Source organism: Rhinolophus sinicus, chromosome X (assembly GCF_036562045.2).
Source record: "Rhinolophus sinicus isolate RSC01 chromosome X, ASM3656204v1, whole genome shotgun sequence".
Taxonomy (NCBI): domain Eukaryota; kingdom Metazoa; phylum Chordata; class Mammalia; order Chiroptera; family Rhinolophidae; genus Rhinolophus; species Rhinolophus sinicus.
Genome location: NC_133768.1, coordinates 112,980,540 through 113,052,628, shown reverse-complemented (window position 1 = coordinate 113,052,628; position 72,089 = coordinate 112,980,540). Strand labels below are relative to the sequence as shown.

General features: G+C 39.5%; 1 protein-coding gene across 5 annotated transcripts; it reads left to right on the top strand.

The window, feature by feature from the left end:
- The first annotated feature begins 12,613 nt into the window (after positions 1-12,613).
- Positions 12,614-61,692, top strand: EDA2R (ectodysplasin A2 receptor). 5 transcript variants are annotated; one of them, XM_019718930.2, is made up of 8 exons: positions 12,614-12,714; positions 32,737-32,806; positions 33,678-33,774; positions 53,816-53,994; positions 54,864-54,949; positions 56,581-56,742; positions 59,515-59,907; positions 61,554-61,688. In XM_019718930.2, the coding sequence occupies exons 3-7, from the start codon at positions 33,688-33,690 to the stop codon at positions 59,895-59,897; spliced, it is 897 nt and encodes a 298-aa protein (XP_019574489.2). In that variant the 5' UTR covers positions 12,614-12,714; positions 32,737-32,806; positions 33,678-33,687; the 3' UTR covers positions 59,898-59,907; positions 61,554-61,688. The 5 variants fall into 5 exon arrangements, with proteins under 5 accessions (XP_019574489.2, XP_074179825.1, XP_074179826.1 ...); XM_074323724.1 differs by having other exon boundaries at positions 59,521-61,692; XM_074323723.1 differs by having other exon boundaries at positions 12,670-12,723; positions 59,515-61,692.
- Positions 61,693-72,089: the final 10,397 nt, after the last annotated feature.

Here is a 72,089-nt window from a genome sequence, read left to right as displayed (position 1 = left end):
TGGTGCTGCTAAGTACACTTAAAAACCCTGAGCATTGTATATAAAACTATATGAGAAGACTGGCTAGGGTCTTCAAGACCTGGGCAATGGTACAGCGATGAGTTCCCTAGGGTTTTTTTTTCTCTCACATATCCCAAACTAGACACTGGAGAAGCTGGCAACCCAGAAATGCCAAAGAGCACAGAAAAAAAGCCCTGAGGTCGGATTCCAGTATTAGATGGCAAGTGGTAATAGCCTTTAAGTTTGCTTCTGGCCTTAATGTTCTGACTTGACAGTTCTATCATTTGCCATTCTACTACCCCTTTCTCTTTTTTATCTAACTAACTTCCTCCATAATGAGGGTCACATCAGTCAACTTCTAATTATTTGGGAGTTCTCATTTCTTTGACTCCTGCTTCTGCTTGACCTCAGTTACTCAGTCAGTGAGCATAGCTTCTCAATCATTGTATGCTGAGTCTCTGGGAAATCTAATAGGCCGATTAAAATTTAATGCATGCAAAACCACACATTTGATTCCCTACTCTCATAAAACTTGCTGCTCCCCCAGTCTTCTTATCTGAATAAATGGCATCACTATTCATCTCCTTGTTCAAGCCTAAAACCTAGGTGTCACCCTTGTTTTGTATTGTTGCCTCATTCCACATCGCCAATCCAGTAGCAAATTTTCTAAACCTTACCTTGAAAGCAAATACAGAATCCAGCCATTTCTTAACACTTTCATCCAAGTCCAAACCAACATTATCTGTTGCCTGGGCTAGTGTGATAGCCACCTGACTTGTCTCCTCATATCTACTCTTCCCCCCTAAAGTCTATTTTCCACAGAAAAATTAGAGTCATCCTTTTAAAATGGAATTCAGATCATTTTTCTCCTCAGATAAATACCCTCTAGTGGCTTCTCATCACACTTAGAATAAAATCCAAACTCCTCAGCAACGCCTACAGTGTCCTACATGATATCATCTGCCACGTGCCAATCTGAACTCTGTTTTGAAGACTGGTGTTCTTGTGACTCTTTGGACATCCCGCCTCTACAGTTTTGCTTTTGCTTTTCACTCCTCATGGAACACTCTTTCCCCAAGCCTTTTTATGTTTTGATTCTCCACATCATCCATGGCACTGGCTCAAAGAGGCCTTCCCTGGCAAGCTTTCTGAACTAGCCACCCCCATCATACACTCCCTTTCTATATTTATTTTTTTTCCTAGTGCTTATCAATACTTACATTTATGTCTTGTATTTGTCATTTGTTTATTTTTATCTCTATTCACAATAATAATAGGTACCCTTTGTTCACTCTTCCCTCTGTCAGAAATATATGACAGATTTAAAGATGAGATAGGCTCCACTATCTTCTCTCTTATCAAGGGAAAAATATAGGGACCAGAAAAAAATCTATGTGAAGCCAATGTCACGTATGGAACATGTCTGAAGTAGAGCTCTTAGAGCTCTTGTCATGTAAGCTAAGCTCAAAAGGCACAATGACAGGATTCTTATTTCACAGAAAACTGCAGGGACAAAGTCATGTTAACAAGGAATACATGCTTTCCTTATGTGGGACGAGAGTTGGTCCTGGGGAAATTAATGCTCTGCTTGGTAAGGTGTGCATACGTCTTAGGTAACTAACGATGAAATTATCCATGGCTTTTGCTGGTTGTCAGAATGAATTGCAATCAAAACACCCACCACTCATGCAGGACCAGAACTCACTCCTTTCCCCTTAGGTTAGAAAAAAAATAGTTTTCATTATCAACAAGCCAAAGTCTGAACAACTAGAATTTTCAAAACAGTACAAGGGGAGGAGCTGTGGAAGGGGTGAGGCATCAGAACTAAGGATATTGAAAAAGGGCTGTAAGAGCAGTAGGAGGAGAGAGATTGGAGAGAAAGTGAGGTCAGAAGAGGAGGAGCATCTGCTTGGGGCATGTACTTGAAAACCTAAGTGGTAAGGCTTCTTCTCATTGAGTGGTGCAGGGAAACTAGAAAGTTGTTCAATAAAAAGTACACTGTAGTCCTTCTGCACTCTGTGGAATTCAGTGCATTTACTGTTTTCATTGTCAAGTGTATGTTTGGTTAATGGAAAATGGGCAAGGCAGGAAGTATTGGAGGAGAGGGTTGTTCTGGAGGAGATGGCATTCAGGCCACACTCCGGAGTATTAGAATGTATCAGCACTGATGATCTGTAGCTGTGGAGAGGCCTGTGGACCAACAGCTATAGGGAAATAACTGACTAAGTGATAATTAAGCACCGAAACCCACCACCCTGACCAAACAGCTCAACTGTAAGGTACCAGGGAACATCCCTATGAGATCTAAAATAAAGGAATTCACTTCATCCACTTAGAAAGATATGAGGTTGAAAGATGATCGATTGATATTCATAGTTATTGAGTACTTACACACACATTTGATTATCAAAAAGCTCAAAAACTTAGTATTTCTAACATTTCAGATGAAGAAACTTGATCAAAGTCATACAGTAGGTGGACACATCAGGGTTTGAACTCAGTACTCTCCTCACTAAAGCCCATTCCCTTTCTACTGTATTCTAGTATTGATCGATAAGAGCCAAGATGCTCTACATGAGATGGCATAGGATGGATGTTCAGTCAGAAACAAACCCAGTTTTATGCACTTTCTAGCGTCATGGCCTTAGTCCTGTTACTTCTCAAGTCCTAGTTGTATCATCCATGAGGAAAGAATATGTCATTGCTTTAAATTAAATTCATGAGAAGGGCTTAACATAGCACAGGGCACATACTAAGTTCTTCATAAATGGCAGCTAGTCATACAAAATGAACCTGGCAAAAAAAATAGTACATATTAGACAATGATTTTTTTTTAATTTTCTTTTATTAAATTTATTGGGGTGACAATTGTTAATAAAATTACATAGATTTCAGGTGTACAATTCTGTATTACATCATCTATAAATCCCATTGTGTGTTCATCACCCAGAGTCAGTTCTCCTTCCATCACCATATATTCGATCCCCCTTACCCTCATCTCCCACCCCCCACCCCCCGCCCCACTTACCCTCTGGCAACCACTAAACTATTGCTGAGAGAAACAAGTCAGACAGAAAAAGCAGAGAACCATGTGAGTTCACTGATGTGTGGTATATAAACCAAAAACAACAAAAGAACAAGACAAACAAATGAGAAACAGAAACTCATAGACACAGACAATAGACAATGATTTAATGGTAGTTAATGTTATTAAGGGGGTTGTTGTCAGAACAGAGGCTATGTTTAAATCTCGATGTTGCTACTGCTTAATTGCATATCCTTAGGTAAGTCACTTAACCTCCCAGAGCTTCAATTTAATTATTTTTTTAAAAACCTGTGGCAAGGTGTACCTCAAGATTCCCTTGAGGCTCAGATAATTCAGGTAAAGTACTTACATACTCCTAGGAATTCATTTGATGCTCAAAAGTGTAGCTATTGCTGTTATTGCCAGAAGAATGCAGTAAAAGACTTCACAGTTTATGCCATATGCAATGGGAAGCTGTCATGCAGGTCCCTGAGGATAATGGTGGTAAAGGAAGCAGGTGAGTGTTTATTCTTAGTTCTTAAGTATAGAAGCTCCCCAGCAGGGGCAACTAGTGTTTTAGTGTTCAAGAGTGGTTTCTAGATGGGTCTCGGGGGACTTCTTAGCTTAGTGAGGCTGGCTTTTCATCGGTGGGGTTATTGCTGGAGAATCTTAAAATCTATTGAAATAAACCCAGAGACACAGTAATTCTAGAAGGAGTTAAAGTAGATGGAAGGTTCCCCCCGCACACACTAAAATGGGAGGAATTCAAATATGTTTGTGGGTAAAGGGGCTGCACACAAAAAGGATGGTGAATAATAAAGGTACCAATGAGAGAGGAGTTAAAAATAAAGCCTGGTCCATAGGAGCCAGGGGAGGGGCAAGAGGCTCATCCTATCCCCCTCTCCTCCAAGAGGAAAGGCCAGGATGGATGGAGAGAGAGAACCTTACAAGCGTAAGGGAAAGAGATGGAAGGACTTCATACCTAACAGCAACTGTTTTTGTGATGATAAGGAAAGGTGGCCATTTTTCTGAACTGATAAAATGCCAAAGTAGGGACTTCAGGGAGAAGGTAGAAGTTTAGAATAGCTGTGCAGGGAAGATGAGAAGAACCATTGATTGGGAAGGAGAGAAAAGATTTCCCTTAGACAGTGCTTTAGAACTCCTTGACCTCTCTGTATCTTGGTTTCTCATCTGAAAGATAAGGATGATAACCACAGTACCTATTTCATAAGGCTGTTATAAAAATTAAAGACCAGACCCTAAGACTGCCTTCACCTCCCTCATAGGTGCTGACTGGTTTCTAGGGATACCTCTGGAGAGGCCTGTTCCCTGAAGCTTAGGAGAAACTCTGCCTGTAGCTTCTATACGTAAACTGCCTGCATTTACTGCTTTCTTAAATCATCCATTAGAAATGCCCCCTAGCAGGCTGTGAAAGCCCCAGCCTGCTTGGTTAACCTTGAACTCTTGCATGAGGAGCCAAGTTGCACCTCATTGATTGGACATACAGCCGAGATCTACAAAGCTATCGTGGGAAGAGGTCTTGAGAGATGGCTAGAGCGGAATCTTAGGTCTAAACTCTCCCCTGGAGGAATCACTGTGAATCCAGATAGGCTGGAGGCCGACACTAAGGAGAATGACCCTGGTTGCCTGACTACAGACTGGTAACATTATATTAGTGAAGATAAATGGAAAAGAGTGTTATCTGGAGCCCGGAAGACTGACCTGGTCCTTCACTGTGATTATTAGGAAATCATTCCTGTTGAGCACAAATCTGTCTGCCTGTACCTTCCACCCATTGGTCTTCACTATGCCCCCTTAAGCTTACAAATCTCGTCTGTTTCTTGTACCCTGTGAAAGTATTTCAGATATTGGCAGGAAGTGACCAAATCCTCCTGAATCTTCTAAAAAACCAAACACAGTGGTAGGGGGGTGGCAGTGCAGTTGGTGTTTGGATGTCTTGCCAGTGTTCAGGAGAATAAGAATTTTAGAACCTGCCTTCTGGATACTAGATAAATCTCTTAATATGACTATGAATACTTCATATGATTATGTATCCCTTAATGTTGCCACTCACCACAATAACAAATTTCTCTCTCTCTCTCCTCTCTCTCTCTCTCTCTCTCTCTCTCTCTCTCTCTCTCTCTCTCTCTCTCTCTCCCTCTCTCTCTCTGTCTCTCTCTGTCTCCTTTCTTGTACCATGCATATCATGCTTCAAATTCCTTTTGCAATTCAAGTGAGGTAAACAATCCTAATATTCTGCACAAGTGCTGACCTTATGGGCCTTATCCTGTAAGTAGCGTCTTAAAATTACCTAATCCCCCTTTTTTTTGTATCCCCATTGATAGTTTTCTATCCCCACAAGGCGGTCTGTAGGTAAAAGTAGCATGGTGCAGTGAAAAGAGCTTTGGAGTTGGACTTAGAAAATGCAGGTTCAAATCTCTTAACACATTTGCTTAGTAATTCTGTGTTCATTTGAATGTCACTTAATGTTTCCTTTACCCATTTTTGTTTCATTTTTTTTAAATGAAGCTAGGAATCCCCAGATCATGGAAGTTCTCTAGAAGAATTAGTGAGATAACTTAAAATTGCCTATCACAGTTCCTGCGTATAGTACACCTCCAAGAGATGGCATTTCTGTCCTTTTCAATTAGTAAATTGGCATAATGGCAGTAATACCACCTTCTGTGATTATAATAATTAAATAAGATACAGGTGTACAGAACTCTAAAGGGGTTTACTACCCATTAGTTTAAAGTGATATAATTAAAAATGCATGTTTAGAAGAGTCAGCGTTGCACACCCTTCTGGTCAGTGCATGCTGAGTTTCCAAGCCTAGGTCGAGTGTAGAGGGGTTTGGCTACTTGCCTCAGTCAAAACTACATTCTCTCAGAGGAGGTTTGAGTCAAATAAAAACAAACAAAATCAGAAGTAATAAGAAAGTAGACTAATAAGGTTAGACAAAGGGTAGGAAAATTAGTTTGGAAAAAGGCTAATAACTGTAGCCATCATCACTATTATCCTAACATATCTCAGTTAGTGAGTTCCTGTGTCTGGACCTGGGTTAGGAAGTCTGTAAATATTCCTCTTTAATATTTCCAGCAACCTTGTTTCTTTCCACGTTTTATAGATAAGAAGACTGAATCTCAGAGAGGTTAAAGTACTTGCCCAAGATCACACAGCATGAAAATGAGTAAGTGACAGATCTAGGATTCCAGTTCAGAATTCAGAGCCACTCTATCACTGTGCCATATTCTTACTCACTGGAGCAAGCAGAGAGATATAGCATGCTTAGAGTTAGATTCGGGCTATAGTTCTGCATTAAGCTTGTATTTGCTGTGTGTCCTTAAGCAATTAAGTTAACTTCTCTGATCCTTAGTTGCCACATGTGTGCCATAAGGGAAACAATACCCACTCCAAAAGGTTTTTCAGTGGCATAAATGAGATCGTGTGCATAAAGTATTGTGAGAGCGCCAGCTTCACTTACATCGTGGAGTGAGATAAAGGAGAATATCTAATGACACAGTGTGAGAAAGAGGGGTTTAGAGAAATAGAGGGAAACCAGGAGACAGTGGTGTTTTTCAACACAAGAAAGAACATTTCCCAATGAAAAGAGTGGCCAGCACTGGAAAAAACTAAATGAATAAGAAAATGAGTGAAAATATTCCCTAAAATTTGGCAGTAAAGAGGTCACTTGTGACCTCAGGGAGAGAACATAGGGCTAAATTCCAGATTACAATAGATTGGAAAGCTAGTGGAAAGTGAAGACATGGAAATATTGAATGGAGACTACTCTGGCCAGAAATTTGGCTGAGAAAGGAAGAGAGATGAGGTTGTTTGAGGAGGAGGTGGTGTGGAAGAAACTTTGATTTTATTTTGCAGTGGGAGGAATTTGAGTATGTTTGGGGGTAAAGAGGGTGGACACAAGAGGAGAGGTGAATATTAAAGATACCAGTGAGTGAGGGTTTAAAAAATGAAGTATGGTCCCTAGAGGGCAGGGGAGGGTGAAAAGGCTCATGCTCTCCCCCTCTTCTCCCAGAGGAAAAGTCAGGATGGGTGGAGAGAGAGAGAGAACCTTCTAAGCATAAGGGAAGGAGTTAGAGGGACTCCATGTCTAACAACATCTGTTTTCTTGATGAAGAGGACAGGAGTCCACTTTCTGGACTGAGGATTAGGTGCCAGACTAGGGACTTTAGGGAAAAGGTAGAAGTTTAGAATAGTTGTGCAGGGAGGACAGGAAGAGCCTCTGGTTGGGAAGGAAAGAAAGGATTCTCCTTTTGAGTGTGGCAGGGAATAATTCAGGAATCAGCTATTCTTGAGAGTCTTGAGTCAATTGTCACTTACTGGTTGTGGTGCCATAGACAAGTTACCTTTTATTCTGTGCTTCGATTTCTTCATCTATAAAATATGAATGATATCATGATATTGACCTCATAGAGTTGTTGTAAAGATTAAAGGAGATATTGCATATAGAACATTTAGCACAGGTTCTGACATAGAGAGTTGAGCAAGTTCTGACCAAGTGTTTGCTTTTATTATTATTTTGAGTGTAGGTATCAATGTTCTTTTTGGCCATCTTTGTATGGTGACCCACCTGGAGTCAGGGAGCTCCTTAAAGAAACATGAATCCAAAAACAAGCATTCTTCTCCTTGGACCCATCCATTCAGTTATTTATTCATTCATTTATTCAACAAAGATATATTCAGCACTTAGTATGCTTTAGTACTGTTGTGTGTGTAATCAGTGAAATAACAGATAAGATCCCTGCCACAAAGGTTCACATCCCAATGAGAGAAGTTAGAATTAAGAAATAGGATTAATGGGGTGGACTCTGAAAAACCCCAACATTTGAGGGGAAAATGGAGACGAACCTGAGAGAAGTTGTAGAGGAAGGAGTGGGTTCCATAAAAGTCAAGAGAACAGAGTCAGTACGGAAAGGAACCAAACAATTTTGAATGTTTCAGAGAATTCAAATAAGAAGACATGGAGAATCCATGGGTTTTACAGCAAGTAATATATAGGTGACCATGAGGAGAGAAGAATGTAGTGAGTTTAGAAATGAAGAGATGGAAGTGAGAGGATATAGAAGCAATGCCTGTGGAAAGCCCTTTCCAGAATCTTGGCTCCAAATGGAAAGACAGAGTTGAGGGGAAACAGCCTGAGGAAGAGAGCCTGGGAAGATATAAGATAGAGCAAAGCAGAGCAAACAGGAGGAATGGACACAGATAGATTAATCTGGGACAGAAGAAAGAAAGCTCTGAGATAAGACACAAGAATAAGCTTGAAGACGGAGGGATCAGAAGTTGTTTAGAGGGTTCTTTTACAGTCTCACTGAAATTGGAGGTGAAATCATCTACTAGGAGTTCAGAGAAACCCTTTACCTGGGAGTAGTTGGTTAAAGCTCGTGGAGTGACTCCTGCCCATATTAAGAGAAGGCGATGGAGAGAGCTCCCAAGAAATGAGCTAACCCAACCTCACTTCTGCTGCCTTGGCACGTGGGGCCAGAGTGGCTCCCCCCATAGAGGTCAGTGCTGAAAGCCTTAACTGTACTGACCTCCATATTATAACTCAGGTCTTTGGGGCTGGTGCTGAGGAAAAGTCCAAAAGGCTCTGGCAATCCCATTACCCTATATTACATAGGGTGTTTAGGAAAGTCCTCTCTGATAAGGTGAAATTTGAGCAGAGACATGGAGAAAATGAGGGAAGGAGCCATGCAGATATCTGGGGGAAGCATTGCCCAGGCTGAAGGGACAGCAAGTGCAAAGACTGAGTTTACAGCACATGCTTTAAGTGTTCAAAGAAACAGCAAGGAGGCCATTGTGATTGGTTGTGGTGGTCAAGGGGCAGTGGTAGGAGATGAGATTAGAGATATAGGTACAGAGTGGTACAGGAGGGATGCAATGGGGCAGAGTGTAGACTATTGCAGATTATTGTTAAGGGCTTTAGCTTTTAATCTAAATAAGAAGCCAGCCATTGGAATGGTTTGGACAGTCTTGGGCTGATTTACATTTTCAAAGGATCACTCTGGCTGCTGTGCTAAGAGTAGACTGAAATGGACTAAGGACAAAAGCAAGGATACCCGTTGGAGGCTCTGGCAATAATTCAGGTGAAAAATGATGGTGGCTTGCAAAGGAGTAGTTGCAGTGAAGGTGCTGAGAGTTGTGGGGCTCATAGTATATTTTGAAGGGAGAGCTAATCAGTTTTGCTGATGGATTAGTTGTGAGGTATGAGAAAAAGAAGGGACAAGGATGATTCCAATGTTCTTGGCTTCATAGAGTTTGTGCAAGGATGAGATGAATTAATCCATGCAAAACTCTTGGCGCAGTGCCTAGCAAGTGCCCAGTGTGTTAGCTACCAGTATAGTATCACTGGACAAGTAATGGTGGAGGGTAGTAGTTTCATAGTTGCTGCTTACGGTCATTTCCCAAATAATAAGGCAACAGCTTGTGGAACCTGAAGTTTCCCTGGAACCGTGATCTCAGGGAGTCTCATGGGGTACAAGGAGCCTCTTCATCTATAAGATGCGGATATGATTCCTATGTCATAAGACTGTTGTAAGCTATGAAGGGGTACATTTGAATGATTTATAAATGCTCAGTAAATATTGTGCCTTCCTACCTTCTCTTCAAAGAATTCTGATGATGTTGATCCATGGTCAATGCACCAGCAAATTCCCTTCCAATTTAGTTTACTCAGATAAGTGTCGCCAGTGGCCTAGCATAACTCCCTGTTGCTGCAGTTTGCTGAGCAGGATCAAAAGAGGTAGAACAATGTATTTGAAAGCATGGAGGTTGGGTGAGCCCTTGAGGCTGGGGATGTTGAAAGGCCCCTAATCCTGGCCTCGAACGATGTTCCCATCTCAGCTGGACAGGAATTGTGTTTTAAACATAAAAGACAGTTGTGTCAGGTGGGAGTGTTCCCAGGCTAAAGGGTCCTTCTTTCCCACAGCTTACATTTCTTCATCTGCAAGACATTTCAACATGGGGGCTTCCTTGGCACCTCAAGTTCAACATATTCAAAGTCTTCCTGACCGCTCTTATTTTGTCCTTTGACCCTTGTCCTCTCATTAATTTGTTTATTTCTTCTGCTCTATACCAGAGACTTCTTCCCAGCCCTGCCACTTGCTAGCTGTTTGATATTGGGCAAATCAATCTGTGCCTCAATTTTCTCATCTCTAAATTGTGAATAACACTAGGGTGGTTACAAGGATTAAATAAGTTAGTACATGTAAAACATTGAGAAAAGTGTCCGGCAGACAAGTGATTTATAAGTGCTAGTTATTAAGTATTAGCTCGTGATGCTCACTGATTAGTAGAAGGGAAAGAACAAACATTATACAAGTAAGCAAATTAATTCATTAAATTATTACAGATTGTAATTCAGTGCCAGTAAGGAAATCAACAGGATGCAGGGGAAAGGGGGAGTACTGGACCAGTGAGGTTTATATGAGAAAGTGACTCTGCCACAAAGATTCAAATCCTCCCTTGATAGCACATATCATAACTTCACAATCTTAACCCCACAATCTCTCCTGCTTCCATTCACTGTTTCCATCACCATAGATCATCCCCTTATTACTTCTTGCCTTAATCATAACAATAATCTACTAATTACATAGTATCTGCCACCAGCCTTTACTCCAGCAATCCATTTCCTACCCTGCAGCCACACCCATCTCCTTGAATTCTAGGACCTGGAGTATCCTTTGAACACCTACTATACTCTACTTGCTTTATAAACATTAGCTCATTTCGCAGTTACAATATCATGAAGAAAGTATTCCTATATATGCTTAGAATGCATATATAATAATAGACGTTATTCTAGACCATTGCCATTGTAAGTATAGTCGGTGGTTCAGCAGCATCAGTATGAACTCGGGATTTATTAGAAAGCCAGAGTCTTGGCCCCACACCAGAGCTACTGAATCAGAATTTGTGCTTTAATGAGATCCCTGGGTGATTTGTGTGCACACAGACGTGTCAGAAGCACTGCTCTAGAGTTTCAAGGTCATCTAGTCCAACACTCTCTTCAGGGACAGGGCAGGCTGTAGAGGTTCATAGGATAGCTATTTTTATTTACGTCTCAACAGATGACATCAGAGGGCCCTAAAGTGCTTGTATTTGTTTGTTTAAATTAAATAAACACTGATAATGTTAAAATATCGCAGACACTGTTCTAAGCTCCTTATACACATTAAAACTGTTTTGTATATTAACTCATGTAATCCTCAAAACAACTTTATGAGGAAGGGATTATTATTGTTCCCATTTTACAAATGAGGTTAGTGAACCATAGAGCATTGAAGTAACTTGCCCAAGGTCATGCAGCTAGTAGGAGCAGCCCCAGGATTCCAGCCCAGGTGTTTCTCCTCCTTCTGGGTCTGAGGCCACATTCTGGTCATAGATTTAACCAGGGAGCATATGTGGGGTTCACTCAGGACCTATTCAGAGTTACCTCAGGGCCTGTTCAGCATTTTTTTTCTGTGAAAGGATTTGGAGCCCCTGTACTGAGACCCCAGCCGAAACTCCTAGCATACAGCTTTTGCCCATACCAGGTTGGGCCCCCCAGAGTCTGATCATGTCACATTGTGTGGTCCCCTTCCCCATGCCTTAGCTCAAACTTTCCTTTCCCTCTACCCATAATGCTATTTGCTTCTCCATGGTTTTTGTCCCCCACACCCCACGCCCAAATGCTCTATTGAAGAGCATTTGACTTGCCTGGCTTCTCTCTCTCTCTCTCTCCTTCCTCCCTCTCTCCCTTCTCTTCCTCCCTCCCTTCCTCCCTCTCTCCCTTCTCCCTGCCACTCACTGCCCTTCTAGCCTTTACCCCATAGTGTGACCCTTCATTCAATTCTGTGTGCTGTTCTCTGATTATCTAGGCTGTCTTATCTCCCCACTTCCTCTGCAGATTCTTCAAGGTCAGGGCCTACTAACATTCCAGGGCTTCTTCACTGCTGCCCCTGAGATCATACACTCATAAACTCCCAGACTGTCATTGCTGGAAGAGCCCTTAGAGACCATCTAGTCTGATCCCTTCTTTGTACAGAGACTCTGGGGCCCAGACACGGTGATTTCACAATCCAGTTCTCCTTGATTTTTAGCAGTCTTTCCTCTGCTTTATATCTCCTCTCTTCCTCCTGTCCAAATCCTGCCTACCCTTCTGAGTGTAATAGTATAAAAAGAAGGCAGGGCCAGAGCTGGGAAGTGGCTTTTCCGTGAGTCTGAAAATGGTTACTTTGCCAACACTAATTTTCCCTATCAGACTCCAAGCCTGCTAACTTTGAGGAGCTGAGCGGCATCCTACTGTGAAATAGTCACAGGAAATGGAATCTGCAAGGTGCCTCCACCCACATGACCTCAGACTAAGCAGGACCTGACTCTCTGCCCATCCCCCCTCTCACTCCGGCTTCAACTCTGAAGCTTTTCAGTTCCTGACATAGGAATGGCTTGGTCACTGATTGCTCCTCCCCTTTTCTGCTGTCCCCACAGTGTCCATCTCAGGGGCAGCACTTCTTTGCATAGCCATGCCTAGACACTCGAGCAGTCCAATAGCTGCCTCAGGAGCCTCATGGAGGCGGAGAAGTAGGCGTAACATGAAAGGAAAAGAGGACGGGTTTGGGCTGTTGTTGCTACACGTGGATGTGCAATGAGTCTGAGAGGAGCTTTGATTACAAAGGATTTCATCTACTGTAAGTGTGGTATGCAGGCTGGGGGCTGAAGGGTGGGGGCTTGGTGTGATGTCTGGCCTGCGCTGAGGTACATTTGTCCAGGAATTCTGTTGCTGGAGCAAGATCTATCGATCCATCCACTTACAGGGTGAGTATGGGAACACCCCTTGGCATAGGAAGGCAGCTCAGACCAGTGGAAAACAGGGGTGGAAGTTCGGGATCATTTGGATGACACTGTTAAGGCGCTACAAAGTCAGAATGTCTGGGAAGGCATCCCGTGGCCATCTGTCAGTACACCTATCTGTATCCAGAGGTTCCTGTTTACAGTAACTGGGACCTGCGCTAATGCCCCGATGGCCTTGGCAGCCAGTTCCTCCCTGTGTAGGCTTTTTACTGGACTCTCATGACTTCTGGGAACATGCCTGGACACATTCAGCCACTCTGAGCATCTGAGCCTGGGAGATAAGGAAGAGAGGGAGTCTGAGAGCTTAGGGGAGGGAGGGAAGGAGGGGTTAGATCAGACATGTGAAGCATCCAGAGGGAAGTTTAGCTGCCAGCCCACCCACATGGCCTTTGGGCAAGTCAGGACTTGTGTAAAGAGCATACCGGCTCTATTTGGGGGCTTTCAGTCTGCCCTCTCACCCACCCGACTGGGTTTCACTTGATCCCTCACTCCTGAAGCTAAGCCCAGGGCAGTGATATTTTGATCCTGCCTTACCCCAAACACTGGCCAAAGCTGGGGCAGCTGTGAGAACTGGGGGACAAGAAGAGACCTGTCAGAAACTAGGCTGGGAAAGCAGAGACTACAAGGTCTGGTTTGGACAGGTGTTAGCATGTTTATGCAGGGTGGCTAAGATAGGAAGTAAGGGGCATCTTCTCCTACATAACTCTCTATTCCTTCCTTCACCCCAACATATCTTCAATTCAACATAACAGACTCACTGAGCACCTACTCTGTGCCACCACTGTGTGAGACAGAGAGATGCTTAAGACATAGGTTGTGCCCACTGAGACCTGGTACTCTCATCATGGGTATAAGAACAAACAAATATAACACAAGATAGGTCTTAAAGGTTCAGTCAAAATGCTTTGAGGTTATCAAGTAAGGATCATATCAGGTTGAGCCAGGGAAAATCAGAAAGGGCTTTGTGATTGATTGTTTTTTAACATTGTAACACCTTTCTGGGCTCCAGAGCCAGACTTCATGTGTTCAAATCCTATTCCCACCATTTATAAACTGCGTGACACTGGACAAGTAGAATTACTTCTGATTTACTCTAGGCTAAAATGGAGATAATAATAGAGCTTACTTCATCATGTTTTTGTGAGGATTAAATTAGATAATCCATGTAAAATACTTGCACACACTTAGCACAGTGGCTGGACCAAAATAAGCACTCAATAAATGTTAAGTATTATTATTATTTAAGATGGACCATGAAACACAGATAGGATTTCAACAGGTGGAGATAGGAGAGAAGGCAGTCCAAGCAGAGAAAACAACAAGAACAACTGTTTGGAGGCAGGGGAGCTCAGGGCATGTGAAAAAAACCGCAGCTGAACTGGATTTTAGAGTACAATTAGGGGAAAACGTGGAAGTTAAAGTTGCCATGGTTAGATTCGTGGCAAACTGGAAGATTTTTGGATCCTAGATTTTCTGTTTGATTCGGCAGACAGTGGAAAGCCATTGAAAGTTTCTGAGCTAAAGAAAAAAGTCAAATCTGTGTTTCAGGAAGAATAATCTGGTAAACGTGAATCAGCTGGATTAAAATAGGGAAAGATGAGAGGTGGATAAACCAGATGCAGGGAGGGGATATGACCCTGGAACTGAGGTGGTGACTGTGGGACTAGAAAGAAGGCAATGAATTTAACAAGGCGTTACAAAAGTTGAATCTATAGAATTTAGTAGATAAATTATATGAGATTGAAAAAGAGGAATGAGAGAATCAGAATCTCTTGGAACTGGCTTAGTCTTTGAAAGGTGTGCATTCCTCTCCCACTTCCATCCACGTCTGTGGATAGTGCGATACAAAGGATATCCATTTTCTGAATTAGACACAGCTGTGTATAAATCCTGAGTCTGCTGCTTACCTGCTGTTTGTGATTCTAAGCATATTATTTGTCATTCCCAATCAAGATTGCATTTCCATAGGGCATTTAGAAATATGTGTAGGGAGTGTGAATTTTTATTTTTTGCAAAATCTGAGGTACTACTATATTTAGTGCCAACCAGTTTGATACGACAAATAATTTTTCCTCCCACCCACTTATAATACTAGTAGTAAGCCCAATGAGAAATACTGCACATCTCTGAGCCTCAGTTTTCTATGTTGAAAAACAGGGAGAGTAGTACCCAGGTCATAATGTTGTTGGGAGGATTAAAAGAAATAATTCCTGTAAAGTATCTAGCACAATTATCTGTCACATAGTAAGCTGTCATGAATTATGTTTTTTCACCCTAACTGACTTCACCTTAAAACATTCTTGATAGTCTCTGCCTTGAACACTTCCAGAAGAAGTGTGCTTGCTAATCTCTGAGAGAGTCCCTTCCCTTTATGGAAAGTCTTGACTCTTCAAAAGTTCTTCGTTTTGTTAAACTGAACTCAGTCTCCCTGTGGCTTCCACCCAGAGATCCTAGTCATTTCCCCTGGGGCTATTCAGAGCAATCTTCTCATGCTCTTTCATGATAGTTCTTTAGCGATCTGAAGACTGGAAACCAGATCTTCCTGCATCTTCCATTCCCAGGTCAAATAGCCCAGCTCTTCCACCATTTCTCATATGGCATGACGTCAAGTCAAATAAGACTGAGGTTTTGAGCTTTATAAATTGGGGCAATGGTTGTGACTTCAAAGTGATGGGAAACACTGCAAAAGGAACAGGATGGGTGAATGTCACAAGTTGCTCTGTAATTTATTATTTCTTAAGTTCCTATTTATGCCAGGTATTTTTAAATCCATCATCCCACTGACTCCTTACCCCAACTAGGAAGGTGTAGGTGTTCTTCTCTGAATTGTACAAGTGACCAAACAGGCTCAGAGTAAATGAAAGTTGCTGGATGGAGATCGCTTAGTTATTAAGTAAGCCAAAACTGGGAACCAGATTTTTCTTACTTCACAGCTCTTTGGTTTAAGGTACAGGTTGAGCAATTAGATTAACTTTGGCTAGAGAAGGGGATAAGAGGAGAATGGATCCTCTAATTACTTTACATTAATTATTCCTTCTTTGAAGGAACTCATTTAGAGAAACTCTTGAAGGGGGACAAAAGTCCCTAGTCCCAGAGGAGATTAAATGATACCTCTCCACCTAGGAACACAAGCCAGGCCAAAAGCCCACCTTTAGGTATCTTCTTGATCTGCTCCACTTGAATTCCTTCTGCAGAGATTCGGGCATCTTTTGGGTCCATTCCTTAGAGCTAAAGCTTATATTGAAGCAGAAGCTATTTTTCTCTGCTTTCTTTCTGGAAAATAGCTCATCCATCAATTCTTTTCTTGGGTGCGTAACAAGAAGGATGTGAGTCCATTTCACTATCAGTCTGTAAAATGGAAGGAATATTATTCTGTGCTCATGGGAGATATGAAGATGGATATAGTTTGTCTTGGATTAGAATTAAATGTGTATATTTCCTGTGTTTCTGACAAGTCCAAATATAGAATTTCCTTGTAACGTATATGGTGGAATCAAAGAGTAAAACGTTTTCATTCTCAGGGTGTTCTTAGTCATCGTGTGGATAAGCCAAAACGAGTGGGCAGCACCACTTTCCTTCCACGGGTCACCTCGCCCTGAACCAGCCCACTCTTTGGAATTGTTCCTGTTGAGGGTAAAATAAGCCAAGATTAGGCTCTGGGAGTGCAGCAAAAAGAGAGAGAAGCTACAGCCTTGGTAATATACACATTGAGTAATCAGCCCTGAACTTGGGCCTACCCCTTTCTTTCTTTAATTATGGGAAACAGACAGGCCAGTGGACCCTGGATTCTAGTCCTGGATCTGCCACTGATAACTGTGTTATCTTTGGAAAATTTATATCCCTTCTCTGGGCCTCAGTTTTCCCATTAGGATCATCCGGGATATAGGGTTAGGTTATCTTGAAGAACCCTTTTGGGATTCTATGATAATATGTTTCCAATTATCTGATAGTTTGAAGTTTTAACCTGTTTCTGAAGAGGAGAAAAAATAAACAATAATGAAATGAGATGTCTTGTGAATTCTGAGGTGGATGTTATTGAAAGAGTCCAAGTAGAGCTGGACGGTATTTCTTTTTGGACAACAGGAAGTTGGGACTAGTGAGTTTTAAACTCCTTTCTAAGTCCAAGATTGTAGGATTCTGTGAATTTTCTTACAGAATATGCACCTACATCTGAGATCATAGCATTCTTATTATATCAGTTTCACCTTTCCCCCACTACCCTGCCAGGTCTTGTACGTTTTTGTTTTGTTTGTTTTTTTATCCCCCTTGGGCATCCTAAAAAAATGCAAGGAATATTTTAGTATCAGTACTCACCTCTACAGGCAGGCTTCATTCTATAGACTGATTCTCCCATTAGTGATCCTGAGCTATGCTTGCAAATCCCCATCCATTTGTATGTCTATTTCTTTAGGATATTTCATTCCCTGGCCTATGAGGAAAAGATAGTGTACTTCATAGAATTTAAATTGCTATGGGAGGAAAGGCACTATTCTTATTGACATCTTCAGAGAAATACAGCTATTCCATATTGCTTGGTAAATTGGACAGGATGGAGAGAATGTGGAGCAAAACCAAAAGAAAACATTAATAGAAGTCAGAAATCAGTGCATATGACTGTTTTATCCAGTCCCCAGCCCTGTAAAAAGGAAGGAGGGAAGGGAAGGGAAGGGAAGGGAAGGGAAGGGAAGGGAAGGGAAGGGAAGGGAAGGGAAGGGAAAGAGGAGAGGAGAGGAGAGGAGAGGAGAGGAGAGGAGAGGAGAGGAGAGGAGAGGAGAGGAGAGGAGAGGAGAGGAAAGAACAAAGAAGGAAAGAAAGACCATGAATTCAATTCCTAGCTGGGACAACTCAGCCAAAAGCATAACCTCCTTGAGAAGTCAATGAATATCCACTCTCAGTGCTGCTGGTGGGGTAACTACTTTTTGATGATACCATAATTTCCTGGTATCTTGTGGTTGTTGGTACATGAATAAATTACTCACTTTAGCTAGGACCACAGTGGAGCAAACCATGGCTTTCAGGTATTGGCTGTGTTTGTCTGGCCCATGGCTTGTCTCCAGTGTCCTTTGTTTCCCAGTTGTGAGTGGGATGGTAACAAGAGTCATAGCAACACTTCACATGTGTAGCACAATCCAGAGTTTCCAGAGGACTCTCACATGCATGATCTCATTTTTCCCTTGAACATCATCCAGGGGAGTTTCTGTGCCTTTGCTCCCACTTGGGAAGACTGTTTAACCAATAATTAAAAGGATATTTTCCCATCATAATCAGCCCAAAGTTTGCTGTTTTAATTCCATCCCATTTGCTTTATTAATTATATCTCTATATTCTTGGCTACACAGTCTTTTCTCTCCTCCTTTTCACAATTCTTTCTCAGCCGTTGCCAGACACTAACCAAATATTTAGATACTTTTTAGCTCTTTGTCCGCCTCAATTTATAGTCTTTTAAGTTATGTTTTTCTTTTTAGGTTTGTACTTTTTTGTTGTGAATATGTGTGCTCACACGTTTTGAAGGAGAAAGAATTTAACTCATATGGTTAGCATTTGCTTTTGGCTGAATGGAAATGGCCCAGTTCAATTGGCTGTTAATTGTATCTGTACAGTGAAAATTGCTGTTTTTTTTAATGATCTAATTGGTTTTATTGAAAGATTCACAAATTGAGCAGCATCCCATCTGTTACATAGGTTCTCAGTCTCAATGTGGCTTCCTTTGTATGTCCTTAGTTGTAGGACTTCAGTTTAGACTTCAGGTGATTCTCAATGATGATTGTTCTGTACTTTAGTTGTAATTTTGATGTGGTCCTGAGAGGAGGCGAGCACAGGGTTTATTTACTCTGCCATCTTGACAGGAAACCGACAATTGCTTTTTAACAAGTATTTTTTTTCCTTTTCCTACCCCAGCATCTTTATTCTTGCTAAGGCAGTATCTGTGGCTCTGTATACTCAAATAAAGGACAACGTAAATAGGTGAAGCTTCTTTAATTTTGCACTGCTTCATTCAGTCTCCTCTGTTGATATACTAATCCTGACATTACTGGAGCAGATGTTGCTATCACTAACAGTTGAAATTCTTCAGCCACTTTGGACATGGAAAGAGAAACCTGTTAAAAACTGTAATAACCACCTGTGGTTTCTGAATTATTTCTATTATTATTATTATATGCTTCAACATTAAAAGACAATTCACTTTTATCACATGCCTACAAAATAAAATAAAAATAATGCATTCCCACTCCACATCCCTGTACCAAAAACCCCTACTTCTTAAAACTTTGTCCTGCACTACACTATCCAGGTTCTAGTCTTTCTTTCTGACGTCCCCCTTCTTGGTTGCTGCTGGCTGTCCTTCCTCTTCTAGCTTCAGATATGGATGTACCTCAATGTTCTGTTCTTGGCATTTTTCTTTGCTCATCTAAACCTCTGCCATGATTTATCTTGGCCAGTGGTTCTTAACCTCCCAGAGGTTTTGATGTAATGGTCTAGGGCAGAGGTGTCCAAACTTTTTTCAACATGTTTCACCGAGGGCCATATGCAGTAAAATACACAAACAGCCGGGCCACTCACTCAAGGTGAAGTACGTATTGCCTCACCTGGTTTATTTAAGTAAACTAAATGTATTTTTGGAATTTGCTGCGGGCCAATTAACAATGGATTGCGGGCCGCAGTTGGCCCGCGGGCCGCAGTTTGGACACCCCTGTTCTAGGGTATAGGTATTCTTTCAAAGTTCCCCATATGATTCTGATGTGCATCCATGACCTTGTTTTCTATGCTTTGACTTATGTCTAGTCCCAACCTATGTTCTACGTATTTTAATTGCCTGCTGGGCACCACCACTGACATGTTCCTCTGTCCCTTCCAACTCTACATACTTAAAATAATTTGAAAAACTGCATATATTGTCTTTTGTTTCTAACAAGCAACTTCTCTTTCACACTCTTCATGACCCCAATGTTCTCTTGGTTTTCCAGGCAGGATCCCTCAGAATCTTCTGTGACTCATGTCTTTCCCCTGGCTCTCACATGCATGGAATTTTAAAGTCCTATTGACTTTCTTTGTAAGGTCTGTATCTCCCACCATCATTTCCTTTCTATTTCTGTTGCTACCACCTTTGTCCTGGCCTTTATCTCCTAAAGCTTGGGCAGTAACTCTGTCTAGGCATTTTTGAAAGCAAAGTCAGATTACAATTCAGAAAATACCTGTTAGCCAACATAAAATATTACTGAAGAAAAACCAAATTTCACTGACAGGCTAGGAGGACCGTCATTCCCTATTTTAGAGTCTACTACTGCCTTGGAAAGCACATTACACTCATGGATCTTAAAGTACCTGTGAATTCTGGTTTTCTTTCTTAATACTTGAGTAAATTTAGGGAAATCTTTTCTCTTCGAGCCTGTTTTTAAGAATTTGTTAATTGGTGATAATAATCCCGGGCTTACTCCTAGGGTTATTGTAAGGATCCATTGAACTAACTGACGTGAAACCTTTTAAAAACTATGAAACCTTTCACTCAGTCAGAAGATTGTTACCATCATTTTGTAGCTTTTTACCATTCACTCATCCAACAAATATTTATTTATTACCTATTATGTGCCAGGCACTGTTTTAAGCACAGGGGATGAAGTAGTGAACAATGTTTTCTAGTCGGGAAGGAACAGGCAATAAAGTAAATAAGACAGTTAGTATATCAGATGGTCATAAGTGCTATTGAGAAGGATGAAATAGGAAAGTGGATAGTGAACGTGAAAGTTGCAGTTTTAAAAGAGTAGTTAGAGAAGGTTCACTAAGACAATGGTTTAAGAAGAAAGAAGTGAAGGAAATGAGGGTGGTAACCATGTGAATATCTGGGGAAAAGGCATGCCTCAATGAGGGGACAGCAGGTGTGAAGGCCTAAGGTGGCAGCATTCTTAGTAAGTTTGAGGAATAGCAAGAAAACCAGCATATCTGGGGTTAAGAGAATAAGAGGAAGAGTAGTAGATCATGGGATCTAAGAGGCAATGCATTAAGGGGAGGTAGGCAGATCATCTAGACCAGGGGTGTCCAAAATGCGTCCTGTGGGCCAACTGCAGCCAGCAATCCATTTTTAATTGGCCCACAGAAAATTCCAAAAACATACTTAGTTTACTTAAATAAACCAGGTGAGGCAATGCGTACTTCACCTCGAGTGAGTGGCCTGGCTGTTTGTATATTTTACCGCATATGGCCCTTGGTGAAAAACGTTGAAAAAAGTTTGGACACCTCTGAGATAGGGCCTCATTGACCATTATTAGATCTTCAGTTTTATTGAGTAAAGTGGAGAGCTATCGATGGATTTTGAGGTTGGAAAAGACATGATCTAATGCTTTATTTTTTTTTACTTTTTACTTTTTTAAATTTATTGGGGTGACAATTGTTAGTAAAATTACATAGATTTCAGGTGTATAATTCTATATTACATCATTTATAAATCCCATTGTGTGTTTACCACCCAGAGTCAGTTCTCCTTCCATCACCATATATTTGATCCCGCTTACCCTCATCTCTCACCCTCCACCCCCCTTACCCTCTGGTAACCACTAAACTATTGTCTGTGTCTATGAGTTTCTGTTTGTCTTGTTCTTTTGTTGTTTTTGGTTTATATACCAAATATCAGTGAAATCATATGGTTCTCTGCTTTTTCTGTCTGACTTATTTCGCTCAGCATCATACTCTCAAGAACCATCCATGTTGTCACAAATGTTCCTATATCATCTTTTCTTACAGCCGAATAGTATTCCATTGTGTATGTATACCACAACTTCTTTATCCATTCATCTATCGAAGGACATTTTGGTTGTTTCCATGTCTTAGCCACCGTAAACAAAGCTGCAATGAACAATGGAGCACACGTGTCTTTATGTATAAATGTTTTCAGATTTTCTGGGTAGAGAACCAGGAAAGGGATTGCTGGGTCATATGGTAATTCTATTCATAATTTTGTGAGGAAGCTCCACACTGCCTTCCATAATGGCTGCACCAGTCTGCATTCCCACCAACAGTGTATGAGGGTTCCTTTTTCTCCACAGCCTCTCCAACACTTGTTACTATTTGTCTTGTTGATGATAGCCATTCTGACTGGGGTGAGGTGATATCTCATTGTGGTTTTTATTTGCATTTCTCTGATGATTAGTGATGTTGAGCATTTTTTCATATGTCTATTTGCCATTTGTATGTCCTCTTTGGAGAAATGTCTCTTCAGGTCCTCTGCCCATTTTTCAATTGGGTTGTTTGTTTTTTGTTGTTGTTGAGTTTCATGAGTTCCTTGTATATTTTGGATATTAGCCCCTTATCGGAGGCACTGTTTGCAAAAACCTTCTCCCATTCAGTTGGTTGCCTCTTTTTTTTTTAAATTAAATTTATTGGGGTGACAATTGTTAGTAAAATTACATAGATTTCAGGTGTACAATTCTGTATTATTGTCGATGGTTTCTTTTGCTGTGCAGAAGCTTTTAAGTTTCATTTAGTCCCATTCATTTATTTTAGCTTTTACTTCCATTGCCTTTGGAGTCAAATTCATAAAATGCTCTTTGAACCCAAGGTCCATAAGTTTAGTACCTATGTTTTCTTCTATGCAGTTTATTGTGTCAGGTCTTATGCTTAAGTCTTTGATCCATTTTGAATTAATTTTGGTACATGGTGACAGATAGCAGTCCAGTTTTATTCTTTTGCACGTGGCTATCCAATTCTCCCAGCACCATTTATTGAAGAGGCTGTCTTTCCTCCATTGTATGTTCTTTGCTTCTTTGTCAAAAATCATCTGTCCATATCTATGTGGTTTTATTTCTGGGTTCTCTATTCTATTCCATTGGTCAATGTGTCTGTTTTTCTGCCAATACAATGTTTTGATGATTGTAGCCCTGTAGTACAAGCTAAAGTCAGGGAGTGTGATACCTCCAGTATTGTTCTTTTTTCTTAAGATTGCTTTGGCTGTTCGGGGTCTCTTGTGGTTCCAAACAAATCTGATGATTTTTTTGTTCTATTTCTTTTAAAAGTGCCATTGGGATTTTGATGGGGATTGCATTAAATCTGTATATTGCTTTGGGTAATATGGCCATTTTAACTATGTTGATTCTTCCAATCCATGAGCAGAGGAAGTCTTTCCATTTCTTTGTGTCTTCTTCAATTTCTTTAAAAAATGTCTTAAAGATTTCAGCATATAGGTCTTTCACATCCTTGGTTAAGTTTATTCCTAGGTATTTTATTCTTTTTGCTGCAATTGCAAAAGGAATTGTTTTTGTATTTCTTTTCTGAGATTTCATTGTTAGTATATAGGAATGCAATGGACTTTTGTACATTGATTTTGTAGCCAGTAACTTTACTGTATTCATTGATTGTTTCTAATAGCCTTTTGGTGGATTCTTTGGGGTTTTCTATATATAGCATCATGTCATCTGCAAAGAGTGACAATTTAACTTCTTCATTCCCAATTTGAATGCCTTTTATTTCTTTCTCTTGGTGATTGCTCTGGCAAGGACTTCCAACACTATGTTGAAAAGCAGAGGTGATAGGAGACAGCCCTGTTGTCTTCCTGAACGTAGAGCAAAGGGCTTTAGTTTTTCACCATTAATTATGAGATTAGCTGAGGGCTTGTCATATATGGCCTTTATTATGCTAAGGCATTTTCCTTCTAGACCTATTTTATTAAGGGTTTTAATCATAAATGGATGTTGTATCTTGTCAAATGCTTTTTCTGCATCAATTGATATAATCAAATGATTTTTGTCTTTTATTTTGTTTATGTGATGTATCACATTGATGGATTTGTGGATGTTGAACCATCTTTGTGCCCAGGGGATGAACCCCACTTGGTCATGATGAATAATCTTTTTAATGCATTGTTGTATTCGATTTGCTGGAATTTTGTTTAGGATTTTTGCATGTGTATTCATCAGAGATATTGGTCTGTAGTTTTCTTTTTTTTGTGTTGTCCTTACCAGGTTTTGGTATCAGGGTAATGTTGGCCTCATAAAATGAGTTAGGGAGTACTGTCTCTTCTTCAATTTTTTGGAAGAGTGTGAGCAGGATTGGTATTAGATCTTCTTTGAAGGTTTGGTAGAATTCACTAGTGAAGCCATCTGGTCCCGGACTTTTGCTTTTGGGAAGGTTTTGGATGACTGATTCAATTTCGTTACTGGTGATAGGTCTGTTTAGATTTTCCAGTTCTTCATGGTTCAGCCTTGGAAGGCTATATGTTTCTAAGAACTTATCCATTTCTTCTAGGTTATTGAATTTGGTGGCATATAGTCCTTCATAGTATTCTTGTTTAATCTCCATATATTTGTGTTTTTTCCTGCTTTCTTTTTGCAGTTGATATCCAATTTCAAAGCCTTGTGATCAGAGAATATGCTTGGTATGCTTTCAATCTTCTTAAATTTGCTGAGGCTGATTTTATGTCCCAATATGTGGTCTATCCTTGAGAATGTTCCATATATACTAGAAAAGAATGTATAGTCTGATGTTTTAGGATGAAGTGCTCTATATATGTCAATTATGTCCATTTCATCTAATGTGTCATTTAGGGCTGCTATTTCGTTATTTATTTTCTGTTTGGATGATCTATCCATAGCTGTCAATGATGTATTTAAGTCCCCTAGTATAATTGTGTTTTGGTCAATTTCTCCTTTAGTTCTGTTAGTAGCTGCTTGGTATAGTTCGGTGCTCCCTGATTGGGGCATAAATATTGATGACTGTTATGTCTTCTTGTTGTCTAATCCCCTTTGCCATTATGAAATGTCCATCTTTGTCTTTTGTTACCTTTTTCACCCTGAAGTCTGTTTCATCTGATATCATTATGGCTACACCTGATTTTCTCTGGGTACCATTTGCTTGGAGTGTCAATTGTCACCCTTTCACTTTGAATCTATGCTTGTCCTTGTAGCTGAGATGAGTCTCTTGGAGACAGCATATGGTTGGGTTTAGTTCTTTGATCCAATCTGCTACTCTGTGCCTTTTTATTGGTGAGTTCAGTCTATTTACATTTAGGGTGATTATTGATATGTGAGGATTTCCTGTCATTCTATCTTTAGTTTTCTGGTAAGGCTGTGTCTCCATTGTTTCTTTGCCTTTTTGTTGTCTATTATTTCTGCGTGGTGGTATTCTATGATGTTCCCCTCTGTTTCTTCTTTTATTACAGTATATATTTCAGTTCTGGATTTTTTTTTTTTGAGTGGTTACCCTTAAGTTTATGTAAAAGAAAGTTTGATATTTAGAGTATTCCATTTTCTTCAGCACGCTTACTTTCTCCATTCCCATATTCCGGTTCAGGCCTTTACTCTCCCCTTTTTATGTTTTGGTTGCCACAAATTGTCCCTGTTGATGGTGGTCGAATAGCCTTCTTTAGTATTTCTTGTAGTGCAGGTCGTATATTAGAAAATTCCGTCAGCTTCTGTATGTCTGGAAAGGTCTTTATTCCTCCTTCATATCTAAAGGATATCTTTGCTGGATATATTATTCTTGGCTCATAATTTCTCTCTTTCAATAGTTTGAATATTTGGTTCCACTCCCTCCTGGCTTGTAGAGTTTCTGCTGAAAAATCTGATGATAATCTAATGGGCTTTCCTTTGTAGGTTACCATCTTCTTTTCCCTGGCTGCCTTGAGGATTCTTTCTTTGTCGTTGATTTTAGACAGCTTCAATACAATGTGCCTTGGAGAAGGCCTGTTGGGATTGAGGTAATTAGGTGTTCTATTTGCTTCTTGGATTCGAGGATCCAGTTCTGTCCACAAGTTTGGGAAGTTCTCATCAACAATTTGTTTGAATATATTCTCTGTTCCCTTCTCTCTTCTTCTCCTTCTGGTATGCCCATTATTCTTATATTGCTCTTTCTGATGGAGTCAGAAAGTTCTTGTAGAGTTCTTTCATTTCTTTTAAGTCTCAAGTGTCTTTCTTCTTTCATCTGTGTAATTTCCAGGTTTTTATCTTCGATGTCACCGATTCTTTCCTCCATCTGGTCTACTCTACTACCTCAACTATTTTTTTCATTCTTAATTTCTTCTATTGAGTTCTTAATCTCTAGAAATTCTATTTGGTTCTTTTTTGAAATTTCAATTTCTTTCATAAAATGCTCACGTTGTTCTTTGATTGTGTTTCTGAGTTCATTAAACTCCCTTTTTGTGTTTTCTTTCATCTTCTTGAGTTTTTTCAGAACTGCAATCTTGAAATTCTCTGTCATTTAAGTCACATATTTCCATATCTTTAAGTTCCTTTTCTGGAGACTTTTCACTTTCTTTCTGAGCTGTCTTGTTGCCTTGGTTATTCATGGCAATTACTGATTTATTATCTCTCTTCCTAGACATCTACAGGAGTGGCTTCTGCAACAGGTTGATAGGAAGAGGTCTTTCTTTTGTTTTCCAGTACTTGTTGGTAGAATGTTTTATTTTCTCTCTGAATGCAGCCTTTTTTTTTTCTCTCTCTCACATGGTAGTGTTATGTTTTCTCTGCACTATTGCAGCTTCTCACTCAATGGGGGAATTCCCTGGGAGACGGGCTTCTCCTCAGTTAATAGTTTGCCTGGGTCACAGGGCACAGTGTTTGTGTGGGTATGCGGAGTTCTTTTGAAGTTCCAAAGCTCTTCCTGCACCAGATTCAGAGCCCATATATTTCAGCAGTTCTGTTTACTCCTGCATGGATCTGCCCAGATAGGTGGGGCCAGGGACGGGGTGATTTGTGAGAGGTGGCCCAGAGCAATGGCAGGGACCACCACCACCGCCGGTCCTGCTTCCACAGCTCTCTCCCCTTTGCGGGAACTAGTTGGGCTGTGAATCTGTGTCTGCGGTCCACAGTTCTCAGAACAGCAAATATTCTGTTATTTTGATCTGACACTGCTGCTGTTCTGCTTCTAGCACCCAGCAGGTGGGGGCGGGGCAAGTGTCAGTGCCTAAGCCTTCCTCCGTTCTCTGCTCGGCAGTGAGGGCTTAAACCACCGTTTTCAGCCTTCTTCCCTCAGTCTTTTCTCCGAGGTCTCTGCCATGAGCGTTGGGTTCAGCCATGTTATATGCTGCCCCCTCACCCCTGTGGGCCATAAGCGGAGCCCTAGCAGTCCAAGTTCTTCCCTCTCCCGAAGTTCTGGTAGCTCCAGCATGCAGTGAGCTCGGAGCACTGAGCTAGGTCTGCATCCTGCGCCCACCTGGCTCCGGCTCCGTCTCCATCTCTGCACTTCTCCCTTCCCTCCTCCCCTGCTCATGCGATTCGCCCACCTTTAGGTGAATTCAATAGTGGGCCTCTTCGTCTTCCCTGTCTGCTGTGCAGGGAGTCCTTTGTGGAGTTATTGTTGTTCGATTATTTGTAAATTCCAGGGGAGCTTTACAGAAGCTCACCTCATCCCGCCATGTTGATGACGTCTCACATGATCTAATGTTTTAAAAGAACCACTCAGCCCCTTTATTCATATTGCTCATTTTTTCTAGAGGGAATGGAAATGGGTAGAACCCAGGTTAATCCCTCACCAAGTTCTCTCTGAATGCGGGAGAGTAGAAAAATTTTTTTTCTGACTGTACCTTATATTTAGACAAAACAGACAAGAGCCAAAAAGAGCCTTTAAAGCAGTGATTTTCAAAATTGGCTGCACATGAGAATCACCTGATGAATTTTTAAATTCCAAAGATTCAGGTTACACCTCTGACTAATTACATCAGAATCTCAGGAAAGGGACCCAAGTATCAGTGTTTTTGAAGCTCCCAAGTTGTAGTCTATAGTGAGAACCACTGTAGACAAATGGGGACCTTGAGTCCACCACTGGGGAGGAACATGCTTCACATGGCAAAACTGGGCCTGGGACCACTCACCACATTGAGGAATGCAAAACTCACAAATACTGGGGCAGAAAGAAGGTAAACTGCTTGGTAGTTTGGAAGCAGGTTACAGGCAAGACACAGCCGGACTAGAAGTGGTCCTGGGCCAGGCCAGGAAAGGGAAAGCTGAGCCAGCAGCAAATAATAAAGCAACATCTAGATTATAGGCCAAATATCTGTAAATGACGAAGGCACTGTACAGATTAGAAGCTTGCTTTTTCAGAGAAAGTAGTGTTTTCAAGGCCAGGCTGAGCAGCTACTTTTGAGTTTTGCCAATCCTGGGCACGTGGGGTACTGAGTCGGCTCACAGAAGAGGAATGGGCAGGGTGTGGACCAGCTGCTGTCTTCCTCACCCTCTTTAATCCCACACCTCCTGCACTGCCCAGGCAAAGCAAATATCTTCCCTGAAGTCCTAAATTCTTAATTTAGCCCTGTCATCCTGTCCTGCCCACCCGTCCTAGATAGAGAGTGTATGTTTCACCCCACAGGCATGTGCAAGTTGAGAAGAGCAGCAGCCACAAGTTGCAGCCAGAGGCAGCTGCCTGGCAGCAGCCTGAGTACCTTACATCCAGCAGAAACTTGGCCAACATCGATAATTCAGGGCACAATGAGCTAATGGGGGGATTATAATTAATGCCAGCCTCATTGCTTCTCCTCATCCCTGTTTACTGTCATTCTTACTCTTCTAGGTTTTTTTTTTTATGGGGGCGGGGTAGGAATCAGGACAGGTGGATGGGCAGGGAGAGCAGCTACATGACAGAGACAGATAAAATAAGGAGACACTGTAGTAATTTTGCCATTTGTCAGCCCGTGTGGTTAAACCCAAAGAGCACTTACTAGATATATTTGGGTTAAAAGTTTCATGGAAAAAAAATCACTGTTGGAGGCATATATAGGGATATTCATAGTAGCTTTTTTTTAAAAGTGGATTATTTTTATTTTTTTTATTTTTTATTGGGGAATATTGGGGAACAGTGTGTTTCTCCAGGGCACATCAGCTCCAAGCCATTGTCCTTCAATCTAGTTGTGGAGGGCACAGCTCAGCTCCAAGTCCAGTTGCAGTTTTCAAACTTTAGTTGCAGGGGGCACAGCCTACCACCCCATGTGGGAATTGAACCAGCAACCTTGTTGTTGAGAGCTGGCGCTCTAACCAATTGAGCCATCCAACTGCCCCCATAGTAGCTTTTTTAAAAGATTTATTTTGAGGTTAACTTACGCAATGTCTATTGGAATAATATGGGGTAGTTCACAGTATTAAAGAAAAAGATGAAGAACTAGCTGTTGAAAAAATGAAGTATGATTCACATCCCATAAAATTCACCTTTGAAAAGTGTACAATTCATTGGTTTTTAGCATATTCACAAAGTTATACAATCGTGACCACAATCTACTTCCAGACCATGCCATCACACTAAACTGAAACTCATACACATTAAGCAGGCATTCTTCATTCTGTCCTTGCCCCAGCCCCTCACAACTACTTGTCTACTTTCTGTCTCTATGAGTTGCCTATTCTGGACATTTCTTTTAAATTGACTCAAACAATATGTGTCCTTTTGTGTCTGGCTTCTTTCACTTAACATAATATTTTCAAGGCTCATCCATATTGTAGCATGTATCAAGTACTTCGTTTCTTTTTCTGGTTGAATAACATTTCATTGTATGGATAGACAGCATTTTGTTTACATTCATTAGTTGATAGATATGTGGAAATCCTAGGTCACATGGTAACTCTATGTTTAAACATTTTGAGGAACTGCAAAACAATTTTCCCAAGTGTAAACTGTTTTACATTCTCACCAGCAATATGTGAGGGTCCCAATTTCTCCACATCCTTGTCAACACTTAATCACCCCCCTGTTTTTCCTTATTATAGTCACCCTAGAGGGTGTGAAGTGGGATTTCCTTGTGATTTTGATTTGTACTCCCCTAATTGCTAATGATATTGAGTACCTTTTCACGTGTATCTTCCTGGAATAATGTATATTCAAATACTTTGCCCAATTATGTATCTTCCTGGAGTAATGTTTATTCAAATACTTTGCCCATTTTAATTGTGTTATTTGTCTTTTTTACTGCTGAGTTATAAAATTTCTCTATATATTCTACATATAAGTCTCTATGGTACAGTTTTTTTCTTCCATTGCATGGGTTGTATTTTTATTTTCTTGATAGTGTCCTTTGAAGTGCAAAAGTTTAAAAGTTTGCACTTAAGTACAATTTATCTTTTTTTCTTTTGTTTGTGCTTTTGGTGTTGTATCTAAAAAAGGGAGGCATTGCCTAATCCAAGGTCACAAAGATTTATACCTATATTATAAGAAAACAAATCTAAAAAGTATTAAAATGTTTATTTTCTCTTAGTAAACTCTTCTAAATGTTTTATAGTTTCATCTTTTACATTTAGGGCTTTCGTCCATTTTGAGTTAATTTTGTATATGGTGTGACATAATGGTCCAATTTGATTGTTATTTTGTCTTGTTCTTTTGTTGCTTTTGGTTTATATACCACATATCAGTGAAATCACATGGTTCTCTGCTTTTTCTGTCTGACTTATTTCGCTCAGCATTACACTCTCAAGATCCATCCATGTTGTCACAAATGTTCCTATATCATCTTTTCTTACCGCCGAATAGTATTCCATTGTGTATATATACCACAACTTCTTCATCCATTCATCTATCAAAGGACATTTTGGTTGTTTCCATGTCTTGGCCACCGTAAACAAAGCTGCAGTGAACATTGGAGCACACGTGTCTTTATCTCTAAATGTTTTCAGATTTTTTTGGGTAGATACCCAGGAGAGGGATTGCTGGGTCATATGGCAATTCTATTCGTAATTCTTTGAGGAACCTCCACACTGCCTTCCATAACGGCCGCACCAGTCTGCATTCCCACCAACAGTGTATGAGGGTTCCTTTTTCTCCACAGCCTCTCCAACACTTGTTACTATTTGTCTTGTTGATGATCGCCATTCTGACTGGGGTGAGGTGATATCTCATTGTGGTTTTGATTTGCATTTCTCTGATGATTAGTGATGTGGAGCATTTTTTCATATGTCTATTTGCCATTTGTATGTCCTCTTTGGAGAAATGTCTCTTCAAGTCCTCTGCCCATTTTTCAATTGGGTTGTTTGTTTTTTTGTTGTTGAGTTGCATGAGTAACTCATGATTGTTTTTTTAATGTGGATAGCCATTTGTCACAAGATCTTTTTTGAAAAGCCTGTTCTTCTCCCATTCAATTGTCTTGGCACACTTTTTGAAAGTCACTTAACCATAGCATGGCAACTTTATTTATAATGGCCACAAATTGGACATAGCCCAATGTTCACCAACCAAAACTGTATAAATATACTATGGAATAGCCATACAACAGGATGCTATAGAGCAATGGTAAGGAACAAATTTTGCTATACACGCATAATGGATAAATCTCACAGGCATTACATTGAGCAAAGAAAGCCAGAAACAAAAAATTGCTCTCGTATGAATCCAATTTATATGTGACGTTCAATGACAGGTAAAACTAAAAATGGTGACAAAAGTCAGAATATAAATTACTTAGGTAAGGGGGCTGGTATTAACTGGAAAGGGGCATGAGAGATCCTGCTGAGGTAATGGAAAGGTTCTGTGTCTTTATCTGCATAGTGTTTATATGAGTGTAAACCTATGTAAAAAATGTATTGGCCTGTCTATATTGCTGACTTATCCAGAAGTTTGGAGTATTTAGCCACATCCTCTGTGACACTTTAGAAGGGTATCTAGATGCAATTTTGGGACACTTCAGAGTAGCTCTAATTATTCCCTTCAAATAAAAAGGCGGTTATGTCTGCCACAGCGCAATTCTGACCACAGGGAAGAATTTGACATACTCATAAGGCCTGAGTGTGTCCCAAGATAATGACATTTAACCATTATTAGACAATTCTACACATATGCACCGACTTCTTCAGAATGAGCCAGAATCTACATGGTTTTGTTCTCTTTAAGAAAAGTAATTTGTTAAGCTTACAATGAAAGACAATTTAATTTGTATGCTTTTGATAAACAGTTTGACAAGAAAGAAGGGGAAAAGCCCTCTATTCATACCCTAGGCCATGATATGGAGATTTGGCAATAAGCCAACCTTGCCCAGACATAGATTTCAAAGCCAGGGTTAGAGGTGTGTGTTAAGATTCATGACATATGACAATTATTTGATGGATGGGGCTCTGGAAACCACACAAAATAGGGTGTCTCAGACACCCAAAGGCCAGAAGCAGCTGCTGTGGAGATTTCAGATGCCTATGTCAGGAGCTTATCTCCAGGGCATGGCTGCTCTTTGGCTCCTGCCAATGTTTTTCTGTTTTTGTGGGCAAGAAAAGAATACAGGGGAGTTGTTCAGACCAGTATGCTGGCCCTGTGCCCATGACACTTAATTCTCTTGTCATGAGGGCTATGAGACCACTGCTGTTTTTTTGTCCTTAATGAGGAGGGTGGTTAGGGAAGGGAGCATACATACGGAGGCTGACACTATAGGCCAGTAATCTAAACAACACAGGAGGAGGCATCTTCAGCTTGTACAAAATGGATTGTGTAGCCCACTGAATCAAGCAATGGGAAAGAAAGTCCCAGTTGATGGTGGGAAAAGGTGCATTCAAACAAGCATGCCAACCAGGGTGACTTACTCCATTGCCGTTGGGGAGTTTTGAGGGGAAGGGCGATGGCTTCTCAATGTCCACATGTAAGCTATCCTTTTTTTCTGACTAGAAGTACACTCTTAGAACTTTCAGTACTTTGAGAAGCCAACTAAGATTCATCTTGGTATACGGTTAAGGAGTGAGCAAAATAATCTCGCTGCGCCTTTCTCTTTGAGCAGTACAAATACTGTGTAGCAATTACTTGAGTCTCCCTCATTAAAATTCATCTTTGCAGAGAATTATCTCTCTGCATACTTAACTCTGCCTTATTTTGCATAGCTTTTCAAAGCCTTCAGAGTAGTCTGATGGATCTTACTTGGCTCATTTAATTCTTGCAAGAGGTATATAAGGTGAATGAGGAACATACTGTCCCCTTTTTTTCAGATTAAGTAACTGAGGCCAGAAAAGATTAAGTGACTCATCCAAGGTCATAGGTTGAAAGAAGAAGAGCCAGGTAAGTTGACCAGCCATCTCATGTTGCCGGATACTTTCCCAGTTTTAGCACTGGAAGTCCCATATCCTAGGGAAGCCTATTATTACTTAGCAAACCTGGATGATTGTTTACCCTATAGCCAGGATTGGAACTCATATCTCAGACCAATGCTAGTGCTACTGCCCTATGCTGTCTGTATTCCAAGAGCTGTTATCTGAGTAGTGTTTCCTCTCCTCTACTACATCTTAGTGCACCAGGACATTTATTCATACTCCCCTTCCACTCTGCATAGGACAGAAGAAGAGCAGTTAGTGATCCTTAAAGGTACTTAAGACACTTTTGGCAATAGAGAACCATGCTTCAGCTTTCTCAGCCACAAAAGAAAGATGATAATCCCTATACTGCTTTCCTCACATGAATGTTGTCTGGAACAAATAATATTGGATGTGAAAGTGCTTTCTAAACTGTTACTAGCTGGCCATATGTGAGAAATTGTCGTTATTCTCTACTCCCCTAAGTAGAAGGCAGCTTCTTCTCTTATTCTCTTTCCAGTTCACCAAGTGATATAGCGACTAACTGTGTGAACTTTGGCGAATTCCTTGGCCTCTCTGCCTCAGTTTCCTCATATACAAACTGGGGATAATAATAATCCCAGCTATCATTGATTTAAGGATTTAATTAATGATTACATGTAAAACATTTTAAAAAGTTCCTGGCACATGGTCAGGACTATATAATCATTAGCTATTTTAGGTTGATTTTCTCAACCCCTCTAACTCAGAGCCAGACACCAGATTGAGGCCAAGGCACATACACCACGAGACATGGAAGCTACTACTTACCTTGCAATTTCTTTTCACTAGCTCCAGTTTTTTGTATTCTGTACCCACAGCCCTTCCTTCATGGAGTGCAAAGAAAATGAATACTGGGACCAATGGGGACGGTGTGTCACCTGCCAACTGTGTGGGCCTGGACAGGAGCTCTCCAAGGTAAGTTTCCCTGGTCAGGAGAGTTTTTTCTGTTACATCTTAGGAACCATCCTGGCAATTGAGAGGGTCCAAGATTAGGAGAATCAGCTCTACTTGTGGCTAATCCTGTTCTGCAGGCAAAACACGGAATCCAAAGATTGTGACAGTAGCAGTCACAGCACCAGCAAGAAGTCAGCCTGGCAAGATCAGGATTAGAGGAGGGTTCCATGAGATAATGGGGTATCTCAAGAGGAGATGTGGAGTGCAGATGCCTAAGAAGACTATTTGGCATTAGAGAAATCTGTCAAATAAAGCAGGGCCCACCCACTTGGGGTTCAGGAACTAGATATCAGGTATTGGGAATGGGAAAGAGAGAAGAACTAAGAAGGCTTAGGTGTGGACTCTGTCCTAGAGGGACTGGGCCACTGAGGAAGTGTTCAAGGGAGAATTAAAGGATGGGGAACTGTGGAAGGTCTAGAATCTCAATTAGTGGTAAGGGTCAGAACAAAATGACTGGCAAGGCAGGCACTTTATGCTTAGCCCTGGCTTGCAAAGATGGAGGTCCCTGTTGGTCCCAGAATCTGGGGATGTATGTTAAATTTTGGCTATGGTTAGGGCCAGATAATCTGGGGGCAGACAGCCAACAGATGTTTTCTGCACATCTTATTTTCTATAGTCATTCATTAATTCAGCCATCATTATTGAACACCTTCAAACTGGCAGGCATGGTTGCAGCCACAGTGCATATGGCAAAACAGACTAAAACCTTTGCCCTCATTGATCTTACCCTTTAATTAGGGAAACAATCACTGAATGAGATATATACATAGATAAATGAAGGACTTAGATATGGAGGTGTGATGAAAATTAAATTAGGGTGATCTGATAACAGAGTAACTGGGTGGCAACCTTAGATATGGTAGCCGGAGAAGGCCTCTCTAAGGAGGTGCCTTCTGGGGAAAGGATACAACTCATGCAGAGTCCCAAGGTGAGAATGAACTAGGCATGTTCGAGGAAGAGGAAGAAGGTTAGTGCAGCCAATGTGTGGTGAGCGAGAGGGAAGGTAGTACACAGTGAGATCACAGAGGGAGGTGTGGGACAAACCATGTACCATCTTGAAGTCTATGATGAGAATTTTTAATTTTTTTCTAAGTCCACCAGGAACCCGTTAGAAGGTTTGGGGCAGAAGAGTGACTTAATCCTCTGGCTGAAAGAAAATATAGCAATTATTTAGCCTACCTCCTTCCCACCTCCCTATTTCACAGATGAAGAGACTGAGACTCAGAGATCTCAACAGATACAAGCACTAGCTCTAATTTGAACTCTTTACACATAGCATTCTGTACCACGGTGGGGTATCCATGAGGCTGATAAGGGATCCCAGGACCAAGGAAAGATCTCAGATGTTAGGTCATGCTGGACATTAGGGTGGACCTGAGGAATAAGCTGCTTGCCTTGACAAAATCTAAATTAAATATCACATTGATCTTTGTGATGAAAAGTCGTACCACTCCCATAAAAACAATCTCTTAGAAATGATCCTGTCATGTACATGGTTGTTACCTGTAAAGCTGTCCATATTTCCAATCTGAATTTCTCCAAGGGAGGAAATAGGTCTATCTGTCAAACTGCTGTTACCAAACTCTCAAAAAGTAGCTCATGAGGAAATGTACATTTGTCTAAGCACCTCTGTGATTGCCATTTATTTCAGCATCACTAAAAAGCTCCAAGAAAATTGCAATACCGTGTTCCTTCAAAAGCTTTTTATATAAACAGCTTGTATTTGTCTCGCACTCTGTACCTCATAAAGAGCTTTCATGTGCATTATCTCATTTGACTCTCAGTCCCACCAAGAAGGTATTATCAGTCCCATAGGTTTTAGATGAGAAAACTAAGACTCAAAGAAGATTTGTGACTTGCTCAAAATCTCAGTGGTTCAGTAAAAGTAAATATGAGCCAGATACACACAAATTTGAGTTCTAGCTTTGCTGTGGGCAAATTAGTTCATCACTGACTCAATTGGGGTGTACTAAGTTAAAAGTAACATAAAACAGCTTGTACCATAAACACATGTATGTATGTAATGAAATCTGGAGGGAGGGAGCCTTGTGGTTGATTGGGAATATCAACAACTTCATCAAGGGCCCAGGCTCTTTTTATCCATTGTCTTGGGCACCTTGCTGTTTTGTCCTCATGTTAGTGGCCTCTTGGTAGTCACAACTCAAAGCATCACATCTTTACACCATAGTCAAAGTCAGGAATAAGGGACAGGAATAAAGTAGCTTGACTTATATTAGGGAAGAAATATTTTCGTAGAAGCTCCCAGCAAACTTCCCCTTATGTCTTATGGGTGCTGTAAGTATTTTTACACTGCTAGGAAGGAGGCTAGGGAATCAATACCTGCCAAATGGAAATGGGATTGCAATTAAGACCAATCAAGAATCAGTTGTTGAGGCTGGTCACCTTGCCACCCAGAATGAAATCAATGTTCTGTTAGTAAGAGAAAAAAAAATGGGCAATGACTTTAGGATAAGCAGATAACAACATCTGACACAGCCTTGTTTTTATAGTTACTTGATGAGGGTAAGGGGGATCGAATATATGGTGATGGAAGGAGAACTGACTCTGGGTGATGAACACACAATGGGATTTATAGATGATGTAATACAGAATTGTACACCTGAAATCTATGTAATTTTACTAACAATTGTCACCCCATAAATTTAATAAAATAAAATAAAAAATAAAAAAGTACACTCATAACTGGTATTGTAAAAGCTATATACGATGTCAGAGGAGTAGTAGACTTGCAGAGGTTATCATTTTATGAGGGGTGAAAATGTCTAATCATTATGTTGTTTTGTACACCTGAAACTAATTTAAAAATTTAAATAAATAAATATACAGCAGGAAAAAAATAAATAAAAGTACACTCATGAATTGTCACCCCAATAAATTTAATAAAATAAAAATTAAAAAAAAAAATCAACACTATTTCCTCAGGACATATTTCTAGAAGTATAATTACCAAGCTAAATTATGTATACAATTTTACGATTCTTGAAATATATTATCAGATAGTACTTCTGTTTTTTACTACTTTCTATTATAATTACATTTATTTTCAATAGTGCATGGAATTCTTATATCCCAAAAGCCTAACCACACGTGAATAAATGCATGTTTTTGTCATCATTAATTTTATGCCTCCCTCGGTAACATTTAATTACTAATTTATGAGAACTTTATGAAAAATTTTTCACCCTTTAATAGGGAAAACTCCCAATATTTTTGTGTTTGTCTATTTGCATTTCCAATTTTGTGAACTGTTTCTCATTGCTTGTTTTTCTGTTTTATTCATTGTTTATTGTTCCTTCTTCACTCATGTAAGGGTAGAGAGACATAGCAGAATCCAGAGTATTGTTAGAATATTTCATATAATATATAAGATTTTTTTAAATCAGAAATGATTTTGAATTTTATTTTATCATCTTTTGACTATTTCATACATTTTCCTTTTGACATATTAATTTAATGACATCTATTAATACATTTCAAAAATTAACATATCTTATAATACCAGGATAAACCATTTTTTATTGTAGTTTTGAGTTAAATAGACTCTATGTTTTATAAATTAATATTTTGTTTATAATAAATAAATACTATTATAGCACTATCAGCATCAAACTTTGTATCATAATTGTACTAGCTTGGTAAAATTGATTAAGAAGATCAAGGGGTTGCCACTTTATGAGGGGTATAAAAGTCTAGCTATTACATTGGTTTGTACACCTGAAAATAATTTTTTAAAAAATCAGTGTTTTTCTGGGTATAAAACCAGTAACTAGCAAAAGAATTTTTAGGGCTTTGATTTTTTAGAAGAATTTATTTTGCCTCCAAATTAGGAAAGGGGATCCTCAATATAGTTTTTCTGTGTTTTTTCTTTTTTTAATTAAACTTTATTGAGGTGACAATGGTTAGTAAAGTTACATAGGTTTTAGGTGTACAATTCTGTAATACATCATCTATATATCACATTGTGTTCACCACCCAGAGTCAGTTCTCCTTCCATCACCATATATTTGATCCTGTTTACCCTCATCTACCATCCCCCTCCCCCCTTACCCTCTGGTAACCACTAAACTATTGTCTGTGTCTATGAGTTTTTGTTTCTTTCTTTCTTTGTCTTGTTCTTTTGTTGCTTTCAGTTTTATATCCGGCATATCAGTGAAATCATATGGTTCTCGACTTTTTCTGTCTGACTTATTTTGTTTAGCATAATAATCTCAAGATCCATCTATGTTGTTGTAAATGGCACTATTTCATCTTTTCTTATGGCAGAATAGTATTTCATTGTGTATATATACCACAACTTCTTTATCCAATTATCAAAGGACACTTCGGTTGTTTCCATGTCTTGGCCACTGTAAACAAACCTGCAATGAACATTGGAGCCCACGTGTCTTTATGGATAAATGTTTTCAGATTTTTTGGGTAGATACCCAGGAGAGGGATTGCTGGGTCATATGGTAATTCTATTCGTAAATTTTTGAGGAACCTCCACACTGCCTTCCATAGCGGCTACACCAATTTGCATTACCACCAACAGTGTATGAGGGTTCCTTTTTCTCCACAGCCTCTCCCACACTTGTTACTATTTGTCTTGTTGATGATAGCCATTCTAACTGGGGTGAGGTGATATCTCATTGTGGTTTTTATTTGCATTTCTCTGAGGATTAGTGATGTTGAGCATCTTTTCATATGTCTATTAGCCATCTGTATGTCCTCTTTGGCAAAATGTCTCTTCAGGTGCTCTGCCAATTTTTTAATTGGATTGTCTGTTTTTTGTTGTTGTTGTTGAGTTTTTCATGATAATTTGTTCCTTTTTAATTTGTTAAGAAATGATTCATCCATTTATTCACAAAATAATTATTGAGGACAATTTGGGAGTGTTTATTTTTATCCAATATGCAAAACTCTGCCTTTGTTACTTAGACCTTGTATATTTAAGGCTATTATTGATATGTTAGAGCTTATGTCTGCTATTTTATTATTATTGTTGTTTGTTTTCCATTTCTTGTTCCTCTGTTTGTCTTTTCTTGCCTTCCTGCAGGTTACTTGAACATTTTTTTAGGGTTCCATCTTGACTTATTTGTAGTGGTTTTGTATAGTTTTCTTAGAGGTCATTCTGGGTATTACAATACACACATACATGTGCCTTCACACTTCGCTGATAGCAACATTTTACCATTTTGAGAACTTTACTTCCATTAATGTTTCTTTACTTTCTGCACTTTTAAATACTATTCTCTTGATTATCAGATAATGTGGTGATTTTTCTTTTAATCATTAAACATGATTTATAAAACTCATGAGGACAGTTTGTTAAATATAGCCCATTATTTTTACTATCCCAGTGTCTTGTATTCCTTCTTGATGCTCCAAAGTTCTTTCATCCTTTTATCATTTCTTTTCTGTTTGTAATGCTCTTTCTGTTTGAAAATCTCTCTTTAGCCATTGCTAAAGGATAGATCTCTATTACGAAAAAATTCCTTTAGTTTTCCTTTGCCTTAGAATGTCTTTATTTCCTGTTCATCTCTGAAGTATAATTTCACCGGATATAGAATTTGCACTTGTGACAATTCTTTTTTTTATTAGTATTTCAAAAATGTTGGCCACTTCCTTCTGATTTCTATCCCTTCAGATAGAAACCCACTGTCATTTTAATTGGTGTTGTCTTTAGGTAATGTCATTTCTTTCTGGCTATTTCCAATAATTGTTTCATTGCCTTTGGTTTTCATAAGTTTCATTATAATGTATATTGGTTTACATTTCTTTGAATTTATTCTACTTGGGATTTGCTCATCCTCTTGTGTCTGTAGGCCTTTGGCAAACTGTGAAATTTTCAGCCTTTATTTCTTTGAAAAAATTTTCAGAGATATATTCTTTTCTTTTTCTTTTAGTGAGACTCTGACGATATAAATATTTGATCTTTTATTATTATCCCACAGCTCCATATGGCTTTATTCATTTTATTTTCAATCTATTTTCTCACTGTTGTTCAGACTGGATAGATTCTATTGTTCTGTCCTCAAGTTCACTGATTCTGTCATCTGTCATCTCCTCTCTACTGTTGAGCCCTTTGAGTGAATTTTTTTTATTTGTTTTATTTTATTTTTATAATTTCGATCTGAAATTGTATATCCTTGTAACTTCTATTTTTTTGCTGAGATTTTCTAATTTATCTTGTTTCAAGATAAGTTGTAATTGGTTTTTGAAACATTTTATGATGGCTGCTTTAAAATATTTGTCACGTGATTTAAACATATTGTTCATCTAAGTGTTGCTGTCAGTTGATTTCCTTTTCTCATTCATGTTGTTATTTTCCTGATTCTTGTTATGACAGGAGATTTTTATTTTTATATCTTAGACATTTTGTCAATTATTTTAGGTGATTCAGGATTCTATTTAAATCTTTTATTTTAGCAGGCAGTCACCTGTTTAGGTTTAGTACACAGGTTCTGGCCTACTATTTTGAGTGTGGTTCTAATGACAATTTTCAGGACCTTTGTGGTATGATTTGGATCTGTGTGGTTTATCTGGTGCTGCCATGGCTCTCACTCCTGTGTGCTGGTGCTGCCTGAGGGGTGGAAGGAATTGTCCTGGGCCAGGTCACTGGTGCATCTAAATTGAATTGGAAGGAAGTCTCTGAGTTGTGGAGAGGAAGTGTACTTCCCAGCCCAGACTGCTTGTTGTGGTAGGATGCTCCTTGCCAGTGCACCATAGTCACCTGTCTCTAAGTGTGGGATTAGAGTCTCAGACTCATAGGACAAAGAAGCTTCTTGGGCTGGGCATTTGTTGATCTTCCTTGCTGGTACCCCCTACAACCTGGTGTCTCTGGTTGTGGATGCGGAGTCTCAGGGCCTCAAGGAAGAGGCTTCCCAGGCTGGGCCACTTGCTGTGACATAACCATTTGTACCTCAGTTTGCTTATTTTCAAACATAGATGATAATGCATAACTTATAGAGTTTTACAAAGAGTAAATAAGAATGTAAGTTCATGAGGGCAGGAATTTTGGTCTGATTGACTCAATTATTTAGTCACAACATCCAGAATAGTTGCTCAATAATTATTTTCTGAAATAATGAACTAATGAGTAAAATAAAGATAAGTGCCTGACACATGTTTGATTCTCAAAAATGCAAGCAGTTAGTTCCCATTGTTCTCTTCTCCAGCAAGTGAACAAGTGAGGAGTCAGGCTCAGGTCCTGGCCTCTAATTCCAATACTCTTGATAATTTAAAAACAAATTGCCTCCTATGAGAACAATGCCTAATGTTCATTGAGGACTTACTATGTGCCAGGCATGATGACAGCATGTTACAGAGAGAGAGAGAGAGAGAGAGAGAGAGAGAGAGAGAGAGAGAGATTCTCTCATTCGTTTTATATTTTGTTTCATTTAATTTTTGTGGATGGCTTTATTTCAATTTGGTATTATTTTATAATTATGTGAAATACTTACATTCTTCCAAAGTCAAATTTATAAAACAAAGCATATTCAAAAATTCTAACTTCTATCCTCATAGCATCTAACCTATTCCTTCCTTCCCCTTGTAGGTAATTCCCCTCCTGACCATGTTTTAAATGCTTAGTTTTATGGTATATCGTTCTTTTTTTCCTTTTGTAATATAAGCAGGTATATGTGAGTGTATGTGTATATATACTTGAACCAAGATTACCCCTACTTTTAAGATAAATGATAACATGCTCTTCTCTACTTTAGTTTTTCCACTTAACAATATGTCCAGGAGATCATTCCATTGTATTATGTATAGATAGCCCTCATTTCTTTTTACATCTGCAAAATACTCCATCATATATCTCCCACAGTTTATTCAACCAGTCTCCTCTTGATGGACAATTTTGCTATTACAAATAGTGCTGCAGTGAGTAACCTCATGTGCCCGCACAGCCAGGAGGGCTCGTCCTGAGGGCGAGGGGCGAGGAGATTGAGAAAAGACGCAAAGACAGGAAAGCTGGGATGGAGAGGTCCACCGTCCACGGATGGCAGAGCAGTGGCACAGTCTTTATTTCACACACAGTTTTTATACAGTGTTAGAACAGTTGTCTATACAAACAAGTATTAGCAGAACAAGCAGGTGTCAGTAGAACATTCTGTTCTGTGTATTGGTAACTTTGTATGTTTGTGGCTGTATTAGTGTTACCTTGTACTTTCTGGGAAGATGTTGAGGCAAAGCTTCCCATGGGAATGACCTTGCAGGCTGCAAGGCCCTTGTCAGCTCACAGCCTGCTCCCTACACTCATGCATGTACCTTTTCGTATTTTTGTCGTTGTAATGTGGGATAGATTTCTAAAGATATGATTGCTGGGTTAAACAGTGAATGCTTATGTAATTTTGTTAGATATTGCCAAATTTCCCTCTACAAGGTCTGTACTGCTGTATATCACCTCCAACAATATACCTGTTCCCCACAGTCTTACCAACAGAGCATGCTGTCAAACTTTTGGATTTTTGCCAATCTAATAGGTTAAAAATGATACTTCAATATAGTTTTATATTTCATTTCCCTCATTATGAGTGAGATTGAGTATCTTTCATCTGGTTAAGACCCATTAATGTTTCTTTTTCTATGAAGTGTGGGTTTAGTGTTCTATAGTGTTGCTTTCTAAAAAAAAATTACCAGTTCTATATATTAGGAATATTAATCTTTATTCTGTGATATAAGATGCATCATATTTACCCCAGTTTGTCATTAGTCCTTTGATTTTGCTTATGAATCTTTTACCCTGTAAAACTTTTTAAACATGTTTTATGGAAGTAAATTAATCTATCTTTCCCTTATTGTTTTGGACTTTGAGTATAGTTAAGAAAGATTTCTCTACACCCAGAATAAAACGGAATTCACCTATGCATTTTTTCAGTAGGTTTTCATTTTTTTATATTTGAAATCTTCTATCCATTTAGAATGTATTCTGGTGCATAGTGTGAGAAATGGACCATATTTTATTGTTTTTCACATGGCTATCCAGTTATCCAGCATGACCCATTGAAAAGGCCAGCTTTTCCCCATTGATTTGAGATGTTCCTTCATTCATTTGGTCAGCTCATTTAATCTTAACAGATCTTTGATGTACGTAGCATTATCTCCGATCTGATTGACAAGAAAATTCAAGCCCACTTAGTTTCCTGAGGTCACATGGCTTGTCACAGTGGTAGAGATGTACATTAAAGCTAGGTCGCCTTGACCCTGGAAACAGGGATTTGTATCACTACAGTGTATTTTCTATCACTTTGATCTTTAGTCCACCCTATAAAACAGATATGGCATCTGTCACCATCCCAGTGCTGCATATAAAGTAGCAGAGGCTCCAAAAATCCATTGCCGTACCCCCAAAACCCAGATTTTGAGTAGAATGGCCAGCACTCATGTCAGGTACGCCCCACCACCACCACCACCAATGAGGCCTTTCAGATCTCTGGTATCCAGCAGAGAGTTGGGTTTTGGTAGATGAGATCATTCCAAATGGGGCTGTAAGGCATTTACTAAGGCAAAAAAGGGCAAGCAAAGGCATAGAATGGCTGGAATCTTTAGTAGCTGGCTGATGCTCTCTTTTATTAACCTCTTGGAAAGTGTAGCTTATCTGGTATTGCTTCATTTAGTTCCTCTAACAGATAAATGCTAAAAATTTAGTAATTATTAAAGATCAAAGGTTTATTACTCACTCTAGTAAACTCCAATCAGTGGTGGGGAGTGTGAAGATTCTTCTCTGTCCTTTAAGGACCCAGACTTATGGAGGGTCTGTCATTTTCCTAACAGTTTTATTGAAATATAACTAACATAGCATATACTTAACCTATTTAAAATACATAATTCAATTGGTTTTGGTACACTGAATTATTAATTTTAAAAACTGTAGTAAAATATAAAACATAAAATTTTGCTATTTTAACCATTTTTAATATGCAATTCAGTGGCACCGATCACATTTACAATGTGAAACCATCACCTCTATCTAATCCTAAGACCTTTTTATCACCCCAAACAGGAGCTCTGTATCCGTAAAGCAACGTCTCCCTCAATCACTCTTGCCGCAGCCTCTGGTAATCTCAATTATACTTTCTGTCTATGAGTTTGCTTAGCCTATATATTTCATCTAAGTGGAATCATGCAATATTTTTTCCATTTGTGTCTGGTTTATTGCACTTAGCATAATGTTTTCAATGTTCATTTCTATTGTAGCATGTATCAGAACTTCATTCCTTTTTATGGTTGAACAATACTCTATTGAATGTACATACTGTATCCATTCATCTATTGATGGACACTTGGATTGTTTCCACCTTTGGACGGTTGTGAGTAATGAACATTGGTGTACAAGTATCTATTTGAATCCCTGCTTCCACACTTTCAGGTACATAACTAGGAGTGGAATAGTTGGGTTATATGGTAGTTCTATGTTTAGCTATTTAAGGAATGGCCAAACTGTATTACTCAATATCTTATACCATTTTACATTTCTAGCAATAATGCTCAAGGATACCAAGTCCTAAACATCCTCACCAACATTTATTTTTTATTTTTTTTTTATTTTTTAAAGCCATTTGAGTTTCAGGTACAACATAGTGATTAGACAGTTATATGAATTATGAAGTGATCAACCCGGTAACTCTAGTAGCCATCTGACATTATATAGTTATGACAATATTACCTGAAACTAACATAATGTGAACTGTAATTGAAAAAAATTAAACATATTTAGAAATTAAAAAATAAAAATAAAAAGCCATTCTATAAGCCATTCTAATAGGTGTGAATTGGTATGTCATTGTGGTTTTGATTTGCATGTCCCTAATGAGTAATGATGCTGAGCATCTTTTCATGTGCTTATGGGCCATTTGTATATCTTCTTTGGATAAATTTCTATTTGACTCTGTCTATTTTTTAATTCGGTTGCTTGTTTTAGATCTTTATATATTTTGGATATTAAACACTTATAAGACATTATTTACAAATATATTCTCCCATTTTGTGGATTTCTTTTTATTCTTTACAAATATATTCTCATATTCTGTGGATTTCTTTTTATTCTTGATTATGTCCTTTTATGCACACAAGTTTTTATTTTTTATCAAGTCCAATATATCTATTTTTTCTTTTGTTGCTTGTGCTTTTGGTGCCATCACTAAAAATCCTTTGCCAAATTCAAGGTCATTAAGATTTACTCCTATGTTTTCTTCTAAGAGTTTTATGATTTTAACTCTTAAAATCATTTAGGCCGCTTATTTATTTTGACTTCATATTTTGCCTGTAGAAATCCAGTTGTCCCAGCACTGTTTGTCAAAGAGACTGTTCTTTTGTCATTGAATGGACTTGGAACCCTTGCCAATGTATGGGTTTACTCCTGGACTCTCAATTCTTTTCCATTGGTCTGTATATCCAATATACTAGTACCACACTTTTTTGATTAATGTAGCTTAATAGTAATTTTTGAAATACATTTTTTTCTTGTTTTTCAACATTGTTTTGGCTATTTGAGGCCCCTTGTAATTCCCTATGAATTGGGGATCAGATTTTCAATTTCTGTATGGATGGAATTTCAACAGGGATTCTGTTGAATCTATACACAACTTTCAGTAGCATTGACATCTTAGCAATATTATGTCTTCCTAAACATGAACACAGAATGTCTTTCCATTAATTATGTCATATTTAATTCCTTTCAGAAAGATTTTGTACTTTTTAATGTACAATTTTCTCACATCCTTGTTTAAATGTGTTCCTAGGTACTTTATTCATTTCAATGCTATGAAATATAATTGTGTGTGTGTGTGTGTGTGTGTGTGTGTTATTTATTGTCCAGTTTTATTATAATGTCAATTAGAAAAAGTCTTTTTATTTAAGTATAGTTGCTATACAATCTTGTACTGGGTGTATTAGTTTCAGGTATACAATATAGTGATTCAACATTTTTATACCTTACTATGGGATCACCCTACTAATTCTAGTAATTATCTGTCACTGTACAAACTTATCACAATTGCTTTTTAAATTTTTTTTATTGTTTTTTGCTGTCATATAGAAACACAGCTGATTTCTGTGTGTTGGTCTTATACCCTGCAACTTTTATGAATTCATTATGTATGACTTTGCTATGGCTGCTATAACAAAATACCACAGATTGGGTGAATCAAATAACAGAAATGTATTTTCTCACAGTTCTTGAAGTTAGAATTCTCAAATCAAAGTCTAGGCAGGTTTGGTGTCTTCTGTTTCTCTCTTGGCTTGTAGGTGTCTGCCTTCTTGCTGTGTGTTCACACGGTCATTTCTCTATGTCTGTGTCTGGTATCTCTCTCTCTCCCTGTATGTCTAATCTCTTTTCTAAGGACACCAGGCGTATTGCATTAGGCTCACCCTAACTACCCCATTTTAACTTTGTTGTCTTTTTAAAGGCCTTGTCTCCAAAACAAAGTCATATTCTGAGATACCAGGAGTTACGACTTCAACATATGAATTTGGGAGTGGGACACAATTCAGCCTATAACATTTTGTTAGCTCTAGTAGCTTTTGTGTGAGAATTTAGGGTTTTCTATATGTAGCATCATGTGATCTGCAAATATAGTTTTGTTTCTTCATTTCCAATTGGGATGCATTTTAGTTATTTTCCTTCACTTCATAATAGCTCTGTCTAGGACTTCCTGTACAACGTTGAATTGCAGTGGTAAAGGTGGCCATCCTTTTCTCGTTCCTGATCATAGGGGGAGGGTATCAGTCTTTTACTATTAAGTATGTTAGATATGGGTTTTTCATACGTGTCTTTTTTTAATGTTGAGGAAGTTCCCTTTTATTCCTAGTATTCTGAACGTTTTTATGATGAAATGATGTTGGATTTTGACAAAAGCCTTTTCTTTGGCAATTGCGATGATCATTTTTTCCCTTCATTCTATTAATGAGCTTTATTACATTGATTGATTTTCTTAAGTTAAATCACCCTTGCATTTCTGTGATAAATCTCACTTGGTGTATAATCTTTTTACTGTTCTGTAGGATTCACTATGCTAATATTTTTTTGAGGATTTTACATGAATATTCATAAGGGATATTGCTGTGTAATTTCCTTTTCCTGTGATAAAACGAGTTAGGAAGTATTCCCTCTTCTTTAATTTTTTGGAAGATTTTGAGAAAGATTAGTGTTAATTATTTAAATGTTTGGAGGAATTCATCAGTGAAGCCATCTGGTCCTGGACTTTTCTTTATTGAGAGGTTTATGATTACTGATTCAATCTCTTTACGTCTTATAGGTCTGTTGATGTTATCTATTTCTTCTTGAATCACTTTAGGTAATTGGTGGATTTCTAAGAATTTGTGCATTTCATATCTTATTTAATTTGTTGGTGTGTAATTGTTCATAAAATTATTTTATAATCCTTTTATTTAATTTCTGTGATGTTGGTAGTAATATCCTCATTTTCATTTCTAATTTTAGTTATTTGCATCTTCTTTCAGAGCTTTTTTTCTTTGTCAGTATAGCTAAAAGATTGCCTATTTTGTTGATCTTTACAAAGAGAAACTTTTTATTTCATGTATTCTATTGTTTTTATACTCTCTCTCCATTCTAATCTTTATCATTTCCTTTATTTTACTATCTTTGGGTTTAGTTTGTTTCTCTTTTCTAGTTCCTAAAGGTATAAAGTTAGATTACTGATTTGAGATCTTTTTTCTTTTTTTTTCCCTTTCTTCCACCTCCCCACCCCCTACTCCGGTTCCAGCCATTGTTTCTCAGTCTAGTTGTGTAGGACGCAGCTCCCTGGACCATGGAATTTTGAGCCTTGCGCTACCCCGGGCTGAGGCAGTCGGTCACTGGTCGCCAGTCAGCTGCTCACAGCAGCTCACAGCAGCTCTCACTGGCTGCCAGCCACTCATGCTGGCCACTGGCCACTCATGGCAGCACATGGCATCTCACACTAACCTCTGGTTGCTCAGAGCAGCCCAGCTCCGGGGACAGCGGTTGTTCACAGCCTTAGCTGTAGAGGGTACAGCTCACTGGCCCACGTGGGAATCGAACCAGTGACTTTGGCACTAGAAGCACGGCCCTCCAACCACCTGAGCCACAGGGCTGGCCCTTTTCTCTTTTTTAATGTAGGTATTTACAACTATACAACTTTTCTGTATTCCATAAATTTTGGTGTGTTGTGTTTTTATTTTAATTGATCTCTAAGTAATTTCTAGTTTTCCTTGTAATTTTTTCTTTGACCAATTGGTTGTTTAAGAGCATAGTATATAATTTCCACATATTTGTACATTTTGCAGTTTTCCTTCTGTTATTGATTTATAGTTTCATTCTCTTATGGTCAGAAAAGACAGTGTATTATTTTAGTCTTTTAAAATTAATTGAGACTTGCTTTGTAACCTGACATATAGTCTATCCTGTAGAATGTTCCATGTGCTATTGAGAAGAATGTGTGTTCTTCTTTTGCTGGGTATAGTGCAGTTTGAATTGATACCAACTTAACCTCAGTGTCAGTTAGGTTTAGTTGGTTTGTGGTGTTTTCAAAGCCCTCTATATTCATTGTTGATCTCTCTAAATATTTAAACCATTATTGAAAGTGGTGTATTGAAGTCTACAGATAGTTTCATAAAACTGCTGTTGCTCACTTAAATTCTGCCAAGGCTTGCTTCATAGATTTGGGGGCTCTGTTATTAGTATATAAGTTTTCATACTCGTTATATTTTCTTGATGTATTAACCCTTTATTAATATATAATGTCCTTTATTAATATATAATGTCCTTCCTTGTCTCTTGTAGAAGTTTTTTTTTGTTTGTTTGTTTGTTTTTAGATTTTTTATTGGGGAAGGGGAACAGGACTTTATTGGGGAACAGTGTGTACTTCCAGACCTTTTTTTGTTTTTTTCCAAGTCAAGTTGTTGTCCTTTCAGTCTTAGTTGTGGAGGGCGCAGCTCAGCTCCAGGTCCAGTTGCCGTTTTCTAGTTGCAGGGGGCACAGCCCGCCAACCCTTGCAGGAGTCGAACCAGCAACCTTGTGGTTGAGAGCCCGTGCTCCAACCAACTGAGCCATCCAGGAGCTCAGCGGCAGCTCAGCTCAAGGTGCCGTGTTCAATCTTAGTTGCAGGGGGCGGAGCCCACCATCTCTTGCAGGACTTGAGGGATTCAACTGGCAACCTTGTGGTTGAGAGCCCACTGGCCCATGTGGGAGTCGAACCGGCAGCCTTCGGAGTTAGGAGCATGGAGCTCTAACCACCTGAACCACCGGGCCGGCCCTCTTGTAGAAGTTTTTAAAGACTATTTTGTGTGACATCAGTATAGACACCCCAAGTCTCTTTTCACCACACATGGAATATGTTTTTCATCCTTTCACTTTCAACCTATTTGTGTCTTTAGATCTAAAGTGAATCTCTTGTGGATAGCATATAAGTGGATCATGTTTTGTTTTGTTTTGGTTTTAATCTAGTCTCCCAATCTGCCTTTGGAGAGTTTAATCAATTGGTGTGAAGAGTAATACTATAAGAGAGTACTTCTGACATTTTGTTATTTGTTGTATGTATGCTTTATACCATTTTCTGTCCCTTATTTTCAACATCATTGCATTTTTTGGTGATAGTTGATTTTTTTTTCATTGAGAAATTTTAATTCTCTTATTTCTTTTATGTATATTTTTAGATAATTTCTATAGGGTTACCATGTGGCTTCCACTTAACATTCTAAATTTTTTTTATGGCACTGTCAAAAATGATTTAATCTATTGTCTGTGTCTATGAGTTGTACACCTGAAATCTATGTAATTTTACTAACAATTGTCACCCCAATAAATTTAATAAAATAAAATAAAATAAATGATTTAATAATGTTTCACTTATTTTTTTTAAATTTACTGGGGTGACAATTGTTAGTAAAATTACATAGATTTCAGGTGTACAATTTTGTATTACATCATCTATAAATCCCATTGTGTGTTCACCACCCAGAGTCAGTTCTCCTTCCATCACCATATATTTGATCCCCCTTACCCTCATCTCCCACCCCCCACCCCTCTTACCCTCTGGTAACCACTAAACTATTGTCTGTGTCTGTAAATTTTAACAATGCAGTTTGAATTGCTACCAATTTCACTTCAATAGCATACAATAACTCTACTCTTATATGGCTTCATCTCACCTTCCTTTATGTTATTGTTGTCACTTTTATTATCTTAATCATTGTGTGCCCAAAAACAGATTTATAATTATTCTTTTATTTTTAAAATCATACAGGAAATAACAGGTGGAGTTAAAAACCAAAAATGCAATCATGCTGCCTTCTATGTTTGTCCATATATTTACCTTTACCAGGGATATTTATTTCTTTGTATGGCATTGATTTACTACTATCTAGTATCCTTTGATTTTAACCTGAAAATTCTCTTTAGTATTTCTTGTATTACAGGTATAGTGGTATCAAACTCCCTCTGTTTTTGTTTATCTAGGAATGTTTTCATTTCTCCCTCATTTTTGAAGGATACTTTTACTGGATATATTATAGAATTATTGGTTAACAATTTATTTATTTTGACACTTAAGTATGTCATCTTATTGCCTTCTAGCCTCCACAGTTTCTGAAGAGAAATCAACTTTTAATCTTATTAAGGATTATTTGTACTTAACAAGTTGTTTCCCTCTTGCTGCTTCAAGATATTATTTTTGTCTTCAGTTATCCATGTTTTGTTTATAATATGTTTTAGTATGGATCTCTGAGTTTTTCCTGCTTGAAATTCGTTGAGCATTGTGGATGTGTTCGTTTATGTCTTTCATCAAATGTGGGAAATTTTCAGTATTATTTCTTCAAATATTCTTTCTTCTCCTCCATTTTTCTCTTTTCCCTCTTGGATTCCTATAATGCATATGTTACTCTATATTACAACCTCTTAGGTTTTGTTTACTTTCTTCATCATCTTTTGTTTTTATCCTCTTTATAATTTCAAGTGTCCTGCCTTCAACTTTGCTCATTCTTTCTTCTTCCTGCTCAGGTCTGCTATTGAACAAGTCTAGTGAATTTTTTCATTTGTTATTTTATTTTTGAGCTCCAGTATTTATGTTTGGTTTCTTTTTACAACTTTTTTCTTTACTGATATTCCCATTATATTCATACATTTATTTCCTGATTTTTTTTTTTTTTAGTTTTTTGTCCATGTTTTTCTTTGAACATACTTTTTTTTACCTGTTTTCTTTATCATTATTATTATTATTATTATTATTATTATTAGTTTCAGGTGTACAAAACAAGTAATAGACATTTATACCCCTCACAAAGTGATAACCCCCCTCCCCCAATCTACTATCCCTCTGACATCACACACAGCCGTTACATTTCCACTGTGTCTGTTCCTTATATTGCACTCCACTTCTTGTGAATGAATATATATATATATATATATATATATATATATATATATATATATATAATTATAGTTGACATTCATTATTATTCAGCTTTAGCTTCAGGTGTACAGTGCAGTGATCAAGCATCTACACCATCCCTGAAGTGGTCTCCCTAATAAGACAAGTGTGAACATATTTAAGACAGTACTTTTAGTCTGTCTAGTAAGTTCAATGTCTGCACTTCCTCAGGAACAGTTTCGGTCAATTGTATTTGTTCCTTTAAAATGAGACGTACATTCCTGTTCCTTTGTATGTCTTGTGATTTTGGTGTTGCTGTTGTTGAAAACTGGTCATTTTTTAAATTATAATGTGGTAACTCTGGAAATCAGATTTTCTCCCTTGTCCACATTTAGTTTTTTTCTTCTTTATTTGTTAAAGGCCATAGTAGTCTATTTCTTTAGGTATTTTTCCAAAATATATTTTTGTAAAGACTGTATTCCTTGCCACACATGGTCACTGAAATCTGTGTTCATTTAGATTATGTTCACTTAATATTTTGACAGAGATTTCCTTGAGTGCCAGGAGTTTAAAAAAGCCAACAACATCAGCAACCAAAAAAAGAGAGAGGAAAAAAAAACCACACACACCCCTCCAAGTCTTTGCAGATTGGTTCTGTACTGAAGCCCTCCTTCAACACTGAGCCAAATTTACACTTAGTCTATGGATCATCCAATGTGTAAGCTTTGGGTCTTTTCCAGTCTTTTCTGAGCATGTGTTTTGCTCTAGGCGTATGTGTGCCTTTCTGAATCCCCCTATATGTATTGGTGCTTTTAAATGTCCTAATTTCCAAAAGAATCGCCCCCAGCTATAGCTCCCAGAATTAGGCAGTGTATTGTATGTTTTCACCCATAATTTGTTGCCCCAGGCATCTATGGTTTGTTAAGTTTGCTTTGTAACATTTTAAAACAAACGCCCACCCCTTTTTCACTCTGCATTCTGCATTGAGTGAAACAGAGGTGATCTCATTGTATCATTCCTTTAGGTAGCCCCCAGACAGGTTCAAACAGACATGCGCAACCATTTGTGAATAAGTTTTGCTCAGCTCACTCTGAAACTAGGCATAAGGGCCTCAAACTAGTAACACAGGTTGATGCCACTTCAAGATTACCTCCACTTTAGGACTGGTGCTGCTTTGGGGAGAGGGCTATGGTAAGGGCAAGTAAAAATGCCAAAAAACCTTTCCTATTATTTTCAAGTTGCCTTTTTCTTGATTCAACATTTGCTTCATTTCTGTAACCCTTGACTGTTTCCAAGAGTTCTGACAACGTTGATTCTGACAGTTTCTGCTTGCTTTTCGGTGTTTCTGTGAGGAAATTAAAACTTGGAGCTGCCACCTCCTCCATTGTCTTGATGTCCTCTGTCATTTTTAATACATTGATTTCCGCAGCATCCTGGGTGTCCCTATGCACCATAAAATCAAAGTATAAAGAAAATTAAGTATATTTTACATATAAAATAAAGTATAAAGCAAATAAAAACCAGGCATTTTGTGAGGGCCAGATCTAGGAGAGGCATACATAATTTTATTCCATTGGCTAGAAATTAGGCACGTGGGTCTACCTGACTGCAGTGGGATCAGGGAATGCTGGCTATGGTAGGCACAGGTTTAAAGGAGAATGAGTTTGGTGAACAACGAATCAGTTTCTGACACAACTACTAAATAGCTAATATCCATTGATAACTAAAATTGTGTCTTTGAGAAAAAGCTATAATATATCCGGCGGGAGCCTTGCTCCTAGCTTAGAATTTCAGAGCTGGAAGAATATTTAGAAACCATCTATTTCAATCTCCTCTGATACCCATAAGTGGAGAGGGGCTGGCCAGAGCCACCCTGAGTCAAGAGCCAGCTGGATTACTCGTCTCTCCACTATACCATTGGCATTCAAACATTTTTGACCATTACCAAGAGTAAGAAATATATTTTTCATTACAGTCCAGCATATATTTACATATATTTTATCTGTAAAAGATTTACAAAACATTACTGAGGTAGGTAGTGATTAAAGCTATTTGTCAAATATTTCCAGCTCCCCACCTTCTGGCACATTGTAGAATTGCACTTTCTTTTACTTTTGTAATTACTAATGATCAGGTGATATGTGTGGTCAGGATATGTAAGCAAAGTGAAATAGGAAGAGCCAGTGCACAGTTTACAATGTTCCCTTTTCCCTGATGCTCCAATCATGGCAGCACAAAGATGAAGCCTCTGTCACCCTGGGTAACCCAATGAGGAAAATATAATGCCCAGCCCCCAGTAAACCTGTGGTAGGCAAATAGTGTGAATGAGAAAGAAACGTTTGTTACTTTAAGGCACTGAGATTTGAAGTTTGCTTTTTGCCATAGCATAACATATCCTACGCTGACTGATATAAATACCTAGCTTTCGTATATGCTATGTATACACTCCGGTATTTGATACCATTGTTTTATTTTGTCCTATTTGAATTTTCAGTGCTGGTTGCAACCTACTAAATTGATTTCATGACTTGGTAATGGGTTGCAACTTGCAGTTTGTAAAACACTACTCTGTACAATGTCTACTTGTCCCATATCTGATACTCTCTCCAAGTTCCTGTAAAGCAGTGTTAGTAACTCCCATTTCTCTGCAGGATTGTGGGTATGGAGAGGGTGGAGATGCATACTGCACAGCCTGCCCTCCCCGCAGATACAAAAGCAGCTGGGGCCACCATAGATGTCAGATTTGCATCACCTGTGCTGTCATCAATCGTGTCCAGAAAACCAACTGCACAGCTACCTCTAATGCTGTCTGTGGGGACTGTCTGCCCAGGTGAGCCCACTTTATGAAGCCAAGCTCTTCTGGGCCTTCTCTAGGCCTTGGAGTTCTCTCTCAACCTTATCTCTCACAGCCTACTTGAGATATTCTAACTCTATATCATGATGAGTTTAAACTCCTGTGAGGAAGAAGCAGTGTCTTCCCAAGATGCTCCTATAAAGTGCCTAGCACATAGTCAGCCACAGATGAGTACTTAGCAGCTTTATTGTCATGCTGGCATGCTTACCCCAGGCCCAAGATTCAAGGCAAATCTCACTGTAAACCTAAAAGAGAGTAGCACTGCGAAATGTCAGACAGAAAAAGCAGAGACCCATATGATTTCACTGATATGTGGTATATAAACCAAAAACAAAAGAACAAGACAAACAAATGAGAAACAAAAACTTACAGACACAGACAATAGTTTAGTGGTTACCAGAGGGTAAAGGGGGGTGGGAGATGAGAGTAAGGGGGATTAAATATATGGTGATGGAAGGAGAACTGACTCTGGGTGGTGGTGGACATACAATGGGATTTATAGATGATGTAATACAGAATTGTACACCTGAAATCTATGTAATTTCATTAACAGTTATCACCCCAATAAATTTTAAAAAAAGAGAGTAGCACTGTCAAAGCAGTGCTCCCCTCTTTTGTGAGACTAGTTTCCCTTTTGACTATAGGGTGTGGTGAGTGGGGGAAGAGTTAGAGTGTCTGGGACTCTGAGTCAGAATCAGACATAGAGGCAGAGAACTCACGGGGTGTGGTGGTGAGTGTTGGCTTCCAGGAGAGCAAGACTCTTAGAAGCTGCCTATGGTCTCAGGAAGGACCTGTCCAAGGGCATTGATTGATCACCTTGCCATCCCTTATTGCTCTGACCACAGGTTCTACCAAAAGACACGCATTGGAGGTGTGCAGGATCAAGAGTGCATCCCGTGCACGAAGCAGACCCCCACTTCTGAGGTTCAATGTGTGTATCCAATTCGCTTCTCATTTTTCCTCCCCAACCCATTGGGTGGTAGCAAGACAGGGTAGTAAAGACTTACCCCCTCATACTCCTTTCTGTGGAGTAGATTGGCAAGGGAATCAGATTTGAATCCTGGTTTCACAATGTATTGTCTGTGCAACCCTCTGCAAATCATTGAAATGTATTGAACCTCATTTCTCTCATCTGAAAAAAAAGTACTAAGTCTGACAATCATTGTGTTCATACCTTATGGGATGGTTCTGTAGGCCTAATGAAATAATAGATGTAGAAAACACCTTATAAATTATAACGTGTGTACTTGTGGATGGTGATGATGATGACGATGATGCTATGAGGTTTATAGGAGTCCCTAATGGTTAGAACTAGTAAAAGTCTCACTGAAATACTACGATCTAGTCTATACCTATTTCACTGCCCATTTATCTGTCTGTCTGTCATTTTTATTGATCTACTATCTATATATCTACTCATGTATTCTTTTTAAATTATTGGTGTCTTTTAAATCCTAAAATATTTCAAATATGTAGAAACATTTTAAATGCAGGAAATATAAAAACAAAAATGATCAGTTACACATCACCCATAATTAATAAATCTGAACATTTTGCATATTTGCTTTAGATTTAAAAAAAAAAAAAAAAAACGAAGATTCCACAGGTTTAATGGAATTCCTTTTTTCATCCTGAGTTCCATTCTTTTCCTACCTCCCCACAAGTAATCACTATAATGAAATTGCATGTATCTTGTTAGTAGGCTATGCTACAATAACAAACCCACAAATCTCAGTGATATAATACAATAAAAGTTTGTTTTTCACTATACAAAGACTTTCCTTCATCTTGTGACTAAACCATTTAGATCATGTGGCTTCCAGGTTTATGGGACAGGGGAAGAGATGGAGAAGGCATACTGGCTCTTAACTACTTCAGTCTGTAAGTGACACACATTACTTCCACTTCTAGTCCTTAGGCCAGAAGTCCTCTGATGGCCTTACCACAAGGGTATATAGGATGTGCAGGGAACCGTTTGAATCATTGCTGAGCACTGTGACTCTGCCATATTGTCAACCCATGTTTTAACACTTGTATTCTTTTGTGATATATGTATTATGTACATATTCATAGGAAAGACATTCTATTAGTTTATATTTTATAATGTTTTATATAAATGATATCCAGCTATATGCTTTCTCTCCAATTTGCTTTTCCCTCTGCATTATTTATGTTAATCCATCCAGGTGTTTTAAGCGCTATATAATAATATTACATCATAGGGTTATACCATAATTTATTTATCCTGTGTCGTCATCATGAACATGTTAGTTTGTTTCCACTTCTCTAGGTTATATAACTAGATGTGACATGGAAAGACCACAAGATTTGTGCATCTTCAAATAATTGTACTAATTCATACCATACCAGCAGTATATGTCAGTTTCTCTGCTTTGTTCTTGATGCTTTTGCCTGCTCTACAAAGAAGTAAAAGCAGCTTAGCCGCCCTAATTGGGGAAGGCCCTAGGGAAAGGGTGATGGCTTGAGGAAGACCAGGCCTAGTGTCACGGTGACTATTGACTGCCCGCACTGACTGACCTCCCCCACTTTCTTGTCTCACAGGTGCCTTCCAGTTGAGCTTAGTGAAGGCAGATGCACCCACAGTGCCCCCTCAGGAGGCCACACTTGTACTGATGAGCAGCCTGCTCGTGGTGTTTACCCTGGCTTTCTTGGGGCTCTTCATCCTCTACTGCAAGCAGTTCTTCAACACACATTGCCAGCATGGTAAGGGTAGCTGCTTTGCACATTACGTGAATCAGGAACAAGGCTCTGATTAGCAGAATAGATGAATTTTCTGGGGCTGAGAGTTAATAGGCCTTCCACACAGTGCTGGGAAACCCCAGGGGTAGACTATCTTGGGGTGGCAATAGAAAGCATGGGACTTCAGAGATGACTGAGGCTATTGGAACCTGCTTCATTAAGGTACAGGGATTCATAAAGGAACACAGCACAATGGGGAAATCCTTGGGAAAGGAATCTGCAGGCTTAGGTTCACTGTGTAACTTTAAACAAGTCATCTAGCTTATTTGGGCCTCTTTTTCCCCTAATCTTTAAAATGATAGATTGTGTTGGATTAGTTGGTTTCTAAGTTCTTTTCCCATTTTTTCATTTCTACTAATAGGTACAGATTCGGGAACATGTCAGGAATTAAGGAAGGCTAGATGGATTTGAGATATGACTAATAAAAGTGGGTGAGGTCTTGCATAACTGTATTTAGTATAGTAATAATCCAGATATGGGTAACTAAGAACCCAGTGTCCAGTGGAGTTGGCAAACTTAGACTTTTTTCCCCCCAACAATAATGATTTTCAAAGAGGTCTGGCCCAGTCCCTAGGCGATGGCCATGTGAAATTCTAGAAGGTCATACTGAAGTCGGGAACAACATTGTGATCTGTTTTCAGCACACCTCCAGCTATCAGCCAAGAATGTGAGACAGAATGTCCATGTCACTAAGGGCAAAGATGGGAGAGGTGGAATGGTGGCTGGCCAGAACCAGGCAAGGTGTTAGAACTCCACCCAAGAGTACTGAGTTTCAGTACAGCTTAAGTGCCATCAGGGAACTGAAAGCTAGGCAGAAACACCAAAACAGGAACAGAGGCTAGTGAATGATGTTGATTTAGTAAGGAAGAGGGAGGATAAAGTTTCCTAGATACAGGGATGCTCAGGACTCCTCCTCAGCCCACTAGATACACAACTTTTACCTGTCTCTGTTGGTATAAGAAGATCCCTGTTATATAGACCTACCTTGGTGATTTTGACTATAGGGCCTGCCAAATGATCTTCAAATAGCCTAACAGTATGTTTCACTGTACCCCGGCTTAACTGGAGATGAATCTAGCATTTCATGGGCTTCAAGGACACAAGACTTTTATGTACTAATGAGCAGTCCCTTCATGACTTTTATCAAACTCTCTACTTCTCTCTCCTCTACTCTTTGGAATATTGTGGTTCCGACTTTGGAGGTCAGTTTCTCAGATAAGCGCTATTGCCCAGTCCTTGGGCATGGGTGTGAAACACGGGCAATGAAGCATTTGAGCCCCAGGGCACAGAAAGATAAGGCACCATCTGAGAGCTGCCTGTCTCCCTCTTCTTGATTCAGAAGAGGAGAAATGGATAACCCTTATATGGTTTTCCTCTATTCTCAAGATAATAATGTAGTACGCTTTTTTGGGGATATGAAAGCAGACAGCTCCCTCAGGGTCTCCATAGGGGAAAGAGGGTTAGACATTTTCTCATTTGAGGAAGGTGTTTATCAGGAGTCACTGACTTACATGCATACTGGAGTTGTATAGGCAAGATTAGTGCATGAAGTAGATCCAATGTAAGGAGCAATAGAAAGGAGAAGGGACTGTGTGAAAGTGAAGAGTTCATCTCCTCTCAAATGGAGACTCTACTGCTCAGCTCCAACTGTTCATTATCATGTGGGAATATTCAGTGTTTCAAGACCTGGATTTTCAAAAGAAGCCAAAAATCTGGATTTTTGTATGAAATCATTTTAAGCTCTGGGAATGAGTTATAAAAAAAAAGTTTTAAAAACCACACACAAAGCCACAAGCACAATGTGGAAGTCAAGCAAACACACATCCCGTAGGCTCTTAGTTTTAAGTTGACGTCGAATCAGACTTAGGCGTGAAGAATGTATTTACTATTCTATCACTGTGGTAACAAATTACCACAAATCTGATGGCTTAAAATAACACCCATTTATCATCTCACCATTTCCATAGAGCAGAAGTTTTGTAGGCTCAGCTGAATCTCTGCTTAGAGTTTCAAAAGGTGAAATCAAGGTGTTGGAAGGGCTGTATTTCTTTCTGGAAGCTCCAGGGTACAATCCGTTTCCTTGATCACTAAGGAACATGGACGAATTCAGTTCCTTGCCTTTATATGGCTGAGGTCCCATTTCCTTGCTGTCAGCTGAGCATCATTCCCAATTTCTAGAGACCACCCACATTCTTTGGCTCATCACCCTGTTTCATTTTCAAAACTAACAATGGTGGGTTGAGTCCTTATGATGACATATCTCTCTAACACTCTCTCTGATTCTTCTGCCTCTCTCTTCCACTTTTAAGGACACATGCAATTACATTGGGACCACTTGGATAATCCATGGTAATCTGTCTATTTTAAGGTCCATAATCATAATTTTCTCTGCAGAGTGCTTTTTACCATATAACATAACATATACACAAGCATAACACCAGAAGATGAAGATGATTTGGGTTGGGTGTTGAAACCCTACTTCCCACAAAGGGTTTCTCTTTCTCTGGAGACATTAACTCTTTTCCCTGCTTCACCACCAGGTAGCCTCAATATGATACCTCAATGTAAGTGTGTTTCTCAACTGTGTCACCTCAGCCTGGTGCTAGGTGCCCTGGTCCCCAGGGAGGGGAAGGGGAGCACTAGCTCCCAGAACCTTCCTTATCTTGTACTCAGGACCAGGTGCCCTGCTGAGAGAAGCCTCTGCCTTTGGGTGACCCAGTGGCTTTCTGCTTCGAGTTGCAGGAGGTTCGCTGCAGTTTGAGGCTGACGAGGCAGCGGAGGAGGAATCTCTCTTCCCCATGCCACCTGGCCAGGAGACCAGTCCTGAGTCCCCACTGAGTGAAAGCATCTTTGAGACCCAGCCACTTAACCCCATCCTGGATGACGACAGCAGCTCGACTCGTGGCTTCCCCACCCAAGAGTCTTTTACCATGGCCTCCTGCGCCTCAGAGAGCCACTCCCACTGGGTCCACACTCCCATCGAATGCACAGAGCTGGACCTGCAAAAGTTTTCCAGCTCTGCCTCCAATACTGGAGCTGAGACCCTGGGGGGGAACACAGCTGAAAGCTCTGGAGACAGGCTGGAACTCAATGTGCCCTTTGAAGTCCCCAGCCCTTAACTCTACTGAGGTGAGCTGGAAAGGTGGGGAAGAAGGACTAGAAATTGGGGACCACCCCCAAGGAATCCTGTGGAGTAATGTTATTCAGTAGGGCTAGCAGTAGAGGAACAGGAAGCTAGGAACACTGATGGATGGAAGGGCAACAGTGGTGATGCTAATCTTTTGAGCCAGTCAGAAATCACATTTCTGGGCCTCCACTTGTCAAGGAAGTAGCTAGGTTGACATGACACCAGGCTCACTATCTCAGCCTTTGGCAAGCTCTCTCAGTGCCCCACTATCTACTAATTAGTTATTCAGTTATATCCCCTTGTGTGTACAAGCCCCATGTCCCAGTAGAAAAATACACAGGCCTTGGCATCTGGGAGCCCTATGTTTCAAAACTATCTCCATTCATTAATAGCTATGTGAACATTGTGTAAATCCCTTTACCTCTCTGAGCCTCAGGCCCTTCATCTGGAAAGTCTGGAAAGCACCTCTCACCTCTTAAGTTCTTGTGAGGGTTGAATGAGAAATGCATGTGCAAGTGCCTTTTACAATATCTGATGCATTAGAGATATTGAAACCATGTTAGTTTCTCTTTCCTTCTGTCACCCTCAGTCACAATTTACACACCCCTTCATGTCCACTACTCATTGTATCTTTTTTTTTTAATTTTTTTTTTTTATTAAATTTATTGGGGTGACAATTGTTAGTAAAATTACATAGATTTCAGGTGTACAATTCTGTATTACATCTTTATAATATCCCTTTATGGTAAGCAGGTCAAGGTTTATTAGCCTCATTTTGTAGAGGCAGGAACTGAGACACAGAGAGAGAAAGTGATTTGCTCAAAGTCACAGTCCCAGAGCAAATCAGTGGCAGAACTGGGCTGCAACCCAGGTTTGGGAACTCTAATCCAGAGCTTGTCCAACTCTATCAATGCGACTATTCCATAGCAAGTGTTGCTTTCTCAAAGGCTTAAGGAGTGTGAGGCAGCAGGGTGGGTAATTTCCTACTTTTCAACTAACCAACTACCTTTCACCATCCATTTCTGTATTTCTCCAGCTGAGGTATTGTCCAGGTCCCTCAATCACACCCCCTCCCTACACCCTACCTCGGAAAATGTGAGCATATGTAGATGAAAGCCAAGACAGCTATTAAAACAGTCAGCCTAGATACCTTCAAGGCCACCTAGTCCAACTTACCCTCCAAGTCCTCCAATCCATGCTTGAGTCCCTTTTATAATATTACCACCAAATTTTGTGTAATCCTTGCGGACACACTTACAGTGTCAGTGAGCTCACTATTGCCCAATGTGTACTGAAACTCTGACTGGTGAATTTGAGCTCAATGTAAAGAAAAACTTTGTCTCCCTATAGTACTCACCAGTGGGTCCTGGCTCTGTTCCTTGGGCTGCACAGACCTCATCTGCTTCCCCTGCCTTGTGATAGCCTTGAAGAAGTCTGAAGATAGCATCTCCTCTCTGGAAAGTACCACTTTTGGTTCCTGTAAAGTATGTGGAGCTTAGAACTGAACCCAGTTTCATGAGGAATGGTCTCACCAGTGTAGAATAGGGTAAAACTATCATTGGCCGAAACCATTTTTTGAGGGATGGAGAGAATAGGGAGCTAGTGAGATTGCCCCACAGGTTTCTAACTTGCTCTGCTCTCTCCCTAGGTCTCTTGGGCTCCTGGCAGCCTTGCCCTGTCATTCTCCCTGGACTCTTCTGCCTTGTTCTTATACCACAGAAGCAGCAGGGGCCTGGGATGTTGTGTCCACAACAGCCAGTACTCTACAAATGGGACACATCCTATCCCATCCCACCAGAGAATTGATTCTTCACTATTTTCCTAAGACTGACCTATGTCATTTCTTGCTTCACTATTCTAGCTAGCCTGGAGAGCTGGATTCCGCAGCCCTGGGGCTACCAGACATGTTCCTAGTTCAGCTCTATTATAGAGAAGAGGGGAGTGGATGACAATGAATGGGGTAGAATTTTACTGCCTGCATCTTTGATCGGGTGGACCTGAAAAAATGGCCTCTCAGTACTCTATTGATATATCTACCTAGCACTTCAGGGACAAAATCAAACCCTCCCCGCTTTAGATCCTCTGCACTGCTCCCTTCCCTAACACACACACACACACATACACACACCTTGGGTGAGGAGTGACACCTCTATTCTCCGTTCATCTCATAGATATGCATGACTGTGACAGCTCTGGACCTAGCCCATTTGCCAGGGTCTTCCTCCCCACATAATAGGTCTGTACCCTTCTTTAGTGGGGAGTCAACTCAGTGTCTTTTTAATCTTTTAAATGGTACTTTCTAAAGTTCCTTTCATTTTTATTTCTTTTCTACTATTGCCTCTTTTGTACCTCCTTTTTTCCTGGTCTTCTGAAGCCTAAGGTTGAATTTCTAGATCCCCAGGGCCAAACTGAGAGCTCAGAGCTTTGGTCTTTGTGGTTACAGTGAAGTTCCTGGGATCTATGAGGGGGACACTCAGGACCTAAGGTTTCCAATGAGGCCTGACCCTAAGGACAGCTCAGAGAACATTGGTGCTTTCTTGGTTTAGAGAAAAAACAATCAATTTCTAATCCTTCACCACCAGTTTTACTTGCTTCTCAGAAAGAAATGGAACGTCTTTCTCCATGACTGATGGCACAGAGAACCTCAGGGCTCAGAATGTGGACATCATGGATTGTTTTTAAGTCTACCTTATCTCCATAATGGGCCACTTGGGCTGATGCCCACTCCCTCCCAGTGGGTCAGATTTGGAAGGAAAATGTGCTCAATTGAGTGGAGTAACTGTCTTCTTTGTTTTGGAGCAGCCTATATAGTCCAGAATATCGGATGTGACTTAATTTGTAATAATCAAGATTGGAAATAGGGCTCTGTTATCTTGGTATGGGAAAGCTGGAATTTACTACATATATGGTACTGCACTTTACAGTTTGCAATGTGCATTCGCAGCCATCATTTCATTGGGTCTTTACACAGACCCTAAAGTGGGTAAGGTATGGATTACAATCCCCAGTTTATAGGTGAGGAAACTGAGGCCCAGAGATGGAAAGTAACTGGCCTTGCTTAGTGATGGAGGGGTAAATAGCAAGGTTAGGGGGCTCTCCAATATCTTGAAATCTTCATTTTCTGTAAGATAGTGTTTTGGAATAGGAGTATTTTGGTTTTCTGGCATATCTGTTCCAGAAAACAGCTCTCTTTGGTAGTAAAAACGGTGGAGAGACAAGTAAGGCCCTTATACCTGGATGTACTGGGGGTGCCAAAAAAATGTATACAAGTGGACACTTTGGTCAGTGTTGCTCAAGCAGTAGTTTGCCCTAATCAGAAGTGTCTGGACCCTGATGGTAACCACTTTGAGCATCTCTTGTAATTGCAGAAGTCAAACGTGACCTGTATTCATCTTTTGTTATTGGTATATATTGAGTATTACAATTTAAATACAGTTTTCCATCCTTAAAATGTGTATACAGTTTTTGGCACCCTCTGTAAATGAGGTAATGGCTTTTCCCACCATACCACGCCTGTCCTCTTCCCTGCCCAGTAGCTCCCCCACCCCACCATTCAAGCAGCCAGGATGTACATTCTCTGCCAGGGCTGACCCCAGTGGGAAGCTAAGAGACTTTTTATTCAGCACTGACCCTGAAGAGGTAAAAAAGAAGGGCTTCAGACAAGACTCTTTCCACCTGTCTGTCTTATCTCCTTTTGCTCCTGGGGTGTGAAGAGAAGAGATAAAAGCTGGAGCCTGTAGGAACATCCATCCTACTTGCCCCCCCCCACCGCCCCACATTTCTCAGTTCAATTTAAGAGTCTCTGATCTTAGTATAGGGAAGCCTTGAGACTTTAACTTTATGTGGAGGTTGGAGGGGGCCAATTATACCACCTTTAAAAGCCTCCCCTAGGTAGATTGCAGATCTTTGAGCAAATCTGTCAGTCATAACATTTCAGTGATTTACAGTCTAAAAAATGTTTATTCATACATTTTGTCTATTTTAAAGATGAGGAAATTGAGTCCCAGACAGGAGTAGTAACTTACACAAAGCAATTCATATTTGGAAAAGGCAGCCTGGCCCATATACCCACCCCTAGACCCAAGTGTGGACACCATGGCTGAGAGCAGAGACCAAGAAGGGCAAATAGAGCAGACACTGCTCTTGACTTTAGCAGAGGGATAGGCAGAGGTGTTGGAGGGCAATGGTTACTTCTCTCCACTGCTTAAATAGCCCTTAAAAGATCTCTAAGGAGTATAGGAAAGAGACTTAGGAGATTAAGGCCCTTCATCCCCACTACCAGGGAATGCACCAGGCCGCATAGTTTTTTAAGTGGTGCGGAGGAAGTCTTCCATTGAAAAATAGCACATGACGTGATCTGCATCAGAGATGGAAAGAGTTTTTATTTGTTTTTGTTTTGCTTTTCTCTCCCTGTACCTCTTAACTTCTATGGGCTATAAGGTTTCCTCTGCCTTCTTCCAGGTCCCTCTAGATTCACTGCATTCCCTGGGTCAGCTGGAAGGTCTTATGCATGTTTGACTAGCAGTTTTCTTTGTGGATCTGCTGGGCCTCACCCTTTATTTGAGGTGCTATAACTCTCCACCTCCAGCAGGGAGCAGGGCTGGGTTTTGCCTTCTTGGAACCTTACGGAATATTTCTGTGCTAACATAACTTTCCCTCTGGGGCCTGATTTCCCCCAAACTACCCCCCAGCACCCCAGATACACCCCCTAATCCGTTTAGGGGTAGCTGAGTGTGGAGACGAAAGGAGCCCCACTTCCCCCTTTCTACTGCCATGTTACTAACTCAATCCCAGCTCTCCCACCACCCCTTTCCATTTGATTCTTCCTGAAGTGTTTTTGCTTTAGCTCCTACCTATACATCTCAGGACCAGGGAGGCATAAGCTCCTCGGAAGCTGTATTCTTCTTTATTATTTGGTTATCTTTCTGAAGCCTGTATAGTTAGTTCCTGCTGCACAAGTATTTGTTGGTTAATTAAGTGCATAAGGCAGCATGTGCACTTCATCATGAGGTACTAGCCATGTCGAAAGAATGCTCTCTATCTACAGCAAGACCTCTGCTTTCAGGATCCTATTAAGTGCATCTTTGGAGATAGTCTCTATAAATGCTGATTAAAGTCCCCTGGGGCAACCCATTGCTCAGGGTGCTAAAAGCACCCTGGGAAAAAGTAGAAAGGCTCCATTGTACTGGACTGGGGATTAGAAGCAATTGAATTACAAGCCTGCACCAAGCAGCCTGGCCTCACACAGGTATTAGCAAATATGTATGAGCTAAGGGCTTAGGCCGGCCTTGGCCTTTGGGTTCTCTGTTCTTTTCTTTCTGGGGTACTGCTCACTGGCTTTATTAGCCATGTCTACATCTTATAGGGTAAGAACTGGTACCCAAACAGAAGATGATTCAGTTCAGCCGGAGCAGGTCTTAGGTCTTCAAAGGTCACCATGTCGCTGGCAGTGGTTCCAGCCCAAGTCTAACACTGCTGCTCTACAGGAAAGCTAGTAATTGTAACATGGTAATAGCAATAATATAAAGATCAGATGACATAGTCCGCCTTCTTCACTGTGCCTGCTCTAGACTTCATAATTTACAGAGTTCTTTTACAAAACCCATGGTCTCATTTCATCCTCACAAGTCCCTGAATTGGGGGCTATTATATCTCTTTTAAAGAAGAGAAAACCAGCTCACATTATATACATGGCTTTTCAGGCCAGAGGTCAGTCTGGCCCAGGTCTCCTGATTCCCAGTCCAGGATTTTCTCTACTGCTCAAGGCTTCCCCTTAACAACTGCTTTAGAATGGTACAGTTATCATAGTGGCACTGGGGACATCATTGCAGAAAAGCCAGCAGCCATGTAGCAAAATCCCCTAATGGTGTATAAACATTATCACAACAAACTTCCTGGAATACCCAGCCCTGAATAGCTTCTTAGCACTGACTTTTTCCTGTAACAATGAATACACCAGCCTTGGTTGCTGGGGCTAGCTCAGTTCACAGTTGTGCCAGCCAGGAGCAAGGTCCTTATGGTATGAGCAATGTGGCCATCCCAAGACATACCCAGAATCATGTAGGGGTTCTAACTTTCTTTCTGAAGTTGAAAAAATGGAGTTGGCAATTGGGAAATGGAAACGAAGTTTTACTTTGCTTTTTAAGTATTTTGGGTAGAGGTGAGGTAAAGCATGTATTTCTTCTTTAAAATAGCTGTTTGGCCATGGCAAATGTCACACTCAACTGTTTGCTCCTCAAGAGTGCTTTTAAAAGATTTTCTTTTCATTGCTTTTAAAGTGTAGCCATCTTTGTTTCAGCACCTTGCTTTCATGTATCTTTTCTGCTTGGGGTTTATTAGTTGGTGGAAGCCCAAAAGAGACTTAATAGAAATGTTTTCAACATACCCCCAAGCCGAGATAATAGTTGAGTTCTCTATATTTGAACTATTAAAAAAAAGTTGTTTTTGTTTGTAACAGTGTGGAGGTGTTTGCTGGGGATGAGTTTGGGGGTTTTTTGGTTCAGTATTTTTCTCTCTGTATATTTTGATTTGGATTTTGATAGGGATAAGTCTGAGACAGCAACTTTCTCCTCCAAGGTTCTCAGACCCAGACTTGGTAAGAGTGTCAATACTGCAGCTTCCTCTCCCCAACACACTGCCTTACTGTGCTGAGAAGGTAATTTCTCATGCCTCTAACTCCCTGCCTGCCTCACTACCAAGGTCTTTGGTGTTTTACATTGCATATAGGTAAATTTTAATTACTTTTCCATCGTAAATTCGATATTTATAGAGATTTTGTTAGATCTTGAGCCATATGCATGTGTGGCTACTCACAAAGTTGTGTTTTGTTTCTGGTGCTCTGGATATATTTCATATTAGCCAATAAACGTAAATACATCCAAATACCATGTTTATTCCTCTACTTTCAAAGAACCAAGGTGCCTCATTTAGCTGGTGTGTCTTTGTTCAGTGTGAGAACAGCAAGAGAATGTGTTTCTTATCAGTGGATGAAGCCCAAGTAGTGGGATCCCCTGACTTGTCACCCAAGATATCTGGGCTACATAGTCCAAGCTCTCCTTCTATATTTTTAAATTGTTTATGACATTTATCTTCTCATCTGGGCTACAGATCTACTAGAAAGTTTTGTGTTCTAAACTAATACCTCTCAAACAGGGTTCCATGGCTCTATGTGGATGGACTGTGCACATGTCTTCTGAGTTCTGTAAAATCTCTAGGAATTTGTACGTGTCTGTTTTCATATTGATCATAATATTTTTAGAAATATAAGCATATTCCATCTAAACCATCAGGATGATTGATTACCTCTTAAAAATTCTTCCTTGCCATTTCAGAATCTGTGTTTGTATTTAAAATCTCATTGGATTCAAGGAACCGCCTAACGAGGTACTATTTAACTTTGAAAGCTGTGCTTTACTGTAGTTTTATTTAAAAGCTAGAGAAATCAAGTTTTCTACCATCTTTAATATTCTGTGATCCTGAAAATACCACCTGTTAATAAGGATGTGGAGAAATGGGACCCCTCATATATTGCTGGTGGGATTGTTAAATGGTGCATCCAGTTTTAAACAGTCTGGCAGTTCCTCTAAAAGTTAGAGTGACATTACCTTCCACTCCTAGGTTATGTATCTAAAGATAATCAAAAATATACATCCACACAAAACTTTTACACAAATATCCATAGAAACATTATTTTAATGTCCAAAAACTGGAAACAACACGCATGTCTATCAATTGATGAAGAACAAATTGCCATATATACAAATAATGGAATACTATTCAGTAATAAAAAGGATTGAACTGGCATAAAGTATGTACCTCAAAGCATGCTAAGTGAAAAAGTCAGACACACAAGCTCTCATATGATTCCATTTATATAAAATGTCCATGAAGGCAAATGAATAGAGAGAAGGTAGATTAGTGGCTATGTGGGGCTGGAGGTGAATAGGGGAATGGAATGTAAATAGGCATGCGGGATCTTGTTTGGGGATCAAAATGTTCTAAAACTGAGTTAGGATGATGGCTCCAACACTCAGTAAAGTTGAAAAAGAAATCTTTGAAATGGATGAACTTTACAATATGTAAAATATACCTCAATAAAGCTGTTTTTTGAAAAAACTTCTATGATCACTGATCTCTGATTAGACTGGTATTGGTTTACTAATTTGATTTCTTTACAAGCACCTGCTTTGCCAGAAACAATCTCAGCCCCCCTCTCCTTCTCCTCTTCCCCTCCCCCATCCTCCTCCCCTTCACCTCCCATCCCTCTCTTCTCCCACCCCACCCCCACCACCGAGTTACTCAATTCAAGACAAAAGAGAATCTGAGTCCTATTCAGTTCTCTTCATTTTGAGCTTTCCATACAGCCTGAAGGAAGGAGAGGATGCATCTATAAGGAACTTAGAGGAGGAAGACTTAGGAGGTAGCACTCAGACCAAAGGAGGAACAACAAAGAAAATCACTACAGCTTCAGGGATGAGTCAGGAAAAGAGATATTGGGAGACATCACAGGCTACAGAGGAGTTTATTGAGGTCGCCATCACAAAATGGGGGAGGAATAAATGGGAATTACCTGACAGGTAAGAGGCTAAGACTTGTGTTGAATGTGTCCTGGCTCTGTGTCAGAAAAGACCTTTTTGCCCAACCAGTCTTCCCATTCTCACTCAACAAAACTTTGAGTCCTGGTATGGTAGGGGAGATTTAACCCTCTAATTTATGGATGGTGATGAAGGCACAGGAAGGGTTATCACATATGTAGACCTTGTCTTTTTCAGAGCTGATATCAGAGAGTGCTTGTGCCAGCCACAAGGCAGTGAACTTATGCCACCTGTATAGCTATCAGCTACCATAATGAACAGCACAGCCAAAACTGGAATGGTGGAGATGGAGAGGAGAGGATGGATTTTTTAAAAATGTTGAAGAAGTAAAATTGAGAAGACTATGTTCTGTAGAGAATGAGAGAGCAGGAGGAGTCAAATATGACTTGCAAGTTTCTGTCTTACACAACTGAGTGAAAGATAGTATACTTCACCAGACATGATGGGAAATGTAATAAATTTAATTGTGAACATCCTTCCTTGGAGGTAAGTGTGGACATCCAAGTGGGCTATATCCAGGAAGCAACTGACCATATAACTTTGGAACCCCAGATATATTGATTTGGAGGACATGAGCATATACGCCAATAATTTGGGCCTTGAGCATGTGTGTGATCACCTATGAGAAAACAATAGAGTTAAAAATACTGAGAATGTTCCAGTGAATATAAAGTGAACCAGGAAAAAGCAGTTTCTCAGAAACCTAGGAAAATTAGAGTTTAAAAGAGTTATTAACAGTTAAATCTGAAGAAAGGTCAAATTACTTGGAGAGTCAAAATTCCACTTGATTTGCCAATTAGGAAATCACACAATGTGATATATACATAATGTATTACAGAATTGTACACCCGAAATCTATGTATCTTTACTAACAATTGTCACCCCAATAAACTTTAATTAAAAAAAGAAAGAAAGAAAATCAATGGTAACCATTATTAGCGCAAAAATGGGGGAGGAAGCCATATTGCTGGGGGTTAAGGAGGTAATGACATAAAGACAAGTGAGTGTAGATTACTATTTCGTTGACCTTGGGTTTTGAGAGAAAGAGCGCTCCGAATCCTAACCACTAGACCACCAGGGAACTTGACCTTGGGTTTTGAAAGAAAAAGAAAGATATGAGGTGTGATAAAAAAAAATACAGTGAATGTTTAAATTTTAAAAAATTATTACAGTAAAAGACACATTGCCATTAATCCCCCTCAAAATACTCCCCTTTGCCTCAAACACACTTATCCCATCATTCTCACCACTTTCTGAAGCAATTCTAGAAGCCGTCTTTTGTGTCTTTAGTTGCACTGTCATGGCTGCTTTGATGTCCTGAATCATTTTGACTTTGGGGAAGAGCCAGAAGTCGCACTGTACCAGATTCAGTGAATAAGGTGGATTGAGGACATGCCGTAATGTTTTTATTTGACAGAAATTGCCATACCAGAAGCAATGTGTGACACAGAGCATTGTCATGTTGGAGGATGAAGTAAAGACACTCATGAAAGAGGACTTCCAGAACTGCTTCAGAAAATGGCAAGAAAGATGGGATGGATAAGTGTGTTTGAAGTGAGGGGGAGTATTTTGAGGGAGATTAATGGCAACGTGTCTTTTACTGTAACAATGTTCTTATTTAAACATTCACTGTAGTTTTTGATCACACCAAGTAGAGGACATTCAAGAACATGTTGTTGTTTTATATATTTGTTATTAAAAGAGGAAAAGTCAGAGCATGTTTAAATTTGAGGGAGAATTCTATAGAGAATGAATAGTTGAAAACAGGAAATTTTGTAACAGTAATAAATGAAGCCAGGTTCCAGATGAGTAAATGGAATTCAGAAAACAGGTGGAAGAGTGAACCTTTACACTGGGAGAGTTAACATGTCTTCATTGGGAGCTTATGGGAAAGAGATTATGGGTGAGAGAGGGCTTTCTTTGTCAATGAATTATACATTATTTGGGTTGCTCAGTTAGAGATATTCTTTCATGTCCAGTTCCTATTATAGAAACACCATTTGTATAATGAAAGGCAGTGCTTCTGTGCTTCAGTTTAGATGTAGAGGCAGGATGGTATGTGCAATGGAAAAAGCACAGGATTCAGAGTGAGAGGACTGGATTTACCTTCTTGGATTAACCATTTGCATGACCTTGGGCAAGTTACTTGACATTGGTGTGCCTCAGTTTTCTCATCAGTAAATGGAGATAATAACACGTACCTACCTCATAAGGCTGTTGTGACGGTTATCTGTGAAAAAGAATGAGCCATTTAGAAGTATTTTAACATCATAATGCCTTCTTGAATATAAGGTATTATAATTATCATTGTTAATGGTTTCATTCTCTTGTTATTTATCTTGTGATTATTGCTATTATTATTATATTACTACCTGATTATGACCTGATAATTAGTGTTACTGTTATTACTAATGTTGTTATGTTCCCCTCCAAATTCTGACCTTTCAACAGCTTAGAAGGCAATAAAGATATTTAGGAGAAGACTGCTTCCGACTAGGTCATTCCACCGGTTTAAAGTGAAGTCAACATAGGAGATTGCACTCTTCCCCATATCCTCATCCCCTGGAGTTGGCTAATAATAACAGAAGTTTTTTTCAGTGCTGGAAGGAAATGCCAACCTTTAACTGAGTGTAAAACAACTACAACCTAGCTCTCCTAGTTGATGTTTAAATCGTGTTGTTTTCATAGTCTGTAGCAAGATATTAAGAGAGATATTTCATTGGTGAAAAAGGGAAGCTGTGACCATGGTTTTTGACCAAAATTTATAAATAGATACAAAAGTATAACTAATCTATAAGCACATACTAAGCAAAAAGTCCTCTTTAGCTAGAAAGAACAATCTCATTAAGGAAGACTGAGATCTCAGGGAAACTGTCACACTCTTTGCTTTTCTCATTAATATTCTTTTGCATGATGCCCTCTGATGAATGTCCTAGGCCAAGAGATTTCATGAGACCAGAATCATTTAGCCTTTCAAAGGGCAAGGAGGAAAGATCTGTCACAAGCAAAATGCTTGAAACAGAAATTGTGCCCTATTTTTCATCCCTCAAGGAGCTCTCACAATGTGTCCTGGCTCTGTCACCATGGCCCTGTTCTGCTTCAGAGGTAAAAGAAACATCCAGAATTGGTGACATAAAAGGTGAACAAATGTTCAGGTGCATGATTGGGTGCATGCATCACATGAATTTGTGCATGTAGGTGGTGGAGGACACCAGAAGGAGATCTATGTACAGGGAAAAATAGAGAACTGTGATACCAAAGTAAGATTAGATGTAGCTTAACAACAAAGAAAGAGTTAACACTAAGGAGGCAAGCACAGGGCAAAACAATTTTTTAAAAAGAAAGAAAATGTAAAAAAAGAGAGAAAGGAATATACAAAAATAGAGGAGGAAGGGGAAATAATCTAAAGAGTAGAAAAAAGGCACCAGAAATGGGGAAACCCTAATTACCAAAATGATAATCCTTAGGTGAGGAAATTGTGAACCTCTGGTTAAGGCAATAGCTGAAACCCAAGCTTGACTAGCAGGAACAAAAACATATATGGAAAGGTGAGCACCTGGGTGGAATGTCGCAAGGAGAGAGACACGGTT

Coding starts and splice junctions, on each gene's coding strand:
- EDA2R (XM_074323723.1), top strand. CDS start 33,688: ATGGAGTGCAAAGAAAATGAATACTGGGACCAATGGGGACGGTGTGTC. Junction 54,950..56,580: donor CCCCACTTCTGAGGTTCAAT/GTGTGTATCCAA, acceptor CTTGTCTCACAG/GTGCCTTCCAGTTGAGCTTA. Junction 56,743..59,514: donor CAACACACATTGCCAGCATG/GTAAGGGTAGCT, acceptor TTCTGCTTCGAG/TTGCAGGAGGTTCGCTGCAG.